This window comes from Gadus macrocephalus, chromosome 4, assembly GCF_031168955.1.
Source record: "Gadus macrocephalus chromosome 4, ASM3116895v1".
Taxonomy (NCBI): domain Eukaryota; kingdom Metazoa; phylum Chordata; class Actinopteri; order Gadiformes; family Gadidae; genus Gadus; species Gadus macrocephalus.
This window is the reverse complement of record NC_082385.1, coordinates 12,253,177-12,320,676: the sequence shown is the minus strand read 5'-3', so window position 1 is coordinate 12,320,676 and position 67,500 is coordinate 12,253,177. Positions and strand designations below refer to the sequence as shown.

Below are 67,500 nucleotides of genomic sequence, written 5' to 3'. Positions count from 1 at the left end.
CAATTCTTTAAAAGTAAACGGGTAAACAACCGTGGGTCCGGAATGATCAAACAGCTTAAAAGAAATGCCAAGATCGAACTGGAGAGCTGCTGTAGAAAGTCTACTTCTATGGCAGAGCTGCAGTCCAACCGCACGCCATTGTAATTAGCCGTCGAATGCGTGCAACGCAGATCTGATCTCTTCCACCAATCGGAGAACCGAGATTGAAGTTAAAGTTGATTGGTTGTGTGACTAGGTGAAATTAGGTTTAGACCGTGCCTATTATTTATTCTCAGATTAGATATGGCTGGGTGATATGCATTCTACTACAATGCAGGTGTAGACAGACATGCACTCACACACACACAAACACACACACACACACACACACACACACACACACACACACACACACACACACACACACACACACACACACACACACACACAACACACACGCACGCACGCACACACACACAAACACGAACACACACACCTAGTGTGGTCCAACCACGACCACCATGAATGGACGAGGCACAAACAGAGGAACCGCAAGCGTCCAACGTGAAATTGCTCCTGACTGGCGGATTGTTTGTGTGTAAATGTTGGATTGAGGGAAACACACACTGGGCATCCAGACAGTGAGTGTGTGTTCAACAGACTAAACTATTGATATCAATCATTTAGACACAGTCATAACATGGTCATGGTTGGGTAAGTATCTTAAACATGAGCAGCGTGATGGTATAGCGACACAGGATATGGTTGTGTTGACCTTATTTCAACTCCTCCAATTAGAGAGAAGGGACATTTTAAATTTGAAGGATAATAATAATCCTATGATATGAGTTGACTTGCGTAGCCCAAAACAGAATCCACAAGAAACTTTGAGTCTCTAAGGTTAAGTCTTCTAAGTTATGTAGTAAAAATAGAGCTGGAAGATGTCAGGAAGAGGATGGTTTATCTCTTGGTATCTCTTATTGAACAAACTGATAGCAGGAGAATGGAGATATTTATCTGATCAGACACTGTTCAGGAAAATGCCGTTCTGGGATTGTGTCCCTGACAAACCCCCCAGTCCGACTCCCAGCCTCAGGACTCTCTCTAACTGCTCTGTCTGTCTGTCTGACTTCTCTTACATACACAAACATGAAACAAACACTACAGCCATGTCCTGTGACTGTGTGTGCGTGTGTGCGCGTGTGTGTGTGTGTGTGTGTGTGTGTGTGTGTGTGTGTGTGTGTGTGTGTGTGTGTGTGTGTGTGTGTGTGTGTGTGTGTGTGTGAGTGTGTGTGTGTGTGTGTGTGTGTGTGTGTGTGTGTGTGTGTGTGTGTGTGTGTGTGTGTGTAACTATGTGTCCATGTGTGACCATGCCTGTGTACCCATGTGTGTCTCCGTGACTGCATCTCCATGTGTGTGTGTGTGTGTGTGTGTGTGTGTGTGTGTGTGTGTGTGTGTGTGTGTGTGTGCCTTTGAGTGTGTGTGCCTGTGTGGGGCTGCGTGTGCATGTGTGTGTCTGCATGCATGCGTAGGCATGGTGTGAGTCAAGGCTGTCCTAATTGGAGGTTGTTAGTGTGTTAGTGTGTTAGCGTGTGTGAGTGTGTGTGAGTGTGTGCACGTGACGGAGGTTGTTAGTGTGTGTGAGTGTGTGCACGTGATGGAGGTAAGGCGCAGATTAAATAAAGAGAGGGAGCAGGTGGCCTCCCTCATCTGGACCACAGCTGTACCATGACTCACACACTCCTACCTGGACCACAAGCCACGTGCATGCTCACACACACACACACACACACACACACACACACACACACACACACACACACACACACACACACACACACACACACACACACACACACACACACACTCACACACACACACACTCACACACAAACACACACACACACACACACGTACACAGCTAACCACACACATGAACACACCTACACATACACAGGCCTGCACATGAACAGACACTCAGTCACTCACATGTACGGGCACACACACACACACACACCCACACACACACACACACACACACACACACACACACACACACACACACACACACACCTACACAAAGCGGTGTGTGGCCACACTGATAAAGGTTACGTATATAGACACAAACTCATGCACGCGCGTAACCTATACAACACACAAAAGAAGACAATAAGTGGTTGTGTATGCACTCATGTATGCATTCAGAGAACTGTAATCAATACGGTGTACAGTGTACATTAAAAGCTGTCCTCAAGCAGCATCAGCTAATCTATGCTGAGATGTAACGTGTGTGTGTGTGTGTGTGTGTGTGTGTGTGTGTGTGTGTGTGTGTGTGTGTGTGTGTGTGTGTGTGTGTGTGTGTGTGTGTGGTGTGTGTGTGTGTGTGTGTGTGTGTGTGTGTGTGTGTGTGTGTGTGTGTGTGTGTGTGTGTGTGTGTGCGTGTGTGTGTTTCTGTGTGTGTGTGTGTGTGTCTGAGCAGAACCAACGCCTCATAAAAATACTTCATTAAAGAATTGAGATGAAGAACATGCGCGGCATTCAGCGAAGAGACAGAGGTCCAGGGTCGCCCTTCTCCTCGCGCTGATCAAACACTGCTTCGTACACAGCTGTTTGTGTGTGTGTGTGTATTTGTGTACGTGTGTGTGTGTGTGTGTGTGTGTGTGTGTGTGTGTGTGTGTGTGTGTGTGTGTGTGTGTGTGTGTGTGTGTGTGTGTGTGTGTGTGTGTGTGTGTGTGTGTGTGTGTGTGTGTGTGTGTGTGTGTGTGTGTGTGTCCCCTCTAGGGTTCCATTCCTGGAACATTAAACATTGCACTGCACACGAAAGGGCAAACACACCCACAGAAACACACACGCACACACACACACTCAGTATAGTAAACACACACAGTATACTACACACACACACACACACACACAGTTAAGTACGTAGGATTGACAACAGGTTGGGCAACAGCTCAGATGAGCTGCATTCAATTTGTTCTACAAGATCTCCCTCGATGAAATGATACAAAATCATCTGTTTTCTTTACTGAGGACTGTATGATGTGATTGTAAGAAAAGTAAATTTCCATTCAAATAAAAACAACCAGTGATTAAAAAATCCCAACCAATAAGTGTCTCCTCCTGTGTGTATGTGTGCTTTGTGTGTCTCTGGTGTGTGTGAGTGTGTGCGTGTGTGCGTGTGCGTGTGTGTGTGTGTGTGTGTGTGTGTGTGTGTGTGTGTGTGTGTGTGTGTGTGTGTGAGTGTGTGCGTGTGTGCGTGTGCGTGTGTGTGTGTGTGTGTGTGTGTGTGTGTGTGTGTGTGTATGTGTGTGTGTGTGTGTGTGTGTGTGTGTGTGTGTGTGTGTGTGTGTGTGTGTGTCTGATGTGTGTAGGAGAGGGATTGGAGAGGGGTTTATATAAATGCCCAATAGAGTTACTTTAGAAGAACCCATTCCCTGGAGAATTTTAGTCAGTGTTTTTCCATTCCTTTTCTTCTCAGCTTATTGTCGTTGTGCTGCTTGAGTCTTGTTAAGCCCTTTGCTCCTCTGTTGTATTTCACCAAACTTTTGGCAGCGTTCATATGCTGGATTCTCAGCATCCCCTGGTTTTCCTGTTGGACCAGGATTTTATTTACATATTTTTTATATTCTAGTTTGAACATAAAAAATATGTTCAAACTATATATGTTCAAACTATATATATATATATATATATATGCATAATATATTCTTCAACAATGCTTATTTACCCCTTGTTGAACACGTGTTGTTGTAGATGTGTTTGAGCCTAAGAGATTAGAAATTAAAGTGGTTTCATTTGTTAAAAGTGTTCATGCGAGGGGGGGCTAAACATGGGTGATGAACTGAAATCGTTTGAGTATACTGTTTTTGAAAGTTTTCCCATATTTGCATAATCAACCAAAAACACTCGAAAAATGGCTCATCATTATTTGAGGTAGTGTGTGTTATCTCACAAGCAGCATAATTGTATCATTACAAGTGGAACAAAGCTTTCCAACCGTCACAACATTTCTTTGTGTTTCTTAGTAACATAAAACCGCCTCCAAAATTGTTGGGTAATTATCAATTTATTCTGAAAACCACATACATTTCTCTCCATTTTGCGTTTGTGTTTTTATTTTCTTCAAAGAGAAAAATCCTCTAATCCAATAACAAATTCAAATTGTAAATCTTATAAGAATGGAAACATTTTTGGAGTTCATTCCTCGCTATAATTTCACATCCACTGACTCCAGATTCAGTCTGACCCAAGCATCTTTCTTTGGCATGGATCTTGCTGTTGTAGCAGAAACAGCTTCTTTGGGCTGAGTTCCTATGGAGCTGATATACAACGTGCTAACAGACAAGTACTCTGCCTTGGCCCTCAGTAGAACTACGAGCGGCCTCTCCCCCACACACACACACACTGCTCTATTCCCCTTCGCATCATTGTTCGTAAATCGACAAACATAGACGTCAGGGACAAACTCTGGCTAGCAAGCTCTATTTTTGTACTTTCAACCTTTAAAAAGGACTAGCATTTGTTGTTCTGGTTGCTAGGTAACGCAAACAATAAGCAGTGAATAAAGAAGGCGAGAGGGAGTCGGCAGACTGACCATCAGGGTGCTTTCACCGACCGAACAGGAAGTCACTAAAGCGTGTTCCCACTGCTTTCCATCGGGGCTGTGTGACTGTAAACCGGCCGCAAACCCCTGGGAGAGGTCAGAGGTCAAGAGTAAAGGGAAGTACATGTAAAGGTACTTCCTGGTCTGGTGAACACACACAAAACCACCAAACAAGATCTTTCTATTGGTCATGGGGATACCGAAGACACAAAAGGGGTTTAACAAGCCTGAAGCGGAACCGATTCGGTTGGCAGGTTATGGTGAACTACGATGATGCTATTTCACATTTGTATGTTATGAATAGACAAACCATTCATAGCCAGCATCTAGTTTCCTGTTTTATTTGTATCCTACCTTGAAATAAACTGGGTAATGAGATGGACATTTGTTTGGCTTATAGTAACGCTTATTTGAAGCGCAAAATACACGTTATAATTACTGCTACTCATCCTCTTTCTATAAGCTGATCATTTAAGAATCTAGATAATGTACACGCATTCGTCTTTAAAACTGTTGGAACCAGAATTGATGTGATCCTTGTAGCTATTATTGCAACCTTCTAAATAGCTAAATAGCGGGCGTCAGTATAATTGCGAAACCAATTCCTTTTTTGGCAACACAAGATCCACCATAAACGCTCCATCAGGCACTCAGAGAGCCGCCACTGAGGAACACTTGGACACAAACACCCAGACCCTAAACCCCCTCAGACGAGCCGCGCGGGAACAAAAACCCACCCACAACTCTGACCCCGTCTCCAAAGCACAAACACCTCTCAGCGTCGTCGGCGGAGGGACGTCACAGAGAAATGGTGTGAATGGAAGAGGTCTTTAGAGGGTGTTTGGAGTAGGCAGACGAACCCCTCCGCCACAGGGGAGAACACTTCTGTTTGTGTTTGACTTTATTCGGCTCATAGTTTCCACGGCCGCTCTGGCTGGATGTTGATAGAGCAGGCGCCCTATCTTTATCATGTTCAAACACTAAACAACTCTGCTTAATCAAGACGGATGGCCAGAGGACAAACACTAAGCTCATGCTTTTCTTGGAACCCCCCGTGACTTAACGGCGTCCATTCCTGGAGCTAGCATCAAGCACCCAGGAAAGAGCTGAGTTAGCACCCAGCGAGAACGCTCAGTATAACGGTATAACGTAACAATGCAACCATTAATGAATCCACTTCTGTTTAAAAAACGGACCAATGGAACAAACCTGCTGTCTGGGCTCACATAGAGAGTAAAAATTGTGATATGCTTACATTCAACAGGATAGAGATATAAATAGCCGAGAGTAGCATAGGTAAGCATAGTACAGTTCCCTTGAAACAATGAACCCTTGAACCTATTTACAATACTGTTGCTAGATTCCAGAGATGTTTTTTAACAGAATACTGATTAAGTGTCTTTTAGTCTAAATCAAAATAAAGTCCACCACACACTCACTTTTCAATTGGACTATTACATGACTTTTTGATTTAGCTAATGGCTGGCTTTGTTTTGTCCATTTCAATTTCCAACATCCATCTTTTTCCTCCACCTACATCTCACTCCTCCCTGTATTCTTCTCTCCTAATCCCTTTTTCCTTCCCTTCATGGCTCCTTTCCTTCATTCACACTTCCTCTGCTTGCGTCTTTTCACACCTGTTCCTCTTCATTCACTGTGATATTCTGTAAAAGTTTTGGGTCTTTCTTCAACTAAATCATGGCCCATCCGTCTGACCTACTGCTATCTCTTCACACACACAAACACACGCACACACACACACACACACACACACACACACACACACACACACACACACACACACACACACACACACACACACACACACACACACACACACACACACACACACACACACACACACACACACACACACACACACACACACACACGGCATTAGTCTGTTATCTTCGTGTCAACAGTTTCCTTCAAATATTTACAATAGTTATGCTGGACAGCCAATGGTCGGAGATGATTTACCCTTTGTTAAACACATTCTTCCTAAAAGTCAAACTGACTTATTCAGAAACACACACACACACACACACACACACACACACACACACACACACACACACACACACACACACACACACACACACACACACACACACACACACACACACACACACACACACACACACACACACAGCGGAGAATGTGTCTGAGGACAGGGTGATGTTATTAACGGGCTCAAGTGCACAAAAGGACATATTAGAGGCCAATATCAGATTGTGTTGGATGAGATAAACCTTCCTTAAAGGGCCAGTAGCTGATATGAAGCAGCTGGACGGATGACATGCGTCTCTGCACTTTTGTACAAATTATACTTTTTGTTGCGTTTTGTATGTTTAATGTTTAAATTAATGTTTTTTAATTGAGATAAAAACGTTCATAATTGTGATATAGGCCTACTGTGAGAACTGAACCAGCCTATATTAAGCTCTACTTCAGATGGTCAGCAAAAACAGACACTGAGCTCAACATCTGCAGAGACAGCCTGTAAAAAACAAAGTGCACATTTAAAGGTTCAAGCTCATTTCATGTTACAGCTTCTTTTATTGTATGTATGTTCAGCGTGTGTGCCTCTGCATGTGCGGGTTTTAAACAGCACAGAGGCCAGTGAAAAGCCCTTCATAAAAAGTAAAATGGCGGATCTAATGTCATATATAAAATAGCCAGAAGTAAGAATGTTTCTATGCTTCCTTCTTACCTATTCCGCTCTGACAGAACACTAAGCCCAAAGAGCAGATAACAGTACAGCCTAGTCAGCAATTTAGACAGCCAGCCAGCTAAGTCAGTCAGTCAGTCATTCAGACGGATGGGGGGGTGCTATTGACAAACGTGCTAATCTGCGTAGCTCACTAGCGCCAGAGAGGGAGGGAACCATATTGAGCCCAATGTATTAGCAGTGTGTACTTTATACTTTATTAGCCGCGCTGGAACGGCCGCGGTAGCACGAGCCATTCAGAGTAAACAGACACTGAGATGTATACATACCAGCACCTGTCAACCACTAACCCACCGCTGAACATGTTTCACATCCACACACCAGAAGCCTGCCACTAAGCGAAACTGATCAGCCTATATTCAAGAATCACGCCGCTACCCATACACACACACACACACAAATAAACACGTGTAATGTAGATGCCCATTAAGGCTTGCAAATACTAACAAAATGCAGTTTATAACTATACAAACAGATGCATCTACTAGGCAGACCAGCACACTGACACAAAACTCAATTGCAACGTTTGGAGTGAGTCATAGCAAAGTGCCCTGGATGTTCAGGGGGTGGTGGGTGTGCTTGACGTTTAGGTCCTTCTCTCTGGCGTCACTCCGACGGTCTATAGCTGGTGTTTGTTTTAAAGTTGGGACTCTGCTGGGCCTTCTGATAAAACACACACACGTATACGCACAGACACAAATAAACATTATGTTAGACACACGTGCGTACGTAAGCAAACACACAAATAAACATTCAATGTGAGGAACACGCGCACACACACACACACACACACACACACACACACACACACACACACACACACACACACACACACACACACACACACACACACACACACACACACACACACACACACACACACACACTAACTGGAACGTTTGTTGTTTGTTCTTTTTTCAGCATATCCCCTCTCCCTCTCCTAATGTAAATCATCTCCTAGTAAGTTCGAGTGTTATTGGTCAGTGATTAAGGAACGTCACCCAGCACCCGATGCTTGAGATAAGAGAACTGTGATTCCGGGATGCCGATGGCCGAGAAATGGTTCCTCATTTCCATTAGTGATTTAAGTGCTTTTGCGCAAGGCAGTAAACCCCAAGTGTTTGTAACAGAGCCAGGGTTAGACTGCAGTGTATTGGGCCGCTGCCAGAGGTGAAACCCCCAGAGATCCCTGCAAGGAAGAAGAACCACGTGGACTGCTTCTGAGAAATGAAGGCAAATAAACCCCCAGAGGCTTCTGTTTTTACCTTGAAGAGGTTTTCCCTGCACACTAGAAGCCGGCTTTCTTCTGAGAAAAACCAGATATGACAAATCACTGAGGTTGTTTATGTATTGTTTATTTTATGAAAATGAATTCATACTATTAAGATGGGATATCTTTACGTTTCATTTTCAACGTAATGGTTGGTGTAATTGTTGTTTTCAAAGATGTGAAAGGATTGTTGAATTTGTAAATCTCTCCCCATCTGCCTGACCTAATGGGTTGGCCAATGGGGAGAAAGGGGCGGGAACATCAGGTGACATGGGCTTCCTGGGCTAAGGTCTAGTAAAGTGGTAGTTTGACTTCACCTAAACAAGCATACACACTTTACTCCACACACACACATACACACACCAACACATTGCTTCACTACTTCTGTCCCACGAACAGTCACTAATGTTATTGTTATTTTAGCTTTTTTTTTGGTGTTTTGCTAATGACAGACGTGCAGTTTTAAAATGTTTAATGTCTGCAACAAAAAAACGAAATAAAAGATGTGGTGGTACGCTATACCACACAACAATTACTGGCAGGCTAGCTTGAGATGTAAAATAGATATTTGTATACCTTTTACCCATAGAGCATCCTTTGCAGCTGACCTCCCTTACTGCAAAAATCGGTGCCAATAGACAAATGTCCCAGAAGACATCAAATTCAGCATACTTATTATTCCACAGAATCTAACCGCATAGCACAGAACATTAAGCAGCAGTGTACAGCAGCTTCAAAACCATTGAAAGTTGAATTAAGGAATGACTAGAGAAGAAACGTGCAAAGTATTATGTGCAAGTGCATTTTTTAATCAGTAACTACAGCATAGCATCCACAACTAAAAGCTGAAACATCTTTCAGGCCATCTTTCTATCAAGCCTCTACCAACCACTTAAATATGGAACGATCAACAGCATCTCATCCATTACTTAAAGCTGCAAATTGCAGCATGCCAACATTGTACCAAGCCTAAACCAACCAGTTAAATATGGAACCAAACCGTAATTAACCCGCCCCGTCATTTGCGAAGTCGGTCTCTGAAGAGTCCCGATGCTCCATTGGGGTGAACAGATGGAGTGCACAACACAGATCCTTTACTTTGGGGATGGCACTCATCCATCCTCGAGATCTGTACGCTTTGTGGATCACACACACCCACACACACACACACACACACACACACACACACACACACACACACACACACACACACACACACACACACACACACACACACACACACAAAGACAGACAGACAGACAGACAGACAGACAGACAGACAGACAGACAGACAGAGACACACACACACACACACACACACACACACACACACACACACACACACACACACACACACACACACACACACACACACACACACACACACAGACACACAGACACACACATCGCTCCACAGGGACTGCAATCGGTTCCTCATGGTTGGACGTTGAGAACTGTATCTTGGCACACTTGAGAAGTCTTGAGAAGACTGAATTGTCCAATCACAGGACTGGAGGGAAAACACCTCATTGAGGCCTAGGGTTAGAGGCCTTCATCAGGGTTCTAGCTGCAGATCGTAACTGGAAAGTAAAATGGATAATAACTTAAGTTGGCTTTTACCTGTAGTTGTTGGAGAGGCTGGGTTTGCCAATTCACCTCAGGATCCTTAACCTCGGGGATGATGTTAAAAAACACATTTCCATATCATAGCAATGTCAAAATGAAAATAAAATACATTCATAGATATCTACATTTCTAATACTTTTGAGTGGAAACTCAGAGTTTATGGGTTGAAGGTGTGATCGATGTTTCCCTTCTTGGACATTTCGTGAGATGGTATTCAACCAGTCTAGTTTCTACCCAAAATAATGGGATTTGAGGTTTAGCTCCTGGAACCACAAAACGTCTCCTGTTGCTGCTTTTGTTGCTGTTGTGTAACTCGCGGGCCTGGGGGACATGAAGGTTAATGTTGGCATGAACATGGACCAGAAAAACACAAACAATCACGATAATCAACAAGAATGTATTCTCTTCACTGTTCCCACCAACACATACTCTACGGCTTTACTGGGGAACTTTCATTAAAGACATATATGCACACACACGCACACGCACGCACACTCGACACACACACACACACACATTTCACGTCCTCTGCTTATCAATCCCTCCTCCAGAGAGCTCTTGGCAGCCCGCGGCTGTGCTCCGGAGTGTGTCCTGGCTGGGGATGCAGACAAATGGAGTGCTCCAAGTGGTGAGTCACTGCCTATCACACTGATGAGGGCTTCCCCTACTGCACCCTGTTTTCTCTCCGTCCGCCCCTCTGTTTACCCCTCTCTCGCTTGTTTACCCGTCTCTAAGGGCAGCGGCCTGGCTCCGTATAATGAACCTTATTACCGTATGAATCATTATCCTCATCAGAGAGAGGTAAATGGTGTCTTATCTGTGAGGGGCGATGGTTCCCCCGGGAATCAGACGCATCGCCACCTTATCCGTGCTTTACCTCGGTTCGGGTTGGATTCCCGCGCCCCCCTTCGTCGGTTCCCGGGAATGAGAGGACCCTTCTGCGTTCTCTTCCTTCTCAAGGTTGTCCTCACGCCCCTCCCCCTTCCCCTCCCCCCCCCGAGGGCTTCACCTCGCTCCTCCGTGATGGGCGGAGTCCGATCACGGGGGCCTGGTTCGTTGTACCACCGAGGGGGGATGGCCTCCACTTGATAACCCTCCGTCTTCAGGCCGGCCTCGAGAATGTTGACAGCCTGTCAAAAAAAAAGCCACTTGTGACAACTGGAGGACTTGCCCTTGCTTCGTACACTTGCCCTTTCCCTGAAGGTTGTGGAGAGAGGGGTCCCCCACTAGGGAGTTCAGCATCAGGTGGATAACCCTCCATGTCAAGGCAGCACACCCATCTCCCCGTCCCCCCCATCCCCGCTGGGGGGTGGGTGGGGGGCGACCTTCAGAAAGAGGGCAAATGGATGAAGCAAGGACAAGTTCTCCAGCTGTCACCAATGGCGTCTGTTTTTTTTTTTGGTTTCTTGACAGCGATCTCAGACAGGCTGTCGTGTTGCTGCGCTGTCAACACTCCCGAGGCCGGCCTCACACGCCTTGGCACTCTGACCACCAGGCACGCAGGGAGATGGGGAGGGAGATAGCGGGCTCTGATTACAGACGTCCACCGTTGTTTCCAGACCGCTGTGTTGTTGGGAGGGATTCTTCGCGGTTCCATCTGATAGACGCTGTGAACAAACAGAGGCCCGCATGCTTTTGGGAGTGTGACTGGGTGTGTGAGTGAGTGTGAACAATGATCCACCTGAAGGAGGAAGGAGCTTCTAAGAAGAAACACCTTATGTTGTTGCGTGCTTCAGACAGAACCCAATAGCCTCTCGTTGACCAAAAAGACATGTGTGGCCACACGCCAGTAAAAGCAGAGAGTGGGCTATATCACACGACTTCTCTACTCTTCTTCTCTCTTTCTCTCGTCTCTCCCTTTGTCTATCTCTCTCTCTTTCTCCCTCCGTCTTGCTCTCTCTTTCTCTGTCCCTGTCTCTCTCCTTCTCTCTCTTTTTTTCTCCCTCTCTCTCTCTCTCTCTCCGTCTCCCCCTTTGTCTTGCTCTCTCTCTCTCTCTCTCCCTCTCTCTCTCTCTCTCTCTCCCTCTCTCTCTCTCTCTCTCTCTCTCTCTCTCCCTCTCTCTCTCTCTCCCTCTCTCTCTCTCTCTCTCTCTCTCTCCCCATTCCTCCATCTCATGGAACACACCTTTGTCTATATCTTTCACACACATAAATAAACACACACACACGCACACACAAACAGCTACTCAGCCTCAACTTGTGCAACACATTGAGAAGATGATCCTGGTGTTGTAATGTCGGTCTCATTGGTTTCTATTCCCGCTCCTCTTGGTCCTTACCGGAATCAACATCATCCTGATCGTCATCATCACCGTCATTAGCATCATCATCATCATCATCATCTGTACACATCAGTTTGTTGTACATCCTGCCACTTACAAATAGTACTTAGAATAGTTTTGAGTCTGTTCCTAGCTATTTTTCTCAGTACGGGGAATGGGTTAACCTAAGTGCTTGGCACCTAGTTTCTATGAATATCTGTACTGTACCGACCGCAATATATTTTTGTGTTTGTCTTTCTTCTGACAAATGCACTTATTGTAGGTCAGTTTGGATTAAAGCGTCTGCTAAACGCTCTGAATGTAAAGCATCCTCATCACCATCCTCCTCATCTTTAACCTTTATTTGATCTCTAGACCCCTCTGGTCCTCTTCAGGTAGGGACCCCTCCTGGTCCTCTTCAGGTAGGGACCCCTCCTGGTCCTTTTCAGGTAGGGACCCCTCCTGGTCCTCTTCAGGTAGGGGCCCCTCTGGTCCTCTTCAGGTAGGGGCCCTTCCTGGTCCTCTTCAGGTAGGTACCCCTCCTGGTCCACATCAGTTAAGGGCCCCTACTGGGATCAAACAGCAGATACCAGAGCCTCCCCAGCTCAATGGACCAGCACACAGCTGGAAGGTGTTCAAACACAGCCAGCAGGTGAGGTATGCTGGCTACTGTATGAGGTATGCTGGGTGTCACACACACACTGACACACAAACACACACAGGGGCAAGAGATCCACCTGGGCACGCATGTACAATCGCGGGCGCACACACACACACACACACAGAGACAAAAACACAGACACACACACACACACAGACAAACACACACACAAGGGTGAATACCTTTGTGACATGTAGTACTGCTAACACAACAGGCTCAGATGTTTTAGCCCTTTGTAGTTGTTTCAAATACAGAGAGAGGGGGATAAAGGGGGGAGAGAGAGAGAGAGAGAGAGAGAGAGAGAGAGAGAGAGAGAGAGAGAGAGAGAGAGAGAGAGAGAGAGAGAGAGAGAGAGAGAGAGAGAGAGAGAGAGAGAGAGAGAGAGAGCTCTCACAGAGCAGAGGGAGAGGTCCTCAGAGTAAAGATTTGGTGTTTATATTTCTTCTACCGAGGCTGTGAAACCCCATCGCTCTTCTTCTCTCAGTGTCAGGGGGCTCCTTTTGTGTGTGTGTCGCCCATGAGGCCCCCAGGGACGCTGAAGAGTGAAGTGAATCACCTGATACCTGACTCTCCCATTGAACTCTCTCTCTCTCTCTCTCTCTCACTCACACACACACACACACAGGTTGCATACAACTGTTGGTCTATACCAACCACCTTTGTTTCTGTGCTCTGCTCACCGGGTCAGCACCGCTGAATCAGAGGAAAAGAGAGAGAGAGCGAGAGCGAGAGCGAGAGAGAGAGAGAGAGAGAGAGACAAAGGGAGGGATGGAGAGAGAGGTAGGGGGCCCTACCTGAAGAGGACCAGAGGAGGTCTAGAGATAAAATAAGGAATAAAGATGAGGAGGATGGTGATGAGGATGCTTCACATGGTCGCTATGTGTTTGATATAGCCACACATGCCTTGGTGGTCGATGACAAATAAAGTATCCTCAATTTAACGTCTAACAGCTAGATGCTCATGCTAGTTCTGAGTCACCAGGTGTAAAACAAAAATGCAGCTTTCTATATTTACCGTAAAAACAAATACAAACACACACATACACACACTCTCACAGGCCCTTCAGAGTTAAGAGGTTTGCAGAAGACACACACGTCATCACATCCATCCCCGTCTCTCCTGAGGACCTCATACCACAGCTGCTTCATGGGGGGGGGGGGGGAAGTTCTAGAATGCTCTCTCTCACTCCCTCTCCCTCTCTCTCTCTCTCTCTCTCTCTCCCTCTCTCTCTCTCTCTGATAAGAGGGATGTCTATGTCATGAGAAGAAGGACATAACTGGTAGTTGGGGATTTGATGCTGTGTGTGACTATGTGAGTGTGTCTGTGTAGGTGTGTGTCTGTGTCCCCGTGCCTGCATGCATCGAATGTCCATGTGTGTGTCTGTTTCTCTGTGCCCGTGTGTGTGTGTCTCTCAGGCTGATGACAGCGGTTGAGACATCTTCCAGCTGGTTCAGCCTCATCTGATGTGTCACTGATTTAAATTTCAGCCAGGACACCGTACCCCCCTTACTCAACAATGACGTGGACACAGAGTTGTTAGACGCAATGCTACAAAGAATGTTCAAACATGGTACAAAAAACAAGGAAACACAAGCAACCTTACAAAAAAACGAACAAAATAACAAACAATGTAACAAATACAAAAAACATTTTACAATCCATGTAACAAATATCATATAAACAGCATAAAAAACGACAAAACAAACCATGGCAAACTTATTCCAAACTTGTTACCATAATGTCATTTAGGACAAACATACATTATTTTGCCTATCATATTTCAAAACCCACCATTATTCCTCATACACATTTAATATTTTGTTGAAATCCATATTTGATATTCGAAATATCAAGCATCCGAGTGGCGTTCAAGATCGGCCACGATAACGTTGAGTGTTGAAAACCAAGCCTTCTGCTCCAGCTCTTCTTCTTTTATGAGGGTGTCACGCGAGGTCAGCCAGGCAGCCCCCGTGGTATTCAGAGCTTTACCAGCCTGCGCAAACATTCATATAAAAAAGATATTTCAAGGCAACATAAAAAAATCTTTCCCCATAATAATCCAAAAAGCATTTGTTAAAACCTTGGCAGCGAGTCTGAGTAGAGGAAATGGCTCTGAGATTAAGCCCTCATGTGCACTACTGAACACAAGGTGTGTTTAGGGAACCCTGGTGATGTGATGATTCTTCACAGAATACCCGGGATGTGCAACAGGAAGGCAAATAGCCTTTAATCACCGGGTTGTTATATTGACATTTTTATCTCAGTTTCATCGTCGTATCGCATCTGCCATCAAACCACTTAACCCAGAGCCCATGGGGCACGAATATCGCTGTATAACGATGGGACACATCACCTGGGGGGGTCATTAACTAACGTAGCCGAATCCCTGTCAGACCACCTAAGGACGAAAGCCCCCCAGACACGCTACGCACCACTACGGTCATATGTGTGTTGTGCTGTGTGTGAGACTTTGTTTGTGCACATTTACATATGTCATCATTACTGTGTCTGTGCATGTGTGTGTGTGTGTGTGTGTGTGTGTGTGTGTGTGTGTGTGTTTGTCTTCATGACTATAGGTGGATATATAGTATAGAGAGAGAGAGAGAGAGAGAGAGAGAGAGAGAGAGAGAGAGAGAGAGAGAGAGAGAGAGAGGGAGATAGAGAGAGAGCGAGCGAGACAAAAGGGGAGACCATAGAGCACTATAGAGAGACAGAGAGCGCTATAAAAAGAGAGAGCACTATAGCGAGAGAGAGACTTTCGGTAATGTTATAAGCAAAAATTTAATAAAAAGTGAGTTACGAGAAGAACGAGAAGATGACTAAACATAAGTACGAAACCAAGATAATAGAGTGAGTGAGTTAGTGAGTGAGTCAGTGAGGCATATTTTATAAAAGAGATGCACCATAAATGACCCCAGACCCACTCTCTGCTTTTACTGGCATCCGAACACATCCAGTCACCGTGAGTCACAGGGCTACAGAGAGATCATGGCAGAGCCCACTCATTGGTGGAGGGGGGTCACTGTCAAAGGACCAAGCCACTGGATACACACACACACACACACACACACACCTCTATACTAGTGTGTGGGGGGGGGGGGGGTTATTGGGGTTACACAACTTCCTCTAGCCACAATAATACCAGCCTTCTCGGATACCTTGTGTCACACACACGCCCACACCCACACCCACACACACACACACACAGGGTAGAGGATGAAAGAGATGAAAAGCCCCATGAGTCAATAAAATAATCTACCTATAATAATATAACATGGTAAAGTGGTCATGGTGTCCAGGTGAAAGGCTGAGAGGACATGTTGGAGGTCCGAGATGGAGGGAGGCACAGCGTTAGGAACCAAAGAAGGACAGAAAAGAACAATAAGTGGGAACCATCATTTCATCAGTCTCCACTTTAATGAGACAGTGTTAAAAAGGTTAAAGACAACGTCAACATTAAAAGGACAGGATCTCTCTCAAGCAGGTTTCAAGCACCTGGACCGTTACTGAGAAACACAACAGACCTTCCAGAGCAGTGAGACCACAACATGGAGCGATGTTCCAGGTTCGTCAGACCCGAAGGGCTTCATCGGAGTGGGATTTTGGAGGGTAACACAATAATGTTAAGTCTTCAATTGAATTCTATTTTGAGGCCCGCAGAGGAAATCCATGAACTTGAAATTATGATTGAGATGAATTAGCCTATTACAAATTTGAGTCAAAGCTGATCTATTTCAGACAATACTTCTGTTCTTACTCATATTTTCTAATGTTTTTGTGAGAGCCCCAACTTCAGACAAATTACGATAAAAACCTCACAGCATGAATCCCCTGTGTTCCCTAACCGTTCAGAGTAAACCTAATTTGTCTCTCATTTTGGTTTCGGTTCTCCTACTGCATTACAACTCCTGCCCGGCCGCAACACAATAACAAGCCGGTGCTAAATGGCCTTTTTCTGCTCTTGAAGGGTGGACTTTGTCTTTGAAGATTTTTTTTCAATAAACATTTTTCTCCCCCGGCACTTTGTAATGCCTTAATCACACACACACACACACACACACACACACACACACACACACACACACACACACACACACACACACACACACACACACACACACACACACACACACACACACACACACACACACACACACACACACACCAGAGCCTGCCATACTTCAGAGAAACCCCCAGGTCCTCTACTCCTCTGTGGTACATTAACCAGTCCTTCACCTCCTCCCTCCCGACCCAGCACCCACCTTCTCCTCTCATCCTCCCATCCCTCCTTCTCCACAGATATACATCCAGCGGTCGGGCAGCAGCTGGACAATAAAGTGGGCTAAAAGGGCCCGTTCCCAGGCTGTTTATGTTCAGCGGTAAACGGAGCAGCAGAGTAGCAGGTTAGCCGACATTCATCTCTAGCCGCTGCCGCCGCCGCCGACGTACAGGACGACAACAGGTGTGTGTGTGTGTGTGTGTGTGTGTGTACATGTGTGTGCGTGCGTGCGTGCCTCTGTGCGTGTGCGTGCGTGTTTGTGTGACACAAGGTATCCGAGTGGCCCTGGAAGCTTTTAAGAGCCCTCCATTACACCGCTTCTCCAAACAAGCCGCCGGGGCGTTCAGGCGGCGCAGCGTGGGAAATGAAGGCAGGTGGGCGGGGCCAGGGTCCTGGGTGACTTGACCGGCGACCTCCCCTTCCTCTCCCCTCCCTCCCCCATGAGGACGGGTTGGGCCACTTTTAACTTCCAACTCTCCACTCTGCTGCTCATCACTCTCCCTTCAGCCGATAACACCGCTAATGCACATCCTCAGCATTCTGCCGTTTGAGGCCAGTGCACGGGAACACCCCAGAGAGGTCAGAGGTGAACAGGGGCTCCCAGGCTGTCCACGCACTGGCCCGTTGGTGTGTTGTTGCATCAGGTTAACCGTGTCGTCTGTAAGATGGTACGTACCGATGCTTTCTAGGAACACACAGTGAACATGGAGACAAGGATGTCATAGACGCGTTTACACGACACAATGTGAAGCTAGCAATGATGGTTCAGCAGTTTTCACTTGAGAAAACTCGGTGTGACTCAGTAATTGTAATCTTCTTTCATGTTCACCTTGCATGCACGGAACATAACGTAAACCAAACAACTGTATATCAAACCCAACTGCGGTTTTGTTCATTTAAATTGCCTTTATTATCTTTACCAACCACTCAAAACTATCTATACGACTGATCCTGTTTAAGCTAAACCTGAATGTTTTCAGAAATGTGAACAACTTTTGAGAGGTTGATGAAACTTTGTCTATGAACGCAGATAATCCAGACCTTTGTCACTTTGCACACACACACACACACACACACGAGACATAGCATGTCTTCTCTTCCCATTCTAAAACCCTAGGCAGCTAAATGGTTGGTAAATAACAAAATACCTTCCCGGTCCAAATCGCATGCAAGGCGAGCAAAACAACCGCTGGCTCTTTTCAGGCCGTCTTAAGGACCTGAGCTCAGGCTTAGGAGCGCAGCATGCTGGCTGTCCCTCTGTACTCTGCCGGGTAAATACTGGCGCTGGTGTCACAAAAGACCAGCTGGGGCTACAGCTCGTCACCTCCGAGCATATCGGAACACTCATCTTCTATAGAAAACTCTCAGACACGAACGGCAACCCTCACGAAGGGACGCAACCCCGCTCAACTGATTCCATCAGGAAAAAAACCCAATCAGTCAGAGAGGAACTCTCGCTTCAATAAAGAAACGAACCACACACCACTCTGGTAGAACGCCAGCCAACTCTTTTTTGCTCTCCTATTATCTCTGCATCTCACTTTAAAGTGTGACAGTTCCCCTCTTCAGATGTCCCGCGGCGGGAGAAGATAAGACCGTCTGAGTGGTGGTTGGAGGATGAAACCGCCCTCATGCCAAACACATGCCATACCCCCCCCCCTTCCACGACATGCATCTCTACTCCATCAAGAGACACACACCCATCTCTGTGGTGCCAAGTTCATCCATCCCCCCCCCCCCCCCCCCCCACGCACTCAGTCACTGATGAATAGCAATCAAGTGCCGCTTGTATGTTGACTTTTATCTTCTTGCAATAATGCACCAGTCGTGTCATTCCACCTGCACTTGTTGTGCTACAACCCTCATGGAGGACTCATGCAATCCACACGCACATGATTACCACGGAAATGTGAATCTCAGTTTCCGATGTTTCCTTGGGAATCAAGTTTTACAGCCTTAGACAAAACAAACATCTACAACTAATTCAAAATAACAAAGACAAATCATGTGCACTTGAGGGTTTTATTAGGGATTACAGAGGTCCACGGTGAATTAAAAACTACATTCACAGTACATTTAATTCACCTAATTGACATGCATCTACTGGTCACACAAATCCATAGTATCAAATATCAACGCAGCAACATCCAAGTAGGGCTTCTCTAGAAAAATACAATCCATCGGGGGCCAACGCTTCCTATTCTATGCGTTATGTCGATTAACTTTCAACAGCCTAAGCCTATAGTTCATGTGCAAATTTGGCGATTTGATTGAATTAGATGAGTGTGCATAATCCTCGTTTAGGTCACTCGTTAAGGAGTATATAAGCTCTGAGCTTTTAGCTCCATTGCTCTAAGCTTTACAAATGAACTAAAAAGCCAGAATCAAACTGAGGTTATAAAAGGTGTGGGTGTTGGTCAACGTGTGGTTAAACACAAGTCATTGGTTGGATGTAATCCTTGGTCAATGACAGTCAGTTACTGATTGGTCAGATGTGAGCAATGGTCGTTTTCTACATAATTAGTAGTAGCGTCCATATATTACGATGTTAGATAGTTTCTGGTCTGTGAACAACAGCATACAGTACTTGTACTAAAATGTAACAAACAGTAGAACTAATATTGTGCGGCATAGTTTCAAAAAGTCTATCGTCATCAATAAAGAGGAACATATGGCACTGGGGAATGTTGACGCTGAATAGATAATACATTATATAAAGATTTGATTGATTCATAAAGAATACTATTAAGAAACTAAAACCTTACTTGTACTGCTGCTCAACTCCCACTCGCATGTTAAGTAACGATCTCTGACTACAGTCTTCATCGTTCCAAAACGTTGAAGTTAACAGATAAGTCATGCTTGAAATGTGCTTCTCCTTCATAGCCCTGAAGTATAAGGAAGTTTGTCTATTGGGGAGCAATAGGGAATTAAGAGGGGGAACGTAGCTTGAAACACACCACTGGACGCCACAGAACGTATGGCAGGCACGAAGGACCAGCAAGGGTTCAACACAGCAGGAGCTACTGCCGTAAAGTGACAAGAAGAAGACTGAAAGTGGGTCCCTACACTTCATCAGTTAATTAGAGATCGGCTTCAAACCCATCTCGGGATGGATTTTAAATCATTTTTGGATAAACGATTTACAGTTCAACAGGCAAGGCACAAAGGGACACATTCTAAGAACTATTGAAAAGGAAAACAGCCAATAGTACGACTGGAAAGTGTGATTTGACAATCTAAATATAGGATCAATTAGGCCAGAATACAAAACTAGCATACAAAACTATCCACAAAAGATCACCTTTACAAAAGCGTTAATGGATGTGGAGTAGTTTTGAGCAAAAGTTTTGTTATCGAGTTTAAAAAGGGACTCGACAATTAATGCTATCATCGTTAATGCTAAATCAAAGTAAGGGGGGGCTCGGGAGACGTTTTTACGGTTGAAAACATCAACGCTACAATCTTTATATTTCGCCGCCAACAGTTGTAAAAAACTGAATTCCTTTCTAAGAGCAGACAGAGGCTCCACATTGAAGCTCCCTTATTTAGACCTCGAGCAAACAAAAACTAAAACCCATCCAATAAGCACTAGGCAGAAGGAGTAGCTTTGTGGGGAAAACAAAACAAAAGCTGTATCGACGCTTCCACAAGAACACCACCAGCCGCACCTCCACCCATGTTTCCATAACGGAGGCTGGGGTTTTATCTCCATGTTGCCATGTGTTCCAGACGCTTTGTTTCCAAAAGCAAAAATACTACAGAATTTATTTGGGAAAAGAAAAATAAACTAGATACACCAGGTCATCCTCCACCTTCTTCCTCCTGCTCCTCCTACAACACCTGCTCCGCTCGGATTGGAGGACCGAGTGATTTGGGTATAGGGGGGGGGTCTTCCTATTGGTCGTGGCTCTCCCGCACCTTGGCCGCGAGTGCGTCGCAGGTCTTCTTGGCGTCGCCTAGCAACATGGCGGTGTTGGGCTTGTAGAAGATGGGGTTGTCGACGGCAGCATAACCGACACCCAGAGAACGCTTCATCACCACCACCTGAAACACACAGAAACAAAGATTGATGACAACGCACCTTTTTTATGTTGTAAAAAGGTGTCAACGGTGCTCTAGGTCGAAGTAAAGAGCTGAGATACATCACATATCCCCAATGGCCTAGCCACGCGTCAGCTCCTACTGTGTGAACGGAGCAGTGAGAATAGCCGTTGCTAGTTGAACACGCCTGTCTCTATACAAGACGACTCAGACCGCTGCCGGCTCAGCTCCCATCTTCCAGGGCATCTCTACCACGATTTGTTCAGGGACTGCATCTCGCCCATCAGGGGAGGGAAAGTCCCTCTCTCCCTCTCTCTTAACAACTCCCTCTCACCTACAGCGGCTTTAAGGCTTTCCATTGATCATCCAACGGTTGTGTTTAAAGCAGAGCCAGAGTAATTGTGTTACTCAGTGTGTGTGTGTGTGTGTGTGTGTGTGTGTCGTTTCCTTTGTGTGCGCACAAGACGATGGGACGTGGGGACAGATGAATCAAGCACCCCCGGAGCGGTGTGGAGGCGGATCAAAGAGGGGCTCAAGGAAACGGGTCAGCCCGTGGAGGTGACCTCATCCCTGGTGGAACCACGTTAAGATAACAGGATTCAGGCCCCCTCCTCCTCCTCCTCCTCGTCTCCCTCCTCTTCCTCATGTTTAATTCATGGGCCCACTTGGTTCCATTTAGGACCAGAGTGCAACCAAAGATAAATCGGTTAAGAGTCGGGCATTGGCTGGTCCCGTTTAGCTCATGCCATAAGTTACCCAGAGTGCACAGGGGCCTTCGCAGCAAATGTACGGAGAGACGAGGACTTCGGTCACCGATGGCTTAATACATCTAAAAGTATTGGCATTGTAATGTAACCTAAAGGGTTGGGGTGCACATGAGACTACAGCTTAGAAGATGGTTATGACGTACCAAAACGTACGCACCAGCATGCGGAGGAGAGGTCCTCACACTCTCCTCAGCCCACCCCCCACAACAACCCTCTCTGAAATGGACATTTCTACTAGGCTCATTTTAGCCCCTTCCAATGCATGCATTCTTTCCGTGCACTGTTCAGGACAAGGGAACGGGAGCCAGGGTCGACATTCCGGGCAATCAGCGCCGCCAATATGCCTGCTCAAGACCTAGTAACATTACCAGATCAAAAGTGTATAACTATAAATATGAAGTGTAGCAATTAAACTATAAAGTTTATAACACACTAGAACATAAAGTGTAAAGCTGACTTCAACCATACAGTGTATCATTTTGACCATTAATTGTTTAACTCTAAAGTGTAGAACCGTAACTATAGTGTAAAAATAAGAATGCTTAGTGCACGGCCAGTGAGACGTTCCTAAACGTGCTCATTCCACAACGCTGATGGGAGAGGCACCTGGGAGCCTGTTGGGTTAACCTTCTCCAGGTCCCGGCTTTGTGCGTCGGTTCAGGTGTATAGGTAAGAAAGGCGGGGGTCTCACCTGCTTGGCCTTCCACACCTCCAGAACCGGCATGCCGGCGATGATGGAGTTGGGGTCTTCCTGGGAGGCGGAGTTCACCGTATCGTTGGCCCCGATCACCATAACCAGGTCAGTCTCTGCTCGCACACATAAAGACACACACGCTTAATGGTCTTCCTTCCCTACAGGGTTAAGTCTTGCGTTATCACACTGCAAAATCGCCCGTTTTGTATTTACATGGAGGAAGCATTAACCTCTTATCAGTAAACTAAGATAATAACTACCTTAAGTATAACTGATAATAGATACGTCTGGCTAAGTAACTTCTAGCCAGAAGCAGAACCATATATTACATTTCCCAAGCTTATAACTCAATTTCCCCATCCCTGAAAACGTCCCAGCAGATGACTCATGTTTGCATCATTCCTTTCTAGACTCAGACTTGCACAGTGAAGGTGGAGGTAGAAAGGACGGAATGGGTTTTTTTGTGCACAACAACCAAAATCCAATGTTGGATTTAACTCAGCAATCCCCTCGGCCCCCAACACACTCAGACCCCAATACCCAGTCGCTCATGATCTGGACCCCCAGTTCACCATTCCGTCAAGGTCTAGGACCTCCGATCCAAGGGGTCAGTCATGGATCCGGACCCCCGGATTCCAGGGAGTCGGTCATGGACCCCCAGGGCGACCGAAAGGGGTATTACCTTTGAAGTCGTCGTTGATCTCCTCCATCTCCAGGACGATGTCGTAGGGCACGCCGGCCTCCGCCAGCAGCACGTTGAGCTGCCCTGGCATACGTCCAGCCACCGGGTGGACCCCGAACCTGAGAGAGCGAGAGAGTTAGAGAGTTAGACACTTAAATACAGAGCAGACCGCCCACCACCGCTCACACCAAGAACCACAATGCTCTACCGACTGATTTATCCGGTACAAAGTGGACTCGCATTTACATTACATTTAGGTAATTTAGCTTTATCCAAAGCGACCTACAACGGCGGAGTAAACAACGCAAGGCAGCAAACGGCCAGCTCCTCGAGAGCGGTTTGGGGCAGGCGTCGGGCTCAGGGACACCTCGACGCTCAGAGGAGCCCGGGGATCAAACTACCGCCGGAGCCGCCAGGCCGACCCTGCCCCAAATCCATTACACAATCACATAACAACGATGATATTGAGAATTGGTGATGTTGGATCACTGTGATGGATTCATTTAAATAACATCTCTGACATAGGACGCCATCACTGAAGGGAGGAACAGGGCCGCACCCAAATAAGGCATCTAGTTGTGGGCTCCTAGCTGGTCAGAGACGACCGGGCATGAAACGGCTCCTCACAAGACAGGAAATGACTCCAGGGTGAGGAGGAGGGATAGTGGTGGCGAGAAGGAGGAATAAGAATTGGGGAGAAGGGGGGGGGGGATGTATTGAAAGATTCAACGTGGAAGAGAAGGAGTAGGTGGTGTTGGTTGAGGGGAAGACAGGGTGTGTGCGTGTAAGGGGGGTTGAAACCACAGCAAAGGCATCCTCTGACCGGGTCTCTAGTATTGGTTTAATTCCCCCAACAGTCCTGGTTTAACCCCCCTATCACTCCTGGTTTAACCCCCTTAATAGTCCTGGTTTAACCGCCCTAATAGTCCTGGTTTAACCGCCCTAATAGTCCTGGTTTAACCCCCCTACCACTCCTTGTTTAAACACCCCAACAGTCCTGGTTTAAACACCCCAACAGTCCTGGTTTAAACACCCCAACAGTCCTGGTTTAAACACCCCAACAGTCCTGGTTTAAACACCCCAACAGTCCTGGTTTAAACACCCCAACAGTCCTGGTTTAAACACCCCAACAGTCCTGGTTTAAACACCCCAACAGTCCAGGTTTAAACCCCCTAGCAGTCCTGGTTAGGGTTAGCCCAAACTACATCTTAGACCCTCACAAAGACACAGACAGACACACAACTACACATCTGACGGTATTTTTTTCTCCACAGACGGCACGTGTGTCTGCTAAAGTGTGAAACAAGCCGTGCAGACGCGTCCAATCAGAGGCCTGCTAGGTGTCGTGTGACTGCGCTGATGACCAGGCAGCCGGCCACCATTGTGAGAGAGATCAAGTCCTCTTTTATTAGGATGCTTTCAAGCTGTTCTGGCACCCATTAGCGTCGGTGGCCTGTGGATAACAACAAACAAACCCCCAAAAGAGCTAAACTAAAACATTTCCTGTCGAGCGCGGGCCCAGGCCTTTTGCGATGGCATGGCGTCGAGGCTGAAGAACTACGGATACCGACGAGCCACAGCCGAAGAAGGAATGAACCGAGAATAAGGAAGTAAAAACTAAACTGATACGGTAGGGACGCCAATTTGAATATGTGGGGAAGGGGGGGGGGGCGGCCATTCCGACACTAAGCGAGAGACAAAATGGATGGACTGGAGAATGGGAGCGGTCGGAACAAGGAGGGATAGTGTTGGAATCGGAAATGTGTGATAAAGGGGAGAAGAGGGGAAAAAAGCAAAACTCCAGAAGAGTAAAGAGGGATGGAGGTAAAGTGGGTCTCTCTCTCCCTGGCCACCCACTTCCTCCTAATCAACTACAAATGCTGTAAGCAGGAGCAGCTGGCCGGCCCGGGATCAAACGGCCGACGGGACAATTACAGAAGCTTCCGCTCAGCGTCCCCCTTCCTCCTCCATCCCACTCCCCTTCCCTCCACTTTCTTTCATTCACGCTTTCCTCCCATCCACCACAAAACCGTCTCCCTCCCCCCCCCCCCCCCCCCCCCCAGAATCCCACAAAACGCTCCGGTGAGTGGTTTAGCAAGGCAAACTAAACTTTTGTCTAGCAATTTCTCGAAGCCGTTTACGATGGTAAACAAATGCATATCACAACCCCCATCGATGGAGTTCCTCCTCTACTGGGACGTCCCGAGGCCTCAGCCCTTACCTGACTTGCTTGCCGGCCTCAGAGAGCATCTTGACCAGCTCGGCGATGGGGTACTGGGCCTTGGCAGCACACAGGCCGTAACCTGGGGAACCACAGCACACACACACGACGAGTGGTGCGTTAGGAAATAGCGTTGGTATTGTCACAATATCACCGTATATCAGGTCTACATGGTACAGAAAAAAACTCAGGTCAACCATTAGTTGGAAGAATGGAATTATTTTGCAATGGATCTATTAAAATAACAAATTCATTATTTACCAATGAAACAATTCCAAAAGTTGTATGTTATTTTTCCACTTTGGATCAAAACTTGTGTTCCTTCTATGGAGCCACAACAATCAAAGCTGGAACCTGCTGGACACGAGCGCAGGGTTTTGATTAAGTTCCCTAGTGCTTTGTTTCGGGCTGCGTGTGCTAACCAGACAACACACACAGGCTGGCCCAGGGCAGGGAGTGTGCCATGTTGACCAGGGCACGTCTGAACCGGCTCCTCAACTGTCCATCACACACAGTGCCCGTGAAGCCGCCCATTAGAAACAACGGCCCAGATCAACGAGGGGCAGCGATGCAATCATGCGAGCGCTCCTGAAAGTGTGTAAAAAAGACAAATAGCTGTAGCTAATGACTTTGGGTATAATGATAATAATACATTTAATTTAGAGGCGCCTTTCAAGACACCCAAGGTCGTATAGCATGCTACTGTCTGATGGGACGTCATGGATCAGGAACACAGAAAAATACTTTCAATTTTTTTTGTAGTCCGCCACAATGGGAACAAGCAATATAATAATTTTGTTTTCAGATTCCTCCGATTGTTAATCCCTTGGTTGTGGTTGATTCGAGTTTAACAAGGATTCAATTATGAGTCAATGGTGAGAACGAGCTTCACATCAATCGGACCACGTTATTTTTGTATATCAGAGCAGAAGTCTCACAAATGCTTCCATTAGAATTCCATTCATTCATCCCGCAACAATGTCCATTATACCAGACACAATTCCAGTCATTCCAGACTTTTATCTTTGATAGATCTATACAGTATAGAGCGATGAAATAAAACCTGTGAAAACCCAATAATTGGTTGTCAATGGTGAATGAAACAGGATTATTGCAAAGCCAATGCAACTAACCAGACTTCTGGCTATAATGAAGAACACATCACATGATTAGGCAGACTGCAGCGATAGGTCGAGAGATGAGAACACCATGTGCAAGGCTAAGTCTGCAGAGATATCTGTACGGCCAACTATTTAGACAGAGTATAAGCAGAATATCATCACACTATTTGCCGAAACCAAATATTTCATATTAGTCAAGGAAATTATCTAAATACCAGCCGAAGAAAAAAAAAGGTCGCCAATAAAACAGAAAATTGTTATCATTTAATTCCCCTGCTCTGCTTTTTGAACCCATAATAAAGTAAACATGTTTGGGCTTTTATCACTTTGTGTCAGCTATCACAGTGGACTCAAGACCACGTACACCAACTGGGAGAAAACAAGGCCATGTCACGTGACCGCAAAATTACCCCATGTATCACGTGATTGGGTGATAACAACCCCATGTATGACGTGATTGGGTAACAACCAACCCATGTATGACGTGATTGGGTAACAACCAACCCATGTATGACGTGATTGGGTAACAACCACCCCATGTATGACGTGATTGGGAAACAACCACCCCATGTATGACGTGATTGGGTGACAACAACCCCATGTATCACGTGATTGGGTGATAACAACCCCATGTATGACGTGATTGGGTGAGAACAACCCCATGTATCACGTGATTGGGTGAAAACAACCCTATGACGTGATTGGGTGACAACCGCCCCATGTATCACGTGATTGGGTGATAACAACCCCATGTATCACGTGACTGGGTGATAACAAACGTCTCACGGGCCGCCGGCTCCACTTGCGTCGGGGCACCAGGGAGAGAACGCTGGACGAAGGTTAAGGAGCGGCGTCGAGGCGGCGTGAGGCGGGTCAGGTGACAGGGCGCCCGAGACCGGAGAACACACCATGGATCATTTATGTGGCCGACCGTGGGCTAGGATTTATACCAAACGGAGAACCAGGAAACCATACCGACTTTTATTGATTACATTGTCAAGATTCCCTTTGATTACACAAACCAGATTGTGGCACAGACCCCAACCCCCGCCCCCCCCACCCCCACCAGCCCACGGGCTTGACTGTTCAAAACAGTGTGTTTGTGTGTGTTCAAGGCTGGGCAATTATCCTAGCAAGATGGTGATGTAACGGTATAGGGGGGGGGTCAAGAAAAGGTTATGTAAACACAGCGTCTTGCTTTGCTAAACCCTCCAAAAAATGTGAGTGGCACAGTCAAGCAGGAGTGTGTTTTTCATTTCCCAGTCCCTCTGTCCCAGTGTGTGTGTTTGTGTGTGCCCGCGTGCGTGCGTGTGTGTGCGCCACTTAGCCGATCTGTCACAGTGTGTGGCTGGGGGTTTGAGGCTCCCAGCATGGTGTGTGGCGGAGCGGCAGAGTCAAAGATGAGGGCTGCGGATGAGCAATTTGCGAAGAATGTATTCCCCCGCCCCCCCCCCCCCCCCACTCACCCACCCGTTTTTGCATGTGAATCCAATATTGGCCTACAGGTAGGGTGTGTGTGTGTGTGTGTGTGTGTGTGTGTGTGTGTGTGTGTGTGTGTGTGTGTGTGTGTGTGTGTGTGTGTGTGTGTGTGTGTGTGTGTGTGTGTACCCGGGGTGATGATGATGCTCTGCGCGTCCTTGATCATCTCCACCGTCTGGTCCACGTTGACCTCCGTGTGCGTGCCCGTGATCTCCATGGGCTTGCCCGAGCCGGTGGAGGTGGTGCCGTAGCCCCCCAGGATCACGTTGGTCAGGGAGCGGTTCATGGCCTGATGATAAGGGGGGGGGGGGGGGGGGAGGGTTACAACCAAATGTGCTCCCCGTTTGATGTACATTTTTGTTTTCTTTAATTGGCTGAGTCATTGCCATGGCGTTCCTTGAACATGGTCGCGTTCAAGCAAACGGATGCCAGGACCATATTGGTTGAAACAAACAGCATGGGGTTCTGGTGCAGTGAGTGTATCAGCAAGCCGTTACAGCAGCAACGTTAGAGTCCCTCCTACTGGAGAGTGGCGGTACTACAGCCCCACATCCACCAGGGAGGACATCAAGCAGCCTTCAGCGTTTTGGTTTTAGAGAATGCGTCGATGGGGACGTAGGCAGTGGGGCAACTTGTCCAGGGATGCCTAGGAGCGTAGACTGCAGACATTCAAATATCCTGTACCCAGAAGACCATCCCAAACATTGACCCCAAACCCTCCCAAATGCCATCACCAGACCAAAGGAGAGCAGTTGGTATGTTCTCCCCCGTTGCGGATGTTGCCGTGACGACTCACCACACACATGATGTAGGACAGGATGGCCCCCGAGGAGCCGATGAGGGCCCCCACGATGGTCAGCAGGTTGTTGTTGAGCAGGAATCCCTCGGCGCAGAGGGCCCAGCCGGAGTAGCTGTTGAGCACCGTGATCACCACCGGCATGTCGGCCCCCCCGATGGCCGCGGTCAGGGTCACCCCCTGGGGGGGGGGGGGAGGGAGGGAGGAAGAGGAGGAGTTATAACCAAGCGAGGCATCAGCAGAGCCGCTTCCGATCCAGTGCTGAATCATCGTATCATTAAAACGGGATATATAAAAGAAAACAAATGCCTAAAATAATATTCCGCCGCTTCTCGCTCATGCCAAAATAAATATGACTGCACCTTCTCAGTCTGTTTATACGTCATCATTTTAGAAATTATCAGTTACCAAAATAAAATCGATTTGTGAAATCGATTTGAGATACAGAACAATTACAGAGCATAAAACATTAATCCAAATTCCCTGATCAATGTAAGAAAAAAACTACATCAACCAGCATCCTAGTCGACAGGTGCACCATTAAACCAGTCCAGCCTACTGGTGGACTAGTTTAATGGTGGATCAGTCGACCACTAGTCCACCAGTAGAATAGTCCTCCGGTGCACAATTCCACCAGTAGACCACTAGAAGAGCGCGCCACTTGAGCAGCAGGAACATAGCCCAGCACACCCGGAGACCAGGAGACCAGTACCATGATGGCGGAGAGGGCGGACACGGAGCCCAGGCAGGTGATGCCCGTCAGGTAGCTGGGGTCCATCATGTAGGGGATCATGCCCGCCACGCTGGCGGCCATGAGGGTGGCGTTGATGGCGTGGCGGCCGGGGAGGGCCAGGGGAGCGCTGCTCAGCGTGCCTGCAGAGCGGGAGGCCAGGAGGGGAGGACAGAGTCACATCAGGCAGGGTGTGAGGCGTGTCTACCAAGGGTCTCGCTTTGATGCGGCGCTAGTGTCTGTGTGTGTGTCTGTGTTCAGAAAATGGCTCAATCTCAATAGTGAGCAGAGATTGTTTCCATACCACTGAGGCATATTTTGTAGTAAACACTTTCATTTTCTCAATGATTTGGTCACAAACACTCCTGATGTGAAATTAGTTTGAAAGCTGCTGAAATATCTTTTGTGCCATTTCAAGTTTTACTTATTTTTTCGTCCACTTGAAATAAATAATATAAAACACTCTGGACCATATAGCAGGTAGGAACGCTCCATGTCGGCATAATGAAATCCAGTTTTCAGGAAACAAGTGGAAAATGACCGGAGGGGCTGCTGTCTACCCCAGAATGAGGAATGGTCAGAAACCGACCGCATATTAGCTGGGTGGACGACATCTGGCCAGCGCGGTGCAGACATTCTGCTGCGTTTCCTTTCACTGCTGGTGTGGTCAGGAGAAGCTCAATCACTCCTGCTGCCATTACAGCACAATGAGTGCTTCTTGTTTCCAAGAACTCAGACTGGGACGGACAGTTGGAGGCTCAACCCGCGGTTCGGGAATCCGTTGGGTTAATTGTTCGGTCTAGAAACGCGAATACTGAAATGGCCCACGACCCTCACTGAATTACCAGAGCTGAGCTGCGACGGCTGAGGCTAAAGAAAACTAAATATAGTGATAATATAGTTTTGACAAGGATCAGTAACTGAGAAAAGCCACCACATATTTAGCATTAGTTAGGCTTTGAATTTGAAAATGTACCAAATAAAGACGATTCAATTATTATAACGAATAACCCCCCCCCCCCCCGTCTTTCTCTTTCCCGGCCTGACCTTGCAGTTTTCCGTAGGCCACCAGGGAGCCGCTGAAGGTCACGCCCCCGATGAAGGTGCCCAGGTAGGCCACGATCTTGATGAAGTTGGCAGCGGGGTCGGTGGCGAAGTGGGGGTACTCGATCATGTACTCGGCCACGCAGGTCAGCACGGCGGCCAGGCCCACCAGGCTGTGGAAGGCCGCCACCAGCTGGGGCAGGTCGCTGATCTGGATCCTCTTAGCGATGCCCAGACCTAAGGGGGGGAGGGGGGGGGCAGAGACACGCATGGATGAAGCGAGGAAGGGGGGGGGGGGGGGGGGGGGTGTTTACACCGGAACATAAGCAAAGAAAAAAAAAAAAGAGAGGAAGTCTGCGACTAAACAAGTCGGTAAAAACAGTTGAAGGCACATGTTCAAGTCACTGGGCAAATAGAGAGCAGTACTTTCAACGGTCAGCCCTGCATGACGGGGACCGACAACATTCAGACGTCAAGAGTCATTTCACGTACAAACGGCGCAGCAATCAGACGGAGTAACGGGAGGTATTTGACAACTTTTATTTGAAATACAAATATCTATAATGACCACCGCCAGTCACACACACACACACACACACACACACACACACAATGTTTAGGGAAATTCCATGTTTGTGAGTCCCGAGTGTGAGGGGGCCTGGCCTGTGTTTGTGCGCCCGACCAGGGGGTGGGGGGGGGGCACGGGGGGTTAGCGGGGGCATCTGGAAGTGGCCTGTTGTCTGAAGGTTGGTTTAGTCTGGTTTCAGCCCGTTACTGGAACAATTAGCATTCAAATTGACCCTGGAGACGAGAGCGCCAATCAGGGGGCGGGGGTGGGGGTGGGGGGGGGGGCGGCATGACTCAATGAGAGGGGGCCGGCGGTTCCTTCTGAACTCCCGGGTCTGTTTGGGGCCTTTAGTCACGGTGCAGCGTTTGATCCAAACATCACAGAGATAGGCTGCGCACGGGGCACACCTGCTGATTAACGCGGCCCATGAGCTCATGCACACGCACACACACACGCACACACACACACATACACAGAGACAGACCCCCACAACCACTGGGGGAATTGGAAACACACTTGAACACGACCAGCATGCAGAGTACAAGTACGGTCCATTAGGCGTGACTCACCCGCCGTCCCGCCCACCGCCATGGCCACGCTCATCTGGGCCAGGAGCTCGGGGGAGGGTTTGAGGTAGCCCAGGGCCGCCGCGATGCCCCCCGCCACGCCCATCATGCCCAGGGCGTTGCCCAGGCGGGCCGTCTTCTGGTTGGACAGGCCGGCCAGCGCCCCCACGCAGCACAGCCCCGAGCCGAGGTACATCATCTGGGGGGGGGGGGGGGGGGGGGGTTAGGGTACGACACGGACGTCTGCGGAAACCGTAATCCGGGACGGGCTCTTCACTACTGTGGTGTCTAATAAAACAGTCCTCAGCAGTAGGGTTGGAGAGATTAGCGAAAGCAACATGAGGAAAAAAAAATAAAAAAAAAAAAAAAAAAAAAAAGTGTTTTATATATGGTCGATAGGGTTTACATGTGGTCCATAGTGTTTACGTGTGGTCCATAGTGTTTAAATGTGATCGACAGTGTTTAAATATGGTCGATAGTGTTTAAATATGTTATTTTCCCTCACTCTCCACCTCATCCCTAACTCTCCACCTCAAGCTGGTGTGTAGTGAGCGTTCTGGCGCCGATTGGCCGCCGTGCATCACCCAAGTGGGTGCTACATATTGGTGGTGGTTAGTGAGGTCCCCCCTTCACTTTAGGCGTCTTTGAGTGTTATTAATTATTATTATTCTTCATGTTTAACCTCCGTTTTCCTTTTATTCCTAGTCTGTTTTACATAGTTTTGAATGATGACTATATGCTCTGTAAGGTGACCTTGGGTGTCTTGAAAGGCGCCTCTAAATTAAATGTATTATTATTATTATTATTAATAATAAAAATAAAAATGGAGGAATATGCAATACAGTGGCCTACTGCCTGGACATCGCCACATAAATACAACCTTGAACACAACACCCTAAAATATGCAGGAGCAGCGAATGGCCGTATTTGAAGTCAAATGTTGACCAAACCAACGACAAACACATTTTTTCAGTGGATTTCTACGCTTCCCCTCGGTAGAGCGAGGCAAGGTGCCGGTTAAACGGCGAACATCACACTGATCACACCAAAGATCCGTATAGAGGTGAGAAGTAGGCGCAACACATCAACCCCATTGATTTGAAAATAATCACATGATACATGATCCTGAACCAGGTAGACAGTATGTTAGAGTGTGGCTCTACACACACACACCTGTTCAATGTTGTACCCCGCCTGCAACGCCGCACCGTAGCCCCCCACGAAGACCCCGGTGGGCAGCAGGTAGAGGTAGTTGTACTCCGGGGGGTCAGTGGGCCTCTTGAACATGTCCAACATCTTCTTGGTCACCAGGAAGCCACCTGCGGGGGCCGAGCGGAAAGCGGAGAGGAGAGGAGAGGGCAGACTGGTTCAGTGGAAAGAAAAAGGAGAGCCGAGAGAGGAGACGGGGTCGGGCCCCCGAGGGCCGTCCAAGAGAGATCTGCTTCAAGGACGACAACATCACGGGTGGAGTCCACTCCACACACTGGCAGTGTGGAGCGCTGCCAGCCCTCAGTGTCAGGCGCTTTTCCTTCGGTCTCTCCTTCACACCGGCGTAAATATTTCAAGTAGGAAACTCTCAGAAAACGTATTAAAAAAAAAAAAAAAAAAAGCTGCAGACGGTGTCTCACTGCTTTACTGGCTGGTCGCGTTACTTCTCTCCGTTTACCCCACACACACACACACACACACACACACACACACACACACACGTTTAGCACCTGTCGCTCCAGCTGCTCTAGCTAATTTTAGCCGGCGGGCGTCCTCGGTAAAACACAGCAGAAATAACAATCCCACTACTATTACTCCCGCTAGCCGTCAGAGTCAATATATCAAGACGGAGGCAGGAACGCTCCGGGTGTCTGAATCCGATGCCAGCGGGGGGGGGGGGGGAGAGAAAAAGAAGGTGGTTTCCGTGCCCTTACAGAAAACCTCATCCTACACTGGAAACCGTTCAGGAATGGAAGCTCTGATTTAGCGTCTGCACCGGGTCGTGAGGCCGGTCAATGTTTCAGTTAATCATCCGACGAGCGGATCGCTTTAGTCTGGCCCAGCGAGACATCCTAACGGCATGCAGGGTTTCTTTGTTTATCCTTTTTCGAAAAACAACCTGTTCCCTTTCATTAGGACTTCTTAACGTTACTCAGGAGTGGTAGAATGACGTTCCCCAGCTGTAACAGAGGAGCAGCATAAAATAATGCGTAACGTATGGGAAAGCCTGGTTATAGACGTGTAGACTGTTGTCTAACGGAGCGCCATCACCTCGTCTTGACGGATGAGTGTTAATAGAGATCTATGCTGTGTGAACATCACACGTAGGCGACATAGGAAACCGTCAAGCCAGAGCGCACATGTTCGGATCTTTAAATGCTCCAGTTTAACTGAACAAAGACAGCTGACCTGTATTATATTAACCACCGTAGATAATCTTAGAAAATGTGGATGCTCCTGATCTGATTAAAAAGACCCCAAGTATCTCTATAAAAACACTGCTTCGCTTGGTTCACATCATGAGGGATCCCGAGGAGAACCTAAAGCCCGAGGAGCTAATACGCGGTTTAAACGCTGGATTCCCTGGCAGCGGACAGCTGAGCTTTGGAATTCAGCGGGGGTCTTCTGGATCCCTCGCCGCGAAACCTTTCGACCTCCGGTTGAAAGGTTTTGCAGGATTTCAGGAAGCCCAATTCAGGGCCGACACTTTGGCAGCCGAAGCGTTGAGGAGGAACACGGATACAGACGGGGTCCCGAGGATCGGCCGCACACCGTCCCTGTCCCGCTCGCCCTCCCACTTCGGGAAGAACGACTAAGTGGTTCTAGCTGTGAGCCATTAGGGACATTCTTAAAGGGAGGAAAAATAACCTGAATCAGCCGCCCCGGCCCGGGGCGACCCCGTTTCCTCAGCCTAATTATCAAGTGATGGCGTTCTATTAACTACAGGAACTTTGCCATTATAATGAGAATTATTAGGGCTAATAGCAGAGGTAAGGGTTAGTGGGTGTGCGTGTGCGTGTGCGTGTGCGTGTGCGTGTGCGTGTGTGTGTGGTCCAACCCAGAGGCGCTTCGTAGCAGCAGGTGTGTCGTAGGGGTTGTTTAACAGAAACCTGGGGTTGCAATAATAAGACGGAAGAGTGCATCTGAACTGAACGTTTCTGAAGAATAAACTGCACTCGTCCACAAGTTAATCATGCATGGAATCATTCTCTAGACGTTGCTTCAATATGTTCCACATTTGCACCTCCCTCACTGCAGCAACATCTCCCAACGACAACGCGGTTCGTCTGAAAAACGAGTGCGCTCTAACTGTAGCGCCCACTCGAGCCACTAGAGGGTGTTGAGGTGAAAACCTACATGGTGCAGTTCGTGTATCCCCAAGCTGGTGTGTTCTCAGGTTAAGGTTTAGGCGCAGCGGAGGCCGCGGCGATGGTGGGTGACTCACCGGCGATGTTGACGGAGGAGATGAAGGCCGCGAGCACGGCCAGCGTCTCGGCGGTGTTGGTGGGGGTGTAGCCACCGCCCATCAGTGACAGACCACCCACGGCCGTCAGACCTGAGGAACACACACACGCAGAGGAATATTGGAAAAATTGCGGATTAGTTTCACACGGCTGGGGCAGGGGATGCGGTGGGGGGGGGGCGGGGGGGAATCGGCGCGGCTCTTGTTGGAAACCACTAACAAGTTTTTCAGGAGAACAGAGGTGAAACGCGGAGAAGGGGGAAACGGAGACGCCGATGGAACGTTGGACGACGCGGTGACTGACAGCTGGCCGTCCGGCTTAACGAAAGAGACGGCCAGACGCCGCCACCGTCGGCCTTACAGCGGCCTGGGCAGGGAGTGGAGGCCTGTCTGTAGTCACAGGATACCCCCGCGATAACAGCCCTGATCGCGCTACAGAAGAGGAGAAGGGGAGATATTGACGGAGAAGGGTTTGTTTTTTTTATGCCTCATTTTAAATCTCAGAGAGATGGAGGGTGACTTGTTCCTAGCAACACAATAAAAATCACATCAATAATGTGGGGATATACAAATTAAAATAATTTGAAGCATTTATCCTGTATTCTATATACTGTGTATACAGGGACACCATTTTTTAAATATGGTGTGGCAATATCACAGGCTTCGACTCTCATTGACTGGAAATGATTCAGTGGGCAGAGCAAGAGACACTCAGATGACCCGCAGGTTTCCCCCGTTGAGATGAATATTTATGAGAATACTGTTGTTCTTCGGTCAGATACGGTAAATACCCACCCCCCCGAACACACACACACACACGCACACATTACTAATTTCCTCTACCCAGTGATCTCTCCGTTGTAAGCTCATCATGAGACTATTTACACATGTTTCTTGGATTCCTTGAAAACTGGACCGATCTACATGGATATTCAGAGATTCACCCACCCACCCACACACAGCTCTGGTAGATAAAAGCTTGCATGGGATCTCCAGGTAGGGCCAAGCAGGCCTCTCTACCAGACACTGGATATCACGCCACCGGCTATGAGGACTAAGGATCACCCACCTGTGCTCAGGCCCGACTGGTTGGATCGCACGGCTCCAGCCAATGACAACACGGCCGTGCCCACTAACCAACCCAACATTCCAACAGGCTTCCCTAACGTCTGTGTGTGTGTGTGTGTACTTGTACGCGTGTGTGTGGATTCCATCCGTCTTAGAGTTTCCCTGACCGCAGTCTGTCAATGACAGGAATAAAAAGGCATTATAAAAAATATATAAGAGAACAGGGGGATTGGGAAGTCAGTCCTGCCAAGTATGGAGGGAAAACATTATGCTTCTAACGCCCGGGAGGTGATGGAGAGCAGACACGCACCAAGATGTCTCTTTTTGCTTTTTTATATATTCTATTTTACAAAATTTAAAATAATAAACTTTGTCTATTAGAAGGGTGGGTGTTAATTACACGTCTGTTTTTAAAGGAAGCAAATTAAAACACGGTGGTCAAGGGGAATTGGTTCTTGACTGGCCAAGCAGACACCCTTCTCTGATCGTGTGTGTGCCAGGTGTATGCGTGTATGTGCGCGTGTTAATAAGACCTTTTGGCCCCCCCGAGTGCCAAAGATCACAGACACCGCGTTACTTCCGACCCCCGTGCACCCTCAGTAGTGATCAAAGGGGTGGAACACACACGTGCATGCCACGCACATAACACACACGCAGACACACACCTCTAACCTCTTCACCCCTTGGTGTTGAGACGGAGGTGGCGATAAGGATACGACCCATTAGGGGATCGCTCACTCGTCTGTTTGGAAAATTGCGCCGACAAAACCAACCAGGGGGCCGGAGAGGACGTGGATGAAAGGCCTCTGAAGCCTGCGTGAAAAGAGCGCCGCGTCTTTAGATGTTGGAAACTCCCTTCGGTTCCCAGCCCGCGCGTTTGGCTTTGGAGAACACGCGTTGCAAATGGATCCGACGCGACAAGTTGTTATGTTGGATCCAGAACCAGGCCTGGTCGACGGTACGCCCTCCCGTCGTTTGGAGCTGACGCATTGATCACCGATGTCAAATTGTGAAGCTCAGAGTCACAACACGAGAGGTACACAAGAACAGGGTTTGACTTCATTAACGGAAGGGCCCACCACCCCACCCCTGCCCCCACCCGGTATGAATCAAACCCCGCCGTGAGGATGTCATTGCGTCGCGTGCAGACATGGATCTCTTGTCTCTGGTCCCGTCTCCTTGGTGAAGGCGTGGCGCGGCGTACCTGAGATGGCGTTGGTGACGGACATGAGCGGCGAGTGCAGGGCCGAGCTGACGCCCCACACCGTGTGGTAGCCCACGATGCCCGCCAGCCCGAACACCGTCACCATCTGGGTGAAGCCCGCGTTGGGGGCGGACAGGCCCAGGCCCAGCAGGGTGCCAAAGCCTGGGAGAGGGAGAGAGAGAGAGAATAAGAATATGAGAGAGAGAAAGAGAAAAATAAACAGAAGAGCTGTTGGGAACGACTAATTAAATTAACCATTACATAGTTCATACTGTGCAGGCTTTTATAAATGTTCAGGAACGTTGTTAGAGAGAGACAGTCATACAGATCACAGATTCATAACCGCTACCAACTAGACCATACTGCCCTGATGCAGGACAAACAAGGTTTATCAAACGGTCATGCTACAGAAACTGAGGAAAATGTGCAACGACGACATCAAACGAGAATACCCCTTGCCTAGTATCTTGTGGCAACGATTGAACAATATCAACTAAACACCAGTCAGCTTAAAGTGGATTTGCTTTGACGTTTAGCTGAAATCATTCCAACCGCTTTTTCAAAACATTTTTCCGAGCCATCGGCCGAAGGACGCTCGACTAAAAATAAACAATTTTTTTCTCTTGCTTCATTTTCGGTTTCTCCTCCCCGGACGTCCAACTCGTGGCTTTCTGAAGCAGCACTTTCTTTCAGCACCAGTTACCAAATCCCGGCCTGCGATTCAGGAGGCCCTGACCCGTTAGGATGCTGAAACTAAAACACCATGTCCTCATCCCACTAAACGACTGAAGGTCTACGCATCCTCGGGCGACACCAGCACGTGAGCAAAACAACCGAGGCGTCCGAGACATCAACACGACCTAGCAACACAACCGAGGCATCTGGGACAACAACACGAACTAGCAACACGGTGGCAAGGCCCCGTAGGTTCCCCTTCGATCGATTCAGAGGCGCGAAAGCAACGGGACGTCCAGCGGGATGTTACGGATCACCGTTAGGTGAATTGATCTTGAGAGAGGCTAACCTAGCTTAGATTTGTATAAATCTTTGAAATCTTGCCATATCTTTGCTTTTGAAAACTTTGTAAGCTTACAAAAACATAGGATGCGTGTGTGCACCAGTATAAATAATAATATAAATAAGGAGAATGTTTAGATCCAGATGTGGCACCCGATGGTTATTGAGACAGTTGATGAATCTCCCTCTAGTGTACATCTGATACAATTGAAATTTTGAATGGAAATAACATTTGCAAAGCGACATTGTTTCATTGCAAATCGGTTTTAACCACGCCGTAGCACGCCACAAGTTGTCTGTCGTATGTCACTTCGCACATGTTGCATGTCACATGTCGAGGCCTTAAAGCTTCAAGGAGGCACAGGGGTCTCGCGTGTGCAGTGTGAGAGCAGTGCGAGAGCAGCATCAAACGTCAGGCTGAGCCGTGTGTGAGCCCCGTAATAAGGGGTCCGGGGGTCCGTGTGGGAAACCCCCGCCACAGAAGCACTTGAGACAAACGCACAGCGGGGGTTGGGGGGGGGGGGCCTGGCTTTTTACAACACACACTTCCTGACACTTACGGGGTGTGTGTGTGTACACGCCTGTATACCTGGCTATCTCAGCCCCCCCCCCCCCCCCCCCCCCGCCACCCCGACACGCCCGGGTGAGAACCCCACCAGTAGTTGTAAATAGCCGGCCGTTAACCCAGCCGTCACCCTGGGGAGAAAACTAACACGGCCCCACATTAGACCTAGCGTCTCATCTAGTCTGCTTCTGTCCTCATTAATAACCATCGGCATCTTCAAAAACAGCCCCCCCAACACGTAGTACTTTGGATTTTTTATTTAAAACTTGGCCAAGGAGAGCAGAACGTGAAACTTGAGATAAAGCAAAATCATCTTCGGGTTAACGGCCAACACTTTAAACTCTACACCAGGGGTCTCAGACTAACTGCCTGGGGGGCCCATTGGCCCCACATAACCCCCTGTTTCTCTACAGTCACCACTTTTATTCAACTGGTCCTAAAAAGGAGTGCGTCTGAAGAATGAAACCCATCCAGCCATGACTCAACACACTTCGGTCAGTCTGGGGGGAAAAAGGTAAGAAAACACCTTCAGCAACGGCTGCAGACAACGTTTGATATAGTACAGGTCTAAGATTCACTTTTGGCATATTTCACACAACTTCTGCATTACATCTCTCCATAAATAGACCAACAGGCCGAACAAAGTGTCGTGGGTGTACCGACTCCAAGGGGATCAATTCTGGGTTCCATCCCCCAATATCACAAGCCTACTGGAAGCAAGAAGTGACCTAGCTCCAGCGTCGCGTGACCTACCCCCAGCGTGTCGCGTGACCTACCCCCAGCGTGTCGCGTGACCTACCCCCAGTGTAAATGCTAGCGGTGGTGAGGTTGGTCCTGAAGGGGGACACCTCGGCAGCCTTCTCCGCCGCCAGTTCCTTCACACTCTTGGACCTGGGGGGCGCGGCCACGGGCAGGTTGTTGGGCTGGGGGGCCGGGAACAGGTTCCTCCCGTCCTGGTGGAGGTGGTGGGGAAGTGAGGGGGTGGTGGAGAAGGGGGTGATGGGGCAGGGAGGTGTGGGTGTGGTGGAGGGTGTGGCGGTGGTTGGTTGTGGTGATCGTGGAGGTGGATGTGGAATTGGGTGTGGATGTGGAGGTCAATGTGGTTGTGATAGAGGCGTTGAATATTTTCAAGGTGCTTAACTTAATTATACAGGAAAATGGATACTGCAAGACACATTATCCAAGGACATATTAATGAATAAGTTTTCTTAAAGTCTTTTGGATCGGCTTTGAATTAATTACCCTAAATCAGCGTTTCCCAATTTCCTCTGCATTTATCTATACTTAGACATGTATAGACGGGCCGAGATATCGCAAATGAAAAAATAAGGGTCCATAAATGGCTAATAATTGTAAACACTAAAAATCAGAGAATTCAACACAGCGTCTGAAGCTGAAGACAGCCTGTTGAGATTGACTAAGAAACGATTCAACGAACACGCTACTGCTCCAATGATAAGGCTGTTGGCGCCATCTTGTGGCAGACAGAGGCCATTGCAGCTTTTAAAAACACATTTCCAAGATTGCAGCGTATGAACACACGTGTGTTGTCGCTCGGGGGGCCCCCCCAGGTACCTGCATGACGACGGAGCCGCGGATGACGTGGTCCATGGTGCCGTAGTCAAACTCCTCCTTCACGTTGAAGTGGAAGTTGTCCGTGCCGGGGCTGATGGCGCGGATGAGCTTGGTGATGTTGTTGGAGTACAGCGTGCTGGACTGGGTGGGCAGGCGGCTGGGCAGGTCCGTGAAGCCCACGTGGGTCACGCCCTGGGAGGGGTACACAACAGCGCACCGTTCTTCACTTTTGCAACAAACAAAAAAAAAAAACTCGCTCTTGGACGAATCTAGTGATGCCTAGGGTTTAAAAATACAATAATGTAATTGCAGTAACGGATTGTAATGTTATTTGAATGTTACAGGCGTAGGTCAAGTCAGTGAATCGAATTGCCTCACTATAAGCCAGTGTAGCAAAAAGCCATGCTTTTCCACCACCATTCCCAGCTATAAATCCATTTATATAGTCTAAAGAAAATATATAGAATAATAACGCATCATGAATACAATCATTTCAGCCCAATGGACGCAGACGGAACACCATTCGCTTCAACAGCGACCCTCTGACTTTGTCCAAGGTGAATGCAAACGGGGCCACCATTAATGCTAGTCACGAGACAGGTGGTGGTGGAGAGAATACCACTCGTACCAGCCCACTGCAGTTATCAACTTTATGATGGCATGTCCAGTCGCCTATGTACTTCATGTCAACGGCTCGTATTTGTGTATCATTGTGTAAGCCGACACGAAAGTCAAACCAAGTATTCAACTGCAAAGGTGACGAGCGCACAGACGTCGCGATTGGTCGACACCAAACATGACAGCCTTCCAGAGGTTCTGGTACAGATTCAGCAGGAGGAGAGTGTTATTCTAAATGGTATGCGTGCGTGTTTCTGGGTATTACCTTGTGAACGCTGAGCTCTCCCGGCACCGTGGTCTCGATGTTCCCTCCAGCCTCGGCGGCCAGGTCCACCACCACCGAGCCGTCCTTCATGCTCTCCACCATGGGCGTGGTGATGAGGATGGGGGCCTTCCGGCCTGGAGGGGGGGGAAGGATGGCAGCAAAAAACAGGTCAGAAAATTTGCGGTTAAACAAATACACGCCCGGCTTGCAGTGCAGCTGTCGACACACCATCAATACAGATTCTGATCGTTTAATTAATGAATGATAATTGATTTTTTAGGTTAATGACGGTGTTCATTACCATCATTATCATACTCACAGTAAATAATGATCAGGTAACATTGGTTCAACGAACAAATCTACAGCTGCAAAACCTTACCTCACTTAACCTTCAACCAATACAAATCAGAATGTTTCCATTCTCCCTCATCTAAAAAAAGGTAGGTACGCTCTCAACGTCATTCCATGGATGTCATTAATACTTCCTCCCGTGTGTACCAGTGTCCTATACCCTGAATAGCATGGTGTGCGCGTGTCCCTGCATACCGGGGATGAGGGCTGTGCTGATTAGGATGTCCACGTCCAGACACTGCTTGGCGAACAGCTTCATCTCGGCCTCGATGAACTCCGGGGACATCTCCTTGGCGTAGCCCCCCTGGCCTTCTCCGGACTCCTTGAAGTCCACCTCCAGAGGCTCCGCCCCCAGGGACTTGAACTGCTCCAGGGCTGCAGCTCTGGGGTGAGGGTGGGGGGGGGACGACGACGACAGATGGGCCAAACACAAAAAGTTAACCAACCATTCAAAGGACAGCTACCAAAGTGAACTTTAGACACTCGTATGCATGACCAGCCCAGGAAGACAACTTACCGGGTATCGAATCCCCTGACGATGGCTCCCATCGCCCTGGCAGTACCGGCTGCCGCAAGCCCTGCCACACCCCCGCCAATGATGAGCACCTACACACACACACACACACACACACACACACAGTCAGGTAACAACAATTGACAGCGTTTTCATGGGAAATCGAAAAGAAGGACGCAAGAATGAAAGGGTTTCCAACGCACCTTTGCAGGGGGGACCTTCCCGGCAGCGGTGATCTGTCCAGTGAAGAAGCGGCCGAAGCTGTTGGCCGCCAACACCACTGCCTTGTACCTGAGGAGGGTTGCCATAGAGACACAGATCAGTCCACCTGGAGGCAGTCACACTGAACCTAGCCTTAATGCATGACATGTCCTGAAACATAGTCTGTATGTTGGATAGGAACGCAACCAAACATTACTTCCCTTGCTAGAGTCTTGATTGATTAACTGTATATTTGTAGTCTTTGATCAATCAAAACGAGCAAGTCAAAAAATACAAGCAAGTTTCCCTTTTTCAGGAAAAAGTTTGGCATAGACATTTCCCACCAATCCCAGCCTTCCACCCCCGCCACGTACCCGGAGATGTTGGCCATGGAGCTGAGCGCGTCAAAGCCCTGGGCTATGGTGACGCGGGGCACCTGGTCCATGGCCAGCACGGTGGCCTTCTTCTGGGCCAGCAACTCCAGCAGCTCGGGGTTCTGGGCCGGGTACACGAAGCTGAACAGCGTGGCCGACTCCTTCATCAGCTCGATCTCGTTGACCAGGGGCGCACGCACCTGGGCGCCGTGGAGGGGGGGTTTGGGGGGGGGGGGGGGGAATGGACGGGATAGGTTGAATGGTTAATCAATAGGGGGCAGTTATTTCAGCAACACTTCTCTTTCCATGCCTGGTCGCGTTTGAAAATCGGATTTTAATCTCGACGAGTCTCATCTGGTTTAATAAAATAAAGGATCTAATAAAATGTAAAAACAAATTTATTACGCAAGATTGTTCTTCCAACTGAAGGAATAATTGAATCCTTCTGGTTCGTCCCAGAGCACTGCACCCCTGGGGCGGAGCCGGACGATGTTATTACTGGAGACCGAACCGGCTAAAGTCTCTCCGGCTTGGGGTCGTGCCCCCAGACAGAAGTGAATAACTTCCAACACATCCTGACGTCGGCCGTCTTTAAACGGGGAGCTGAGACGAGTCTAGGCAGCCGAACGACACTTTCCCCGTTCCCATCGCTCCCATCGCTCCCACCACCGAACCAACACGTCTCCTCCGCTTCCCTGCGTTTCAGTTGGCGGCTGTGGCGGGACATTCTGGACGGGTTTAATTGTTGCCGTGCCCTTGGGATGGAGAGGGGTTACTAATTGTCCTTTTCCAGGACCTTATGACTGCTTTAAACACACCCCGTTGTCTCCGCCCTTTCCTTCCACACCAGCTTCACATCTGCACTGTGTCACTTCTTAATAGCAGCAATTACTTTGTGGGTTTGAGGTTCTATTATTTTCTCATCATTTGATTAAATTATTTTTAAAAAATAAGTAGTTTAGCAGTGGTTGAACGCATCATTAGAATTATATGAAGCATAGAAGTTACTGCACATAAAGTTCAGCATTGGCCACCATTTACTCAAAAATGTATTCATTGGCAAGCTTCCCCCCTCCACTAGATTTCCCATAGATTTGTGACATTACAGCATTGATAAAAAACCCAACAATGTATAGCGGCGACGCAGTTTCATCCACGTCACTCACCATCCCTGCGTTTCCCGTTCGTTGCGACAAAAAGTCTTCAAAATCAGGCTGTTTGCGTCCCTGCTGTTTGTAATTACCCTCTCAGTTAAGGCTGTAAACTAACCTTCATCGGGTAAACACAACATCATTCATAACCGTCAGTCACTGCTATGGGACGACCGATGTCATGATGACATAAGTGCGTTAGCGGTGGGTTACTTGGGGGAAGGGGGGGGGAGCCTACCTTGACCAGGACGTCCGACGCCAGCACGTCCTTGGCGTCCCGGATGGCGGCACCCGCCCGCACGTACATCTCGTCGGGGAACTTGGAGGCGTCGCCGGCGCCGGCCTCCACCACCACGTTGAAGCCCTGCTTGATGAGCGCCTGCACGCCGGCGGGGGACAGGGCCACGCGGCGCTCGTCCAGAAACACTTCCTTAGGGACGCCCACTGTCAGCTGCTTGTAGGGGATCCCTGGGGGGGGGGGGGATAAGTGTATGTTACGCACTAATTGTATGTTGTACGTCCTGCCACTTAAACTAAATAGTACTTAGTGTTGTGTAGCCTCTTATCCTAGCTATATGGTTGCATATGGGAATGGGTTAACCTAGCAATTGTAAATGCCCAGCACTTGTTTCCATGAATAACTTTACTTTACCCACAGCAATATATTATTTCCATCTTCTGACAAATGTACTTATTGCAAGTCGCTTTGCATAAAAGCGTCTGCAAAATGCCCTGAATGTAGATGGAAGAGGGGAACGCTTTGCTTTTTATCGTAAACCGCTCATCAACTGTCCGGCAATAACCTAGAAATGTATACTAACCAAGAACATGTTTTCCCGGACAGAGCTCATTTTGTTTGGTGCTCATATTTCAAATGTGTGTCTTCTTATCAATCACCAGAAATAAACGCCAATAGACATTATTTCCCCAAATGGTGCGTGGGGGAGGTGGGGTTGAAAATTAGATAAAGATTGGCATGAAGGTGCAAAGAGGGTTTCCCCTTAAATTTGCACCAGGGGGGGTGCAGGCTTAATGCCCGCACCCACACCTGAACATTAAGGACCCGCTATCTAAGCTCTAGGGGCGGGACTTCAACTGTCCTGGGTTATTCCTTTATCCTAGATCAGTGTGTGCCCGACCAAGGCGGGAGAATGATTGAAGAGCATTCCAGGGGAGCAGGTTATGGCCGGTATAACAAAGTGCAATCAGGCAATAAAAATGTAATGTAGACTCAAATAAATTGTATACAGAATCAACATCTAATAAAATCCCTAAAATGCGTTTTACATACTGGATTTTAACCACAAACGTAAGATGATTATTTTCCCTTAATGTATGAAATGTGGCTTTTACCACTAAGAAAACGGTGAGACTGGATCAGAATATGCAACTGATTCTTCCTTTCTCAGTGTAATACGCAGACAGGCTTGAAGTCCTCCTCTGGCTCACAGCCGAGAGGACGTGTTGGCCTGGCCCTTTATTACCCACGGTCGGCTGGAGCCACGGCATGTGATGGGCAGAGGGGGGTGATGTGATACGGGAGCAGAAGGGAGGTCTTAAAGGGGGAAGGACGGCAGGCGTGCATAGCCCCGTTTGTTTTTACCATAAATATACCTGCTAGGCCAAAGTCAAGGTGACCAGCCCGGCAAGGACAGCGCTTCCAAGGACAGAATAAGTCAAGAGGAACTGATTTCATCCAATTCAGAAATGTAAAAAAAAAAAAGGAGAAACAGGTACTACCCAAAAAAAACTAAGTCATTTATGATTCATTGATATTCTCACTCATCACATGTCGGTGGCAAATAGGCCACGGGGTGGAAACCCGTATGGAAAATTCCATTGACCTGCGAGGTCACCATACACAAACACTCCAGCCAATCACACAAGGACCACAGCTTTCTACCTGCCGACTTCAAGTCTCTCCTCTTTTATAGTAGTGATCAATGATATACATATCACAACAATAAAATCTTGGAAAGATATTCTCAGATTTCTTTCAGGGCTTCACACTGCCAGATATCCAAAAAAGGGCAAGAGAACACATCAAAACAATGGAGACTTGATAGAGAACACACCGGAGCAGCATATAGTCCAGTAGTGCAACTCAAGTCCTGCACACGTATTAGAGTTGTTATGCTCCAATATTGTTTGAGCAAGTTTAGCTTGACCAAATAATGGAAAGTATTAACTTATAATAAAAGAACAAACAAAATATGTAGGACCTAAAGTAGCCCCAACACAAAGGAGGCTAGGTCTCATACACCCTAGTTAAGGCTATACCCCTATAGGAGCAGAGGCATTGGCCTTTACAGAATTAAAGTAATCGGTCAGGTGGTTGATACGCTGTCCAGAATAGTTTGGCGGTTGTAACTGGAGCAGGCCTGTCAGCAGGAAGGCTGTCCAGCAGCGGTCACAGCTATAACAAACATACTCATACATATAATGTACACTGTGGCTACACACAGACCTCTTAGAAGTCCTTCAGCTCACTGGGGGAATAGTGTGCGTGTATGCAACACATGCGCACACACAAACAGTGACCACCTGTAACCAGTTGTTACTGGTGTATGCTGACATCCAACACACACAAGTTGTAATTCATGTGACCTTGGAGCAGAACAAACACAGGTAGAAAGCCTAATCAATATGTAAACGGACGATGCATACATGTCCAGGACTCACAGATAGAGACGAGGAATGAAATAAAAAAAATTCAATAGTACAATTTAGAGTAGAATAATCTACATTCCTCTCTAGACTCAGCATATAACCTTTTTGTTTCACCTTTCGGCAGTCAACCAAAATATGTTTTCAGCTATTAAAGAAGGACATAATTTTAAGTAAAAACTAAGCATTAATAGCTTTATATTTTGTTTTGCTGAATGTACAAACTCGTATTGCAGAACTACAGCAATAGATGAGATTGTTTGGGACACATTACCATGGAAACATTTTGTGTCACCAAGCAAACACAACCATGCATTGTAATGCTTTTTACAAAAGAGCCTAAAATCAGACCCCAATCAGATCCTGATTGACTCTTCGCAGATTATTACAAATTACAATACTTACGAATTTAGGCCATTTAATGCAACCAACATAAAGACACACAGTTTATGTATAACCATAGATTGTTCTGTGCTACCAAACAGGGTACATCAAATTCAACACAGCTGTTCTGGGTCGGAGGTGACCAGACTCTAGAACTTGGATGTGATCGAAGGAGCAGGACATCAAGTCTCTGAACTGGCCCTTGATTAGAGTCAATAGAATAGTCAGGATTAATCCAAGAGGAGGACTACAAATTGTGTGGTCTTATCACACTTCCCCGAAACATAAAAACATTATCTGGCCACATGTTCTAAGTACAAAAATATGTAAATGTAACAATTTAATAATATTGAAGTAGCAGTTGTATTATCGATGTGTAGTTTTATACTACGAGCAGCACTCGGGTTCATTACTAGTTGATCAGTTTGCTAGATAGCAACAGTAGGACCTTCAGTGGAATGGATTTTCAGTGGAATTTTTGCCTTTATATCTAAATTGTTTATTACTGAAGTGAAAACCATAAGGATTAAGAAGAGTTGTCCTATTGTAATTTATCACCGTATCTGCAGCAGAGAAACTCAGATTCCAACAGAACATAAAAAATAACTTGAAAATCCCACTTTAACAAGGTCGCTGTTCTCATGTCATGAGCAAAGCATTCATTTATATCCTCTAGAATAGTTAAGGATTATCCTGTATAATACTGTTTCACCCGGAAGGTAGGATTATGTAGACGCTGAATTCATATCCAATAACAACCAATGATTATTAGATAATATCTGACCACTATATTATATCTGACCAATATACAGAACTCTTTTGTTTTGAAAAAAGAAAACAACAACAAACTGCCTTCTTGTGGATTTAAAACATTAGTTACTATCAGATTATCTGGGGGCTCGGATCCATGCGGAACGTATATCTTCAAAAGACTCGGTCTGAACCCAGAAAGAAGACAACACATAAAAGGTTCTGCATTCACCTCTTGGCTTTCAATTGGATCACAATGTGACGGACCCTAACTGGGTCCCCTGGCCTGATATGTAAAGGTTGTGTCACACAACAATGTATGACAACACACATCTCCAGGCTATGGGAATAGTTCAGTCAAAGGCAATATTTCTCAGCCTGTGGTTCGTATACCACATATACCACTTATTATTTTATAAATAGTGTCACTTTATGCATTCATCACCGTCATCACTTCATTAACAATCCCATTTTTTCGATTGCAATGTTTGCCAGTGTTATTTTGAGTTGAATCACCACAATGGAAGCATGCAGCATTCTCCTTTCATTGTCTCCCACTGGCTTTGGCCTCCTTGAACTAATGATTGTGTATAATTGTGTTTTGATCTACTTTTTACCAGTTGCATATGAGGAGGTCTTGATGAGTGGTACACCTTAAGATAAAAAGGTTGGGACCCACTGGCCCAGGGTCTCAGGATATCCAGCCGACAGGGCCGGTAGCCCTGCCCCAGTGTGCCTTACCTGGAGCAGCGCATCTCGCCAGGGCCTGCTGGGTCCGGAAGTAGCGCACGCACGGTAGCTTGACCGCACGGGCACTCTGTATCTTGGCACACGCTAGCCCGCTGAACACGGGAGCGGAGCAGCTGGCCGCCACAACACGCAGGAGGCTGGTCATGGTGCACGGCTCGCACGCACACACGCACACACTTGGCAGCAGGAGCTCAGGGGGACCGACAGCACGCCTCCTAGTGGCGGGCAGGGGGAAGGCAGGTGAGGCCAAGGAGCATTCAGCACCCTCAGCAGTTATTCATTACTTCCACTCACAAGTGAACATTTGAATAGGGCGTACTAGCCCAGCCCTTTGATGATTTGCCGCCGTATTCCTCGGACAGGTGCACATGGAAGTCTGGAAATCCTATGTAGGCCAATGAATCGTGTTATAGCAGTTTAGCCTTTTAGTCATTGTTTGCCGATGTAGTGTCTATTGGAGTAGATTGTTATGAAAAAGTACCCTAAGACTGCAGCCTTCAAAACAAACATATCCTTAATTAGAATGCACATGTTTTTATAAGACGCTTAAATTCACTTAGTTGAGCAGAAGACAATGCCATGTATATAATAATCAACTTGTGGCAGTCACCTAGTCTCTAGTCTAGTTTTTAAAAAATCCAATGATCCGATTTTTTTTTTTTTTTACAGCTGCACTGTGCAGCTGTGTAATTATGTGGTTCATCCACGTGGCATTTTTTGACTGAAAATAAGCATTGATTGATATAGAATTGTTTTTGTAAAAAGTAACATGCAAGGCCCCCTAGCATCGGGACGACCGTGAGGTTCTCTTGTCTAGAGTGGGGAAGTCACCTGTGTTTTTCACATGCTTTCCCACGACGCCAAGAGCAGACTACGTTTGCATACCACTAGTGCACTGTGGCTCCCCACTGCTCCAACCAGAGCGGTTCACACTGCGAGGGATCATCGTCGAACGCTTTGACTTCGTACGATATTTATCATGCGTCAGCTTTACGTTGGTGATTTAATCATTGACACATTGCTACAATAAGTTGAATGCAAAGTGGACCAGCACAGGAACAACTCATGTGGAAAAACAGACCTATATGACAATGTTGCATGGTTGAAGGTTATCCGACCCCATAAAGCGTTTGTCACCATACACTAAAACTATATCAAATATTAGCAGTTGTACATCAAGAAATGTATTGCATCCATTTAGATTGGGACCGTGCCATTCAAACTTGTATACAATAACTAAATGGGTCATTTCTATACGCATTTAATTGGAGAAGATTCCTTTCCTTATCCTAGCCATCCGCCTCAGGGCAGGAAAGTAGTCCTCAACTCGAGCCACTACGCCCGCCTCCTGAAGCCCGACCAACAGCCTGTTGTCGGGGGTTAGGAGGCGGGCTGAGCGGCTCAGCTGTGGACTCACTTTCCTTTTCGCTGCACAAACTAACGGGGGAGAAGCTAACCGAGGCTAGCGAGGCTAACAGAAAAAATAGCGAGAATGAATGAACCCGACGTGTTTCCACGGGCGAAACAAGTGCAAACAAACACACATTCAAAGCAGGTGCTTGGTTTGAGCGCCAGACATTACCTGCACAGAGAACGACGAGTGACCTCACTGACGGCGGAGACGCTTCACTGTGAGCATAAACACAGCAGCAGAGTGAACTCTGATGAACCGGAAGGTCTGGTAAAGCAGAGTCGGAGTCAGAAGGCGGATTATTTTTGGATCTATCATTTCATCCAAAAGTCACGTTTTCATGTCTGCGTTGTCACTTTCTGCAGAACATCAGGTGGGTTAAACTCGAATGAATCTGTTTTAAATAATGTCAACCACGTTATTTATTTTGTTTATCCCTTTCGTTCATTCATAGAGCGATGTCTCTATATTACAAGCAGATGTGTAAATGTGTTAAAACCAAACATCCAAGCAAAATATATGTGAATGGTGTCAAAAATGTGTCAATGTCAAAAACATAATTAAAAACATAATTAAAGCTGTATCTTCCTTCAATATTGTTATTGCAGTAGCACTATCATCCACTAAGGGGCACTTTTCAATATTTTTCTGCAATTAAATTGAATGTACGACAAGCTAAACAGCGATGAAACAACAACATCAATAACTACAACAACATTAGGCTTAATAATAGTATAGTATAATATAGTATATATAGTATAATAGTAACTAGAAAATGCATTTCCTGCAGGAAATACGGTTAGTGCTGTAGTGCAAAATGATGTTGAATATATGTTGTAGTAAAGCCCTAGTTTAAGACGTAAAGAAATGTGAAACGGCTTAAATTAAGTGAAAAGATTTGAACAGAGTCTAAACAACATTGTTAACATACACACCGTTTTAAAAAAGTAAGATGGTTGGAAACAAATAAAGTGAAGAGTTACTGATAAAGTTTGAATACATTTGAGATCAAATAGAATAGCTGAGCTATTCAGATTGAAGTGTGTGTGTGTGTGTGTGTGTGTGTGTGTGTGTGTGTGTGTGTGTGTGTGTGTGTGTGTGTGTGTGTGTGTGTGGGGGGGGGGGGGGGGGGGGGGAGGGCTGAGAGGTTTCGTAGGCCCCCTGAGGGGGGGTCTTAAAATGAAAATGTGTAAATGCCATGTGTCTAGAGTGCAAAACGTATTAGTGACCCTCTCTGAGACACATAACATCACGATATATATATTACTATCAAATAATTTAAGGATAGACAAGGTGATTATAAAACCATGTTCCATGAAAGTTTGATTTAACTCATGCTACCAAAAGAAAACGTGATCCGGTCTGCCGAAACACATACACGCCTAACAGCATGGGGGCTTTTCTCTTTGGCCTCCTCGGCGGGCCTTGGGATTCCATCACACACGCACACGCACACGCACGTCACACACATTGCAAGTCACCGCTGGTTAGCGGGGCTCCGACACCGGCATCGCCGATGACTATGGCCGCTAGTGATGGATTCAATGATTATTTTCCTTGATTCAGTTCGCGTCGGTCAGTTCGCCAAGAAGAGTCGTTCAGAATCGTTCGTTCATTCAGTCGAGTTTCCGGTATAGCGGTGAATCGAAACGTGGAATGACGGTTCTCAGCTGCAGACTCATCTACTCCCTCATTCTCAAACGATCGTGGAAATCGGACATCAATCAATATCAGGGGCGATTCTAGGTTCCAACTTTCTCAGCCCCCAGGAAGCCACAGGGGTATATGAAGTGTGTGTGTGTGTGTGTGTGTGTGTGTGTGTGTGTGTGTGTGTGTGTGTGTGTGTGTGTGTGTGTGTGTGTGTGTGTGTGTGTGTGTGTGTGTGTGTGTGTGTGTGTGTGTGTCTTTAAGAGAATAGCGAGCTGGTGCGTGATTAAAAGTAGCTCAATAGAGTTGGAAAAAAATACCCAATCTGGCAACACTGCGGTAACTTCCTCCAGAAGTAGCCAAATCTGGCGGGAAAAACCGCCCAATCTGGCAACACTGCTGAACGTCATTACCCTCCAGCGTCAAAGTTGCCAGTGTTAAGGTACGGCCACACCAAACGCGTTACCTGCGTACCACGCGTATAAAATCGGCAATTTTTCCATAGGGAAGCATTGGTTTACGCGCGTATGAGGTGCGTACACGCGTATCATGCGTACCAAGCAACATTTTACTCGCTGTAGGGGCGTATGAGGCGCGTACATATACGCGCGTATATATACGCGCGCACATATACGCGCGTACATATACGCGCGTACATGTACGCGATGAGTTCAAAAAATTGAACTTTTTACGCTCATACGCGCCGCAATAGCCAATCAGCGTTGAGCTTGACCCGACGTCACTGGCAGAGAGTAGTGAGCTTGGACAGAAGCATACGGCCGACATCTTTCTTTATTCTGTGTGGAAATAGTAACATAGTTACGCCATTAAATGCTTTTATGGAAACATTTTTAGCGAGAAATGTGCATTTTACTTTCATAATGTTCGCTCGGTGAATGTGAAGGATGTTTGGTTTGATAGTTATGACGAAGAGGGAACGCTCCGTTCACTTGCATGGACAGAGTCTCTGGTTACTAAGCAACCTCAACGTCTTGGCGGACTATATATCTGCTGATCAACACTACGAATGCTGGAAACACACCAGACACACCATGTGAAGTTATTTAACCCGATTATTGTTATTTATATCCGAGATAATTTAATCTAACCCGATCTAAACTCTATCACCCAAACACGGCGGCGTTTGGGTTTCCTACCTCGGACTCCAGAGCAGCCATGTCCATGGCAGCCACGGCCGGCAACTTTCTTTATTCTGAGTGGAAATAGTAACATAGTTACGCCATTAAATGCGTTTATGGAAACATTTCTAGCGAGAAATGTGCATTTTACTCTCATAATGTTCGCTCGGTGAATGTGAAGGATGTTTGGTTTGATAGTTATGACGAAGAGTGAACGCTCCGTTCACTTGCATGGACAGAGTCTCTGATTGCTAAGCAACCTCAACGTCTTGGCGGACTATTTCTCTGCTGATCAACACTACGAATGCTGGAAACACACCAGACACACCATGTGAAGTTATTTAACCCGATTATTGTTATTTATATCCGAGATTATTTAGTCTAACCCGATCCAAGCTCTATCATCCATCCAAACACGGCGGCGTTTGGGTTTCCTTCCTCGGACTCCTTAATCCAGCGCAGCCACAGGCTGGGGGGGGGGGGGAGTTTTGGGCGGTCTCATCTACGCGCGTATGCGTACGAGCGTATCTGACCATTTTTGACACAAAATGGTCAAGCAACATTTTCGCTGCGTTACGCACGTACATGGTACGCGAGGTACGCGCTTGGTGTGTTCGCACCTTTACACCGAATTCGGTAACCCACCGAAAAGTGTGACCCCAGGGGGCGGGTCTTTCTTTTCTTGATACAAACGTTAATTCTAAACAGCATTTTACACAGTAGCATATAATAGGAAATGCTCAAAGGTATCAACTAATTAAACACTGACTAGCTTTTTATGGGGAAAGAAGCAACGGTGAAGGACCGTACCAAACGCCCTATCCATTGTATGGGTCTGGTCTCTATTTATTAAGCACATTGCAAATAACAAGATGAGGGGGTGGGGGTAGATCTTATGTTTTATTTATGTTTTTGTTATAATGCACACCGTTTTTTCAACTTCATGCCTGTCTACTTCAAACTCGTGCAGCGTGCATGTTGCAGAAAATGTGCAACAGCGCCCTGGGGTCATTCTTTTCGGTGGGTCGCAGAATTCGGTGTAACACCGGTTCTATATATAGTTCGGACCCAGACGCTCTGAAGGGTCCTACCTGCAGAACCCCCGGAGAGGAACCCCAGCAGCAGCAGCAGTCGTACCGCCCCCATGCTGAGTGTGGAGGATGGTCGTCTGGTCTCCTGAAGGTCTGAACCTGCGTGCTGGGACTCGAGGGGAGGGAGGAGGGGGAACCGCTCGACCAATGGGAATTCAGAAAGGCGGTTGCGTCATTAGTTACCAGGTTGACGACAGTTGAAGTGGAAATAAGTGAAGCAACCGAACGGGCACAAAAGAGCCTCCAGAGGCTTGGTAGACCTCGGTGTTCAACAGATTAAACACACACACACACACACACACACACACACACACACACACACACACACACACACACACACACACACACACACGCACGCACAAAAACACACACACACACACACACACACACACACACACACACACACACAATAAAAATATAAAATATATACACAGTATAAAATTCTATAAATGTAAAGATAGAGTAGGCCTACACCATATAGGGTGACTCCATGTGTTCTGGTCTAATGTTGTGAAAGCGTCGTGGTGCTGCCAGGTGAACCGCGGGTCGCTGACCGCAGACGCCTTTATGTGAATTATGAATGTGATAGTAGGAAAACAACGCCTTCACAAGTAAATGGCGTCGTCACAACCGAAAGTACAGGACATTATTAAAAACTGATCCAAACTTTGTAAAGAATTAAAAAAACAAGTCAATTATCGTTATTAAAGCACATGAAATATGACTCAGTATCTCTGGTGATGTGTTTGAGGTGTGGGTGTGTCCGTAGCGCTGCGGGGCGGGGGGAGCTGTTGAATGAACCGTTAAAACTGAAAGAGAAAGTAACCAAGTGACGCAGTAAACCCGCTCAGAAGCCCCACTCCGCTCCTGGTTCTCGGTTAGACCCGCTCCGCTCCTGGTTCTCGATCAGACCCGTTCCTCTCCTGGTCCCGGTTGAGGTCATCCGTCGAAGGCTGACACGATGCTGAGCAGCGCGGCGGTGCGTCCCGCGCACAGCGGGGGGGGCTTCTGCTTCGAGAACACTCGCAGGTAAGGGTTGGGTTAGGACTTCAAGCACGGTCAGTGGGACCGACACACGTCACGTGCTTGTTCAGACTACCTCCGTCCGTCGACGGATCGCAATGACTGGGGCGCTCGCGAAATGCAATGTGGGTCCGTCCGTCCATTTGGCTCCGTGGCCTGCGTCAAAAAGTTGAGAAATGAACTTTTCAGGCAGCGCCGGATCCGTAGGCCAATCAGATGGCGGTTATGCGAATACACTCCACGCGTTTCCTGGATCCTTTTTGCAATAACAAGCAGGAAGAAGCAGGACAAATCCGGCCGTTATATGTCTTTTAAAGAAATATGGAATGATTGGATTGTTTTTAGTCACCAGTTTGTGTCATCTTTTGTATTTATATTCACACATCGTCTTTGTAGCGGGAAGCGATTTGATTGGCTGCAGCATGCGTCTACAGAGACCCACACAGTCCCCTTTACGTCAGAGACGCCCTCGGTCATCCGGCGACGGACGCATGTAGTGTGAACAAGGCTTTTGTGTTGACTTTCCTGCAAAAGTCACATTCATGCGTGTGTGTTTGCGTGTGTGTATGTGTTAATGTGTGTGTGTGTGTGTGTGTGTGTGTGTGTGTGTGTGTGTGTGTGTGTGTGTGTGTGTGTGTGTGAGTGTGTTTAAATGTCTGTGTGTGTGTGTGTGTGTGTGTGTGTGATTCTGTCTGTGTGTGAGTGCGTGTGTTAATATGTGTGTGTGTGTGTGTAGGAATGTAGATCTGGAGGCTAGTCTGTTGCCGCGTGGCTTCAGGGCTCCGACCGCAAGAAAGACGGGAACCACCATCGCTGGGGTGGTTTTCAAGGTCAGGACCCCCCAACACACACGTACATACAAACAAACAAACAAACATAGACACATATATCCATAGTATAACCTGTATAATACCAAAAAAATGAAAAACACATTAATCAGTTGGGTGTGTGTGTGTGTACGTGTGTGTGTGCAGGACGGTGTGGTTCTGGGAGCAGACACCAGGGCGACGGACGACATGGTGGTGGCGGATAAAAACTGTGCCAAGATTCACTACATCGCACCACGCATATAGTGAGTCTCTCTCTCTCTCTCTCTCTCTCGCTCTCTCTCTCTCTCTCTCTCTCTCTCTCTCTCTCTCTCTCTCTCTCTCTTTCTCCAGGTCTAGAGCAGGGTCCAGTTCTAGAGCCGGGTCCAGGTCTAGAGCCGGGTCCAGGTCTAGAGCAGGGTCCAGGTCTAGAGCAGGGTCCAGGTCTAGAGCCGGGTCCAGGTCTAGAGCAGGGTCCAAGTCTAGAGCAGGGTCCAGGTCTAGAGCCGGGTCCAGGTCTAGAGCAGGGTCCAGGTCTAGAGCAGGGTCGTGGTCTAGAGAAGGGTCCAGGTCTAGAGCCGGGTCCAGGTCTAGAGAAGGGTCCAGGTCTAGAGCAGGGTCCAGGTCTAGAGCCGGGTCCAGGTCTAGAGCAGGGTCCAGGTCTAGAGCAGGGTCCAGGTCTAGAGCAGGGTCCAGGTCTAGAGCAGGGTCGTGGTCTAGAGCAGGGTCCAGGTCTAGAGCCGGGTTCAGGTCTAGAGCAGGGTCCAGGTCTAGAGCAGGGTCCAGGTCTAGAGCCGGGTCCAGGTCATGGTGCAGGGAGGCTAAATATGATGTTGAGGCTTGGCGACCAATCAGGTGCCTCTCTTCACCTGGTGCTCTGCTGTGATTGGCTCAGCTGCTGCGGGGCGGGCGTGGCCGCCGACGCTGAGGTCACCACCATGATGATGTCATCCAACGCCGAACTGCACTCGCTCAACACCGGCCGCCCCCCGCTGGTCGCCATGGTGACCAGGCAGCTCCGACAGATGCTCTTCAGGTGTGTGTGTGCGTGTGTGTGTGTGTGTGTGTGCAGGTACCAGGGTCACCTTGGCACACACACACACTGAGTGAGTGTGTGTGTGTGTTTATATAATATGTGTGCGTGTCTGTCTATAATGTGTGTGTGTGTGTGTGTGTGTGTGTGTGTGTGTGTGTGTGTGTGTGTGTGTGTGTGTGTGTGTGTGTGTGTGTGTGTGTGTGTGTGTGTGTGTGTGTGTGCAGGTACCAGGGTCACCTGGGCACCTCTCTGATTGTGGGCGGGGTGGATGTGGACGGGGTCCACCTCTACAGCCTCTATCCCCACGGCTCCTACGACCGGCTGCCCTTCCTCAGCATGGGTACCACACGCACGCACAAGAACAGACACGCACGCACACACAGACAGACAGACAGACAGACAGACAGACAGACATATACGCACAAACACATCACCACAGACACACATATTATATACATGCACACACACACAGACACACTCTTAGTTCTTCATGTGTGAACAGGTTCTGGTGCTGCTGCCGCCGTTTCCGTGTTTGAAGACCGATTTAAAGCCAACATGGAGGTACTGTCTAACCCCTACCTGCGCCTTAATGACCTGTCTCTATACTGTCTAACCCCTTCCTGCGCCTTAATGACCTGTGTCTGTACTGTCTAACCCCTACCTGCTCCTTAAAGGGGACCTATTATGCTTTTTCGACTTTTATGACCGATAAACGTTGTTATAATGATTGATAGTCATGTTTAACCATACTAAAGTGTCAAATAATGACGTACATGCATTTCGACGTATTCCCTGCTGACAGTGTGGGGTGGCTGTGTAGAGCGCTAAACACTTGGAACAACGTTTGTGATTCACTTGTTCACATTTCCGGGAAATCATCTACGTAGAGGCACTCCTGCCACGCCCCCATATGCCTGGTCAAATCTGCCCGCTCGCGCGCTAACGGTGAAGGTAACCAATCAAAACGGAGTGGGGTTGGCAGGAGGGGGGCGAGGGGGCGGAGAAGGACGAAACCGAGCGTTGACAGAGAATGCTGAAAGCGCCCAGATGAGAGGAAGAGTTTCCCGAAAATCTACATCGTTTTTTGTGCTGTGATCGTGTCAGGTTGCGCTATAGGAGTCATTAATAAGAAATTAAGAACAGAAAAGTGGTATAAGAGGGTCTCTTTAACTGTCTAACCCCTACCTACTCCTTAAAGACCTGTCTCTGTACTGTCTAACCCCTACCTGCTCCTTAATGACCTGTCTCTACTGTATAACCCCCTACTTGCTTCTTAAAGACCTGTCTCTGTACTTTCTAACCCCTACCTGCTTCTTAATGACCTGTCTCTGTACTGTCTAACCCCTACCTGCTCCTTAATGACCTGTCTCTGTACTATCTAACCCCTACCTGCGTCTAATGACCTGTCTCTGTACTGTCTAACCCCTACCTGCGTCTAATGACCTGTCTCTGTACTGTCTAACCCCTACCTGCTCCTTAATGACCTGTCTCTGTACTGTCAAACCCCTACCTGCTCCTTAATGACCTGTCTCTGTACTATCTAACCCCTACCTGCGTCTAATGACCTGTCTCTGTACTGTCTAACCCCTACCTGCTCCTTAATGACCTGTCTCTGTACTGTCTAACCCCTACCTGCGCCTTAATGACCAGTCTCTGTTCTGTCTAACCCCTACCTGCTTCTTAATGACCTGTCTCTGTACTGTCTAACCCCTACCTGCGCCTTAATGACCAGTCTCTGTACTGTCTAACCCCTACCTGCTCCTTAATGACCTGTCTCTGTACTGTCTAACCCCTACCTGCGCCTTAATGACCTGTCTCTGTACTGTCCAAATGTATCCACTCCCTGACTCCTCCCCCCCTCTCCCTCCCCCTCCTACCCCTCTCCTCCTCCTGGACCTCCCCTCTCTCTCCCCTCCTCCTCTTCTCCCCCCTCCCCCTCTCCTCCTCCCCCCCCTCCTCCTCCCAGCTGGAGGAGGCTAAGCTGCTGGTGAAGGATGCGGTTACCGCGGGGATCCTCGGGGACCTGGGCTCTGGCAGCAACGTGGACCTCTGTGTCATCACCAAGGCAACCGTGGACTATCTCCGTGGTTACGACCAGCCGGCCATACCGGTCGCCAAGTGAGCTGCTACTGGTCATTCTATAGTTAGTCAGTTATATAGTTGGGTTAGTGATGGTTAGTTTAGTTGTTAGGCAAAAGAGGGTTAGTTTAAGTGTTAGGTTAGTGAGGGTTACTTTAGATGTTAGGTTAGAGATGGTTAGTTTGCGTGTTAGGTTAGAGAGGGTTAGTTCATATTTACATTTACATTCAGGGCGTTTAGCAGACGCTTTTACCCAAAGCGACTTACGTACATTTGTCAGAAGAGAAACAACAATATATCTCTGTCGGTACAGTAAGGATGTTCATAGAACCTAGTGCCAAGCACTAACAATCACTAAGTTAACCCATTCCCTGTATACAACAAAGATAGCTAGGATAAGATGCTACACGATGCTAAGTACTATAACTAAATACAACATACAATTGTGCTGACATTAAGTGCCAAGACGTTGGCAGTTTAGGTGTTAGGTTAGAGATGGTTAGTTTAGGTGTTAGGTTAGAGATGGTTAGTTTAGGTGTTAGGTTAGAGATGGTTAGTTTAGGTGTTAGGTTAGAGATGGTTAGTCTAGGTGTTGGGTTAGAGATGGTTGGTTTAGGTGTTAGGTTAGAGATGGTTAGTTTAGGTGTTAGGTTAGTGATGGTTAGTTTAGGTGTTAGGTTAGAGATGGTTAGTTTAGGTGTTAGGTTAGAGATGGTTAGTTTAGGTGTTGGGCTAGAGAGGATTAGTTTAGGTGTTAGGTTAGAGATGGTTAGTTTAGGTGTTAGGCTAGAGAGGATTAGTTTAGGTGTTAGGTTAGAGATGGTTAGTTTAGGTGTTAGGTTAGAGATGGTTAGTTTAGGTGTTAGGCTAGAGAGGATTAGTTTAGGTGTTAGGTTAGAGATGGTTAGTTTAGGTGTTAGGCTAGAGATGGTTAGTTTAGGTGTTTTTCTCTAAATTAGGGACTTACTTCAGTATATCATATATCATCAGTGATCATATAAGACAAATGACCATGTTTAAACGGTTTAGGGTTCACTGGCTCATTAAATACTCCCTTGGTGTTGATTCTACATTCATTCTATAATGTTACATTTAAATATCCACTATCACAAGCTTAAAAAAACACGATTAATCTTGATTAATCACAGCAAAGTGTTGGATTAATTAGTCTATATTATATAATATTTATTAGATTACATTTATTTAAAGGATTGACAGAATTCATAGTTGATGGCCGTGTAAGTGTGTGGTAACATAAGGTTCCTTGTGTTTCCAGGGGGGGTCGATACAGGTTCAAGCCCGGGACCACGGCGCTGCTGAGCAGCTCCGTGACGCCGCTCTCCGTCGACCAGCTCCCGGAATGACGAGGCGGGGGCTCGGTGGACCCGGTCCGACGGACCAGGACGGTCTGGACGAGGACACGGTGTGGACCACATGGACCCGGTCCGACCCGGTCTTTAACTCGGCTGTTTTCCCGCTCAAACTGCAGTCATCCTGTGAATTAAAGCGCAATGTGCTCTACAAACGATTCATCAACTTTCCTTAAACGCTCTTTGCACTCATTGAACTGCCGGTTTATTTCCTCACACGTGAATATGACATAACAGGCATGGCCCTACGGTGGCCCATACATTCACATATCCCTTCAGCTCCCCCTTTTAGATCGTTAAGAAATCCCATGAATTACCCAAGACAGAACAGGTATAATTTCGGCGTAGCCTGCCCGCCATCCACAGCCACGTAGGGATTATTCTGCCCTCGATAGTTGCTGTCCCTAATGCACGGAAACAGTTCAAAAAGTCCCTGTGTTTTCAACTTCTGCAACAGCCATACAGTCCATTTCCATCTCCCCATATCATAACTCAAAAGTGCATTACTTATAACGACGGGTTAGGGTTAGGTTTTGTCAGTATTAAAACAGTCAAAATCTCAACAATAACAATTTCAATACTGTCAACTTAATAACATATAACATAAAAAATCCATGTTTTCATTTCACACTTTCCTCCTCTTTTCTTTTTTACCAAAAGAAGTGTATTAAAGCCGGCCTAAGAGCTAGGTGTCCCTATGCCTGTAAGGAAGTCTGACCTCTGGAAGTCACCTGTACCCCACTATGCGGCGGTGTATGCGGGGATGCATGCATGCCCCACGGCTCGGGTCTGGTGGTTTGTCGCTGAGGGCAGGACTGGCCGCAGGAGAAGGCCCCCTTGGCAGTGGTGTGGGTCTCTCTCTCAGTCCGCAGCTCCCATTGGTCAGACCAATCTGCAGCCTCTGGCATGGCCGGCTGCTGGTGTCTCCGGTTGCGACGCAGCACAGCGCCGCTGTCCATCTTCTCCAGGTACGACCGGGGTTCTATGAACCGGCCAACCACTTCGACCCCTTCTCCCCATCAATCTTGGCTCTGACGTCCTGGCCCTGATGAAGTGGTGGAAGTGGACATGTGGAAGTCTGAACAGCCTGTTCTGCTGCACCATTCCCCTGGAGGTAGTGAGGGCTAATTGTAGTATGGGCAAAACTAGTGGTTTAGTCTACGTGACACGCAGGTATACGCCGTATACCCACTAACGCTCAAGGTTTTCCGTATACCCACCTAAAAATGTGCCCGGGTACATATCAATCGTTTTGTGACAGAACTTTTACTTCAGTGTTTATTTTTTCGCAAATACCGGTTGGGTATAACTGCAATAAAATACTTTCAGTAGGGGAGAAGTTATCTCCTACATTCACCATTCATAAAATTCCCCCTGCGCGTTCATGCTCTGCCCTGTCTCTGTTGAAGCGCAAAGCTGCCCCTGCATCTCTGCATGTTAGTTGGCGGGCCAAGCCCCTCCCTCTTGCGCTGTGATTGGCCACCCACGCAGATTGAAAGTTAACAGTTAAAACAACTGGTTACAACGATTAAAAAAAACACAACATAAACTAGACTATTTCAGTGTTTTAGTTTGTTATAAGCCTGGCCCAAAATCTACTGCTGCCGCTTCGGTTAACCCTGTAGCAGCAGACGCCAGAGCTACGGAGACTAGCAAAGACACAACAGAAAAGTGTGTGTGTGTGTGTATGTGTGTGTGTGTGTGTTTGTGCGCGTGTGTCCAGTCCTCCCATATTAATGTGTATACCAAATAACAAGTACTCAACAGAAGACAATGTTTTAATCCCACTGTATATCTCCTTGATAACCCCTGACCAGCCTTTTGGAATGAGTGTCAGGCTAGGGAAATGAAAAACAAGTATCCTTGGTTAGAGTGGAGGGAAAGAGACACTGCAGGTACTGGAACATGACCCCTGCGTGTCCATCGCCTCGTCTCGGGACTCATTTACTTTGGCTTTGGAGACCGGATGGCGCGTGAGGCACTCGACCGCGGGCATCAGATGCTTCAGCCTCCAGCCTCTGGATTCCTCCTCATTCAATTCAATTTAAATTCAATTTTATTGTCGCCCTTAATCACCATTACAGTCTCAAAGGGCTTAACAGGCCAACTATTTATGACACCCCCCTTTACCCAAGAAAAAACACCCAGCAAGGAAGCAACAAATAGTCGGGGATCCCTTCTTCCAGGGATGGTCAGGAGTGCATGGGTGCCATAATTGACATACAGGTAAATACATGCAAAACCTATTAAATTGATGATGGGGTGCTGGCCGGTTAACCATGAGGAGAGTCCAGGCATCCAGTCGCAGTCAACGCAACACGCTAGAAAAGACAGAATAGGGAATTAGAAGGGAAGGTGATCCTTCACCTCCGAGTCCTCACCATGGGTCTGCTCAGCTTTAGCGGCTATAGACCTGACTCCAGAGGCTATGCCCCCCCGGTGGCAGTGCCCGGAGGCTCACGGACCGAGCCACTCACTACACCTTGGGGACCAGGACTCCGGAGTTGGCCCTCCCGCTGGGACTGGACGTGAGTATCTTCTGATGAGGTTGGTGCTTTTACCGCGTTATCCGAGTCTGCTTAATCCCGTCATGTGCCGCACGCGGAACGCGTCCGTTTGCCCAGCTGCATTTTGAGGCATTTTACGCGTCTTGTGTTCACGGGTTCATGCCCTTGCAGCATCTATCTCCATTTATACTTTTCTTTCACTTTCTCCCAACTCCAGTTTTGAATCAGTAGGGAACGTGTCGCACGCGAGTTGATATGTGTTAAAAGTGTCCACTAGACCACTAGAGATCAACTTCAATCTAAAGACATCCACCTCGATCTAAAGCCACTAGAGATCCACTTCAATCTAAAGCCACTAGAGATCCACTTAAATCGAAAGCCACTAGAGATCCACCTCGATCTAAAGCCACTAGAGATCCACCTCAATCTAAAGCCAGTAGAGATCCACTTATATCTAATGAGATCCACCTAAATCTAAAGCCACTAGAGATCCACTTCAATCTAAAGAGATCCACTTCAATCTCGAGAGATCCACTTCAATCTAAAGCCACTAGAGATCCACTTCAATCTAAAGAGATCCACTTCAATCTAGAGAGATCCACTTCAATCTAAAGCCACTAGAGATCCACTTCAATCTAGAGATCCACTTCAATCTAAAGCCACTAGAGATCCACTTCAATCTAAAGAGATCCACTTCAATCTAGAGAGATCCACTTCAATCTAAAGCCACTAGAGATCCACTTCAATCTATAGATCCACTTCAATCTAAAGCCACTAGAGATCCACTTCAATCTAAAGAGATCCACTTCAATCTAGAGAGATCCACTTCAATCTAAAGCCACTAGAGATCCACTTCAATCTAGAGATCCACTTCAATCTAAAGCCACTAGAGATCCACTTCAATCTAAAGAGATCCACTTCAATCTAAAGCCACTAGAGATCCACTTCAATCTAGAGATCCACTTCAATCTAAAGCCACTAGAGATCCACTTCAATCTAAAGAGATCCACTTCAATCTAGAGAGATCCACTTCAATCTAAAGCCACTAGAGATCCACTTCAATCTAGAGATCCACTTCAATCTAAAGCCACTAGAGATCCACTTCAATCTAAAGAGATCCACTTCAATCTAAAGCCACTAGAGATCCACTTCAATCTAGAGATCCACTTCAATCTAAAGCCACTAGAGATCCACTTCAATCTAAAGAGATCCACTTCAATCTAGAGAGATCCACTTCAATCTAAAGCCACTAGAGATCCACTTCAATCTAGAGATCCACTTCAATCTAGAGATCCACTTCAATCTAAAGCCACTAGAGATCCACTTCAATCTAAAGAGATCCTCTTCCTTCCCCAGACCACAGGCTTCCTGGCGTGGCTGGGCCAGGGGTCCGGATGTCCCGGGGGGCATCGAGCTAAACCACGGGACCACCGCGCTAACCCCCAGCAGCCCGCAAACCCCACAGCGGCGTGCTAACCCCCAGCGGCCCGCTAACCCACGGCGGGGCGCTAACCCCCAGCAGCCCGCAAACCCCCAGCAGCCCGCTAACTCCCAGCGGCGTGCTAACCCCCAGCAGCCCGCAAACCCCCAGCAGCCCGCTAACTCCCAGCGGCGCGCTAACCCCTCGCGGCGCACTAACCCCCAGCAGCCCGCTAACTCCCAGCGGCGCGCTAACCCCTCGCGGCGCACTAACCTCCAGCAGCCCGCTAACCCCCAGCGGCGCCTTAACCCCTCACGGCGCACTAACCTCCAGCAGCCCGCTAACCCCCAGCGGCGCCTTAACCCTGAGGCTGCTGGCCAAGGAGTGCAGGTCTGTCTATCTGTCTGTCTGTCTGTCTGTCTGTCTGTCTGTCTGTCTGTCTGTCTCTGACTGTCTGTCTGCCTGTCTCTCTCTCTGACTGTCTGTCTGCCTGTCTCTGTTAAAGGTCCCATGGCATGAAAATCTCACTTTATGAGGTTTTCTAACATAAATATGAGTTCCCCTAGCCTGCCTATGGTCCCCCAGTGGCTAAAAGCGTTCGGTGTAAAACGAGCACTAGGTGTTCTGCTCGCCTTTGATAACACGGTTAGCCTCTCGTCTCTGGTATTTCCACAACGAAACTCGTAATGGGGGTTATCTCAGCCATGGTTGAGAATTAATTGGGAGAAAGGAACTGGCTTTGACTCCTTGAAGTACACGAACCACGACATGGAGGAGAAAGGGATTGTTGGCCGCGAATGTCTCCCCCTTGAGCCCCGCTTCCCGCTGCCGAGGGACCACCGCCTCGACGCTGCGGGAGGCGGTGTTGCCTAAGCGCTGACCGCTGCCAAGGCGGTTAGCTCTGTCTCCGGCGGGATTCAACCGCGGTCAACAATCGCGGGCAACAATCCCTTTCTCCTCCATGTCATGGTTCAGTCTACTTCAGATTGATGGGGACGTGGAAGAACCAGAGATGTCGGAGAACCCGACTCGGTCGAGATTCATAATATCGTCTGGAGGCTCACACAGCTATTGGCCTTGATAATATATATTAGATTATATAGATATCTATGTAGAATATGATATTATTTACATATAGAGCTCCAGGACTCTCGTGTGTTCTAGAACATTTACAGAACACGGCTAAAGGCTGTGTGTGCTTCGCCATTGCGATACATCCACTGTTAATAGAGCGCATGGTACCGTGGCTGCAAGCTGCTCAGGGCCACACCCCCACCCTCCTCCTTGACCCACCTCTCTCCTCCTCATTTGCATTAAAGCTACAGACACTGAAACTGCGCATTTGGGGATAGCTCAATGTGAGAGTGGCTCGTAGTGGCTGTAATTCTGCATCATGGCTGAATTTCGGAAACGTCTTCAAATACTGTGTTTGGGGCCTACTAATAGCTATATTAAAGCATCCATAAAGTAGCATGCCATGGGACCATTAAAGACATGGAGTTGGACAGTGCAATGCCTAAGCTTTACAAAGTGTTATTATCATTAGTGGCAACAATCTGCATACATCTGGTGTAGAAAGGAGCTTCTCCTGTTTAAAGCGGCTCAAGTCCTACACCCGTAACACAATGGGCAATGGCGGTTCTACACGGGGGCATACAGGGACCCATGCCCCTGTAGACATGTCCCTGGCCCCCCCTGTGACCCCCCAGTCTGACCAAATAAAACAATCATGATTTCAATAATTTACGGAACTAATGCGACGCAATGTTCCACACGGGTAACTTAGAGGGGCACACCCATACACCGTGGTGCTGCTCCTCGGTGAATGAGAGCTCAGCGAATAAGCAAACAAGTTTGTAAATGTCTGGTCTCGATATATTAAGAAACTTAATCATATTTAAGCAAACTCATCGAAGCAGAAGCGAGTATCCAAATGTCAGTATCCTTGCTAGGCTACCAATGTTGTGATGTTAACCACGTATTTTCATGTTTTGGCTGTTGCGTTGAGACAACATTATTTTTACAACATTATCTTTACTCAAATACATTTGAGTAAAGAGTAGTAGGCTATCTGCCCTTGTTAAGTAGGGAGGGATGGTTATGCAACGAATGTAATGCATAACCCTATGTTTCTTATCTTTTTTTCTTTCTTTTTCTAGCAGCTATCATGAAATGAGGAAAGAACAGTAGAATAGGGATGTTTTCTAAAAGGGAAGAACAGTTTCTCCACGCTGAAACTGATCAAATAAAGAGGAAATGGCACATTGTTTTGCACTTCGTTGTACCCTAGATTTTTTTTTCACATTGACACACCGTATTTGAATCCTGTAGGCTTACTGTATTTTTTATTTTTCATTTTTTATGGCCCTATCACTCTTGCACACTTGTACAAATAAAATGTTTCGATGAATTTGATGATTTAGGCCAGGCAGCAGTTTTGCGTTGTGGAACAGGGTCAGGTGGTTCGACTCGAGCCAGGGTTCGACTTCCTCTCCATCTTGATTGTTCACTGCATAACCACACAATGTGCTATGGGCATTGAAGTCCCCAATGCTGATGTGGTATCTCCTCTTGCATCTGTCTGGCAGTTCAGAGTGGAGGAACAGACTTTTGGGGGGTTTGTACACTGATGTGACAGAGACGTTTCGGAGGGCAACTGTGATGGTTTCCATTTGTACACTTCTGTGGTGTGGGTGCAGACCTCTTCGATCGCAAGGCTTGGTCTGCTGAATACAGCTGATCCATACTTTCTGTGTCAGATCTCGGCCACCAGCTTCATTGCAGGGATGGCTGGTCGGTGTTGTGCAGGGCCGATGCGGGTTTCCTGCACGCACACTATGTCAAAGCGTGTGGCCGTTATCGCTAGTATGTCTGCCTTGCAACTGGAAAAACCTTCAATGTTGATTGACGCGATTGACAGTGCAGGGCAGGCCCCGAGGG

General features: G+C 47.5%; 2 protein-coding genes across 2 annotated transcripts; one reads left to right on the top strand and one right to left on the bottom strand.

Moving 5' to 3' along the window:
• Nucleotides 1-19,422: 19,422 nt before the first annotated feature.
• On the bottom strand, nucleotides 19,423-50,725 carry nnt (nicotinamide nucleotide transhydrogenase). The gene is made up of 22 exons (XM_060050275.1): nucleotides 50,614-50,725; nucleotides 49,023-49,246; nucleotides 44,719-44,948; nucleotides 43,330-43,529; nucleotides 42,958-43,045; nucleotides 42,758-42,846; nucleotides 42,436-42,623; nucleotides 41,890-42,023; nucleotides 41,007-41,198; nucleotides 40,231-40,384; nucleotides 37,850-38,011; nucleotides 35,560-35,670; nucleotides 33,300-33,445; nucleotides 32,130-32,325; nucleotides 30,996-31,229; nucleotides 29,931-30,091; nucleotides 29,219-29,398; nucleotides 28,552-28,711; nucleotides 25,823-25,904; nucleotides 23,602-23,720; nucleotides 22,917-23,032; nucleotides 19,423-21,461 (listed from the first exon to the last, which is right to left on the bottom strand). The coding sequence occupies exons 2-22, from the start codon at nucleotides 49,174-49,176 to the stop codon at nucleotides 21,312-21,314; spliced, it is 3,246 nt and encodes a 1,081-aa protein (XP_059906258.1). The 5' UTR covers nucleotides 49,177-49,246; nucleotides 50,614-50,725; the 3' UTR covers nucleotides 19,423-21,311.
• A 4,392-nt stretch (nucleotides 50,726-55,117) lies between these two features.
• Nucleotides 55,118-60,791, top strand: psmb10 (proteasome 20S subunit beta 10). The gene is made up of 8 exons (XM_060050276.1): nucleotides 55,118-55,348; nucleotides 56,079-56,172; nucleotides 56,317-56,414; nucleotides 57,044-57,184; nucleotides 57,409-57,524; nucleotides 57,687-57,745; nucleotides 59,151-59,302; nucleotides 60,540-60,791. The coding sequence occupies exons 1-8, from the start codon at nucleotides 55,281-55,283 to the stop codon at nucleotides 60,625-60,627; spliced, it is 816 nt and encodes a 271-aa protein (XP_059906259.1). The 5' UTR covers nucleotides 55,118-55,280; the 3' UTR covers nucleotides 60,628-60,791.
• Nucleotides 60,792-67,500: the final 6,709 nt, after the last annotated feature.

What these genes read in the sequence shown, in the direction of transcription:
- psmb10 (XM_060050276.1), top strand. Translation starts at nt 55,281, where the DNA reads ATGCTGAGCAGCGCGGCGGTGCGTCCCGCGCACAGCGGGGGGGGCTTC. An exon ending in TACATCGCACCACGCATATA is followed by an intron (nt 56,415 to 57,043) that starts GTGAGTCTCTCT and finishes TGATTGGCTCAG; the next exon opens with CTGCTGCGGGGCGGGCGTGG. An exon ending in GCTGCCCTTCCTCAGCATGG is followed by an intron (nt 57,525 to 57,686) that starts GTACCACACGCA and finishes ATGTGTGAACAG; the next exon opens with GTTCTGGTGCTGCTGCCGCC.
- nnt (XM_060050275.1), bottom strand. Translation starts at nt 49,176, where the DNA reads ATGACCAGCCTCCTGCGTGTTGTGGCGGCCAGCTGCTCCGCTCCCGTG. An exon ending in CGCTAGCATTTACACTGGGG is followed by an intron (nt 38,012 to 40,230) that starts GTAGGTCACGCG and finishes TCCCTCTCCCAG; the next exon opens with GCTTTGGCACCCTGCTGGGC. An exon ending in CCGCCCTCTCCGCCATCATG is followed by an intron (nt 29,399 to 29,930) that starts GTACTGGTCTCC and finishes CCCCCCCCCCAG; the next exon opens with GGGGTGACCCTGACCGCGGC.